Genomic DNA, 72,089 nt, shown 5'->3' on the forward strand with positions numbered 1-72,089 from the left:
GGCACATCTTCCAGAGTACATCCAGCCTCCGACTTTCTGGAGAGCAGAAGATCTGGGCCTACCTGATCCATGACATTAATGAACCATGACACAACCTGAACCATCACATAGAACATTATGCCATGAACCATAACACAAATTCATGACAGCACTAAACCAGACACTACCTGAAGAATGACATGACAAATAATAATTTTTGACCTCCGTTGAGACCAGTAAGTTTTAAAAAGAAATTCAAACTTCCAGTTAATAACTGAAACAAAGACATGACAGGATTTCACCTTTAAGACTTTTACTGTAGCAAAAGACTAAAAGCACTTTTAACTAAACATGATCTTTGTAGATAACGTATACTTTAAAACACAAAACAGAACATTCCCCTTTTTCATTCAGCACAGCTGAAAACACACCACAGAAATACTTTCCATTCTTCTTCAAAGTAAACATTCAATTCTCAGTCCAAGCTGATTCTTAGTTCCTGAGGGTTTACTTCTGTTATTTTCCCTTCTCAGCCTGGAGGCTTTCAATCTCAGTACTGTCTTTTACAATGAGGTTTCTTCCCAGAGATTTCTCCTCTAGCTCAAGCTAGGCAAATCTTCTAACCTTGTTTTAACGCCTTCTGAATTTGGCCTTTTCAATCTGAGTGTTAGCTTTTACCCATATTCCGGCATGGTGAACTACAGCATTTTGTTTTTTATAGCTGCTCTCCTTCTCCCAGTTCCCAGCAGATGAACATTTCCTGTGAGTTTTCAGTGATATCAGAGACCCTTCCCCTCTCAAAGCCCATCACCATGGTGACATGAATCATATGGACCTTGTATCCAGGTAGAAATGCTGTTTAGCTATCCTTGAGACCCCAGTTCTCTTTTATCTTGGAAGTAAATGGATAGTTTAAAGCAGAACTGTTTACAACCCTACATTTTCAACACTTTTCTGGGATTTTGAGACTAACAGCCTGGAGCCATTGTCTCCAAGCGTAAACACCTTGCACTTTCTTCCCAGTAAAACAATCTGCTCCCCCTTTAATCTCTAACAATCAAACCACTAGGACTGCTCTCAGGCAGACTTCAGAACAGGTCACACAAATCCTTTAGTTTTACCTTGAATTAAAGACACAGTCCCAAAACATAACAATCCTATAAATCTCATAATTGTAAGAGATTACATTATCAGATAGATGACACAACTCTGATCCATGGCATTACCTAACTGCAACAACAAGTGATCCATGGCACTATTGAACTATGAATCTGGATGAATAATGACCCTCACTGAACCATGACACTGCTGAATCATTACACTACTGAAACATCACACTATCTGAACTATAACCCGACTGAACCATTGATATTAACTGAACCATGGCACTACTGGAATCATGACTTTACTGAAACCATGACACTTCAGAGCCACAAAACTAACTGAATCATGACATTATCTGAACAATGATATGACCAAACCATGACACTAACTGATCCATAACTTGACTGAACAATGTTATTACTGAACCTTGACACCACCCGAACCATGATTCTACAGGTCCTTGGCATAACCTGCTCCATAGCACTAATGAAGAATGAAACAACTAGACCCTGATGTGACCTGAACCATGATTCAACTGAACCATGACACAACCTGAACATTGACACAAACTGAACCATGATATGACTGAATAAATAACTATTGAACCATGACACTAACTGAACTATCCCACTATTGAACCATGACTCTAGTTGAATGATGACACTGCTCAACCATGATGCTAGATGAACTATATGACACCAGAAACCATGCCACTATGTGAACGTATAAGAGCTGAACCATTGCATCACCTGAACCATTGCACCAACTGGACCATGTCACTATATAAACCAAGACATGTCTGAATCACTACAGATTTACGGCATTACCTGAACTATACTGAAGAAAGATGCAACTAAACCATGACACAATCTAAACTGTGACACTAATTGAGCCATGATACTACCTGAAACATGACATTTTACAGTGAATGCAGAAGGTTACCTTGTTCTTGCAATAAAACGTGGAGGTTGCACATTTTGGGGCTGATGGGCCAGTGAGATCAAAACCAGAGCAGAGACAGGGAGGCAATTAGCTTGGGCCCAACAATGGATGCAGAGTTTTGGGTCAAGGCTGTGGGTGGAATCATCCCAGATTTGCATTAAGTGTGGTAGCAGGTGGGGAAAACAATGTTTTACCCACCAGTGGCAATGGTGGCTTCTCACATCGTAGCGTCCAAACATGCCACATTAATTCTGCATTCCCAGGAAACACGCCATTTTGATGGCGGGCAGGCTCTTACTTGGCTGCCACACTATCACCTCGCCGCTTCATCACAGCAGGCACCACATTTAAAGTCCAGCAGCATGCACACCTCCCAGTGTTTTCAGCCAGGACTTCTGCACAGAAGGCAGGAAAGCCCCAAAAGTAAAAAAGACTGCAGCCCCCCCAGTTTAGTGACGTGCCCCTCAAGCGTCTTTTGGATGCTGTGGAGGCCTGCCGTGATGTCCTCTACCCCTGCTCTGGCTGTAAGATGAACAGCAGCATCATCAATCCAGCATGGGAGGCAGTGGCAGCAGTGGTCAGCACCAACACCCTGCAAAAAAAGACAGCGAACCAGTGCCGCTACAGGATGAATGGTCGCATCTGTTCTGACAGGTTAAATCACTTATTCTCATCACTCCCTTACCCCACACCCTCACAAAACCATCACACATCCACAGGCATCTCACATCTCAAGGGACGACACCACTAACTCTCGCACACACTTTCACATCTCTATCAGGCTCATATTTTCTGGAGCTCACATCATTATCCTGTCCATGGCTTCGCTCACCACACAAACATTCCACGCAGTGCCATACATCCTGCTCACACTCTCTTCATCTGTTTCCATGCAGAAGAAGACTGCTCACATCAGCAGGGAGAGGTCCCAAACCGGAACTCAAGTGGCCCACATTCGGCCCCTCACTCACTTTGAGGACCGTGCCATCATGCTGACTTGTGAGGACATAGGCCCTGCCTGCAGTGACGGTGAGGTCAGCGGCGAACACCCATGTGAAGATTTTGCACCACATCATCTTTCTCTCAACGCAATTGTGAGTGCTCTCTCTCTCCTGTTTTTGACTCTGCTGCAATGCACTAATTATCTCTACTTTGGTTCACAGGGAGCTCTGCCAAGTGACCAACACCCTCAGCCAGCCAGTCCCTCAGCTCCATCCAGGGCCTCTCCTCCAGCCAAGGGGTCACCTCCTCCATTGAAGAGCTGAAAATAAGCAGCCTGGAAGACCTGTCACAGCGCTTACCCGCATCCCCCACCAGCACAGAGACACACACCTCGGTGGGACCTAGATCTAGAGCAGGCTCAGGTTCACAATCTGGTGGCCACCACACGGACCCGTGTCCACAGCAGGAGGAGGCAGGTTCAGCCGAGCTCCCCAGCACTCAGAGGACTGCTGGGAAAGAGGCATCTGTAAGGTTCGAGTCAGAAGATGAGCTTCTGGATTTGACCTTCCAACTCATCCTGGAGAGTCAGCAGAAGCTGTGGCAACATCACACAGAGCTGTTGGAAGCCCTTGACAGAGTGGCTTGAGAGTTGGAGGAGTGCGTCCACCTGCTCTCTGATGAAGTGATGCCCACATGTGCACATATGGAGGTCTCCATGGTGAGGATGGCAGGTGCCACGGAGACGTGTGCAGATCTGCACTCCATCGTGGGAGTCTTGGGTGAGTTCCTCCATTGACAACATGAGAGGAAAACGAGGCAATCGACGTCCCTCAAGCTGCCGCTCCTCTTCCCCTCGAGGAATGAGGCCGGGGCCCCTGGACACCTGAAGGGAGGAGGAGTGGCAGCTGGAAACGCCTGGGTCGCCCACTGAGGAATCTCAAAGGCTGTCCTCTCCCTCCGAGTCCCGTTTGCCTGTGAGCCCCTCAACCTCGTCCTCTGTAACCGCAGAGGGAGAAGCTGGTCAATGAGTGATTCTGGAGGGAGACGTGTGTGTGTGTCAGAGTATTTCAGAGGCTCATGAAAGCACTCTCCCATGCACGTGGATGCTTTCCATGTCATATTCACCTCAATGTCCTGAGCATTTCCAATGCTACCTGCTGGGGTTCAGTTTCAGTTGTCCATCTGAGCTGACCTGCATTTCCGCCCAGCCATTGATCACACTCCCATGCAGCACCTTATCTCATGCTCATGACTCTCGTTTCACTTTTGATTTAGACAGCATGGTGGTGATTCGGTTTTTCATTTGCTCCCCCGTCCTTTCCCTTCCCCCAATCACCCATTTCCTCTGGACCCCTTCCCCCTTGGAAATCCTCCTCCCATTGTCACCCCTTCCTGCCTCTGGACCCCTTCCCCTTGGAACCCCTTCCCCCCTTAGGAACTCCTTCCCCACCCTTGGAACTCCTTTCCCCCCTTTGAACCCCTTCCCCCCACTGGACTCCCCTCCCTTAGTCCTCACCACTACTCCCACAACCCCTGGAATATCGCCTCCCCCCCCCCGCTTAGTCCTTCCCCCCTTCCCCCCTCCTAAATCTTTCCTCCAGCCTCTCTTCTTCCTCCAGCCTTACTTCTTCTTCCAGCCTTACTCCTTCCCCCTTCCTGATTCCTTCAGGGACCCTTACTTTTTCCTCCAGCCTACTCCCTTCCCCCCTCAAACTCTTTCCCTATGGACTCCCTCCCCTCTCCGCACTCCTTCCTCCCCCTGGACTTTCTCCCCTCTCCACACTCCTTCCTCCACTCTGAACTCCTTTCCTTACACCCGCTTACACCTTCCACCCACCCCCCCCCCACACCACCCTTACACCTACCTCCCCAATTGCTGTCTTGTCCCCTGTTACCGGCGTGTTTTGATCCAGTCGGGGAGGGGATGATTCTGGCAGACTGGCCTTATAATGATATGCAGATGTATTACAATGACATTCCCAACATCCAGTGGCAGGAAACACTGCCAGCCATCGATGGGCTGAACAAACAGTTTTTGGCCTTCTCACCATGTTGTGCACACACGCTACTGCACACACCCAACACCACCCGACACAGAAAATTCCATCCTGTGACTTTCAGGCCGAGGCTGGGAACTGTATGGTTAGGGCTCAGGCCAGAATCAGTGAGGTTAAGCCGAGGTCACTAAACCAGCAAGGTTGCTGCTTGAGTGAATAAATTTGGGATCCTGTGCAAGTTATTATTCTTTCTTGTGAACAAACTCAAGATAGCTCACCATTCAAACAAATCATATTTTATTCAGTTCCATCACACAACTGAGTGGAGGATAAAAGCTGGTACAAACTGGCTGGTCATAAGGCGTGTTTCTAGGCTGTATATGTGATGTAATTCTATATAACCAACTGCAACCAGTCTCTATTACAGGTGGGTCATAGAGTGTCCTAAAAGGTCCCCTAGATACGCACTTGCTGACAAACTAGATGCTATGTGCTTGTACACCAGTGTATGTCTTTTGGTCCATTTTACAACAGTACAGCCTGATTTTATTTCTTTTGATGGCAGAGATCTAATAAATAAACAAAGTCAAACTCCTGTCCGATGAGTGAGATTTTGCTAGGCATCTGCGCTTTGTTATTATAAAAACAGTGCCCTCTTCATTAGCAGGGCCTTGCGACATGCACAAGAACAGCCATAACAGTGTGCAAGCATGTGTTCATGTTAGGCTCCAACCCTTAAAGATAGTCCTCCCCTCTTTAAAGGGAAGCTGCACTGAATGAAAGCAGACTACCATGCTGCAGTCAGAGAGAAGGGAAATGAAGCATCAGGACAGAGAGAGAACTCTGCTGTTTATGCTAAAAGCACATAAGGCTTTAGTCATGGAAGTTAACAGGTGGAGAAATGCTATGGTGAGACCTCCAAGAAATTACCCCCTCCCATTTAACCAATGTGCTAAAGTTCTCAGATTAATCAAGCGTTAGGCATGATTTATAGACATAGTTCAAAGAGAAAAAGAGTCAGTTGTTACTTTGCCAAGTGTCAATATTCACAGAGACTTTCGGGTGTCCAACTTGCAAGTGACCAATAAAGGATGTGTTAAGATAGGAGATAAAAACAAAAAAACTGCGGATGCTGGAAATCCAAAACAAAAACAGAATTACCTGGAAAAACTCAGCAGGTCTGGCAGCATCGGCGGAGAAGAAAAGAGTTGACGTTTCTAGTCCTCATGACCCTTCGACAGAACTTGAGTTCGAGTCCAAGAAAGAGTTGAAATATAAGCTGGTTTAAGGTGTGTGGGGGGTGGGGGGTGGCGGAGAGAGAGAGAGAGAGAGAAGTGGAGGGGGGGGTGTGGTTGTAGGGACAAACAAGCAGTGATAGAAGCAGATCATCAAAAGATGTCAACAGCAATAGAACAAAAGAACACATAGGTGTTAAAGTTGGTGATATTATCTAAACGAATGTGCTAATTAAGAATGGATAGTAGGGCACTCAAGGTATAGCTCTAGTGGAGGTGGAGGGAGCATAAAAGATTTTAAAATATTTAAAAATAATGGAAATAGGTGGGAAAAGAAAAATCCACATAATTTATTGGAAAAAAAAGGAAGGGGGAAACAGAAAGGGGGTGGGGATGGAGGAAGGAGATCAAGACCTAAAGTTGTTGAATTCAATATTCAGTCCGGAAGGCTGTAAAGTGCCTAGTCGGAAGATGAGGTGTTGTTCCTCCAGTTTGCGTTGGGCTTCACTGGAACAATGCAGCAAGCCAAGGACAGACATGTGGGCAAGAGAGCAGGGTGGAGCGTTAAAATGGCAAACGACAGGGAGGTTTGGGTCATTCTTGCGGACAGACCACAGGTGTTCTGCAAAGCGGTCGCCCAGTTTACGTTTGGTCTCTCCAATGTAGAGGAGACCACATTGGGAGCAACGAATACAGTAGACTAAGTTGGGGGAAATGCAAGTGAAATGCTGCTTCACTTGAAAGGAGTGTTTGGGCCCTTGGACGGTGAGGAGAGAGGAAGTGAAGGAACGTTCCTCTGACATGTCCTCCTTCTTCCTTAACCGAGGTTTTCCACCCACGGTCGTTGACAGGGCCCTCAACCGTGTCCGGCCCATCTCCCGCGCATCCGCTCTCACGCCTTCTCCTCCCTCCCAGAAACATGATAGGGACCCCCTTGTCCTCACTTATCACCCCACCAGCCTCCGCATTCAAAGGATCATCCTCCGCCATTTCCGCCAACTCCAGCATGATGCCACCACCAAACACATCTTCCCTTCACCCCCCCATCGGCATTCCGTAGGGATCGCTCCCTCCGGGACACCCTGGTCCACTCCTCCATCACCCCCTACTCCTCAACCGCCTCCTGTGGCACCACCCCATGCCCACGCAAAAGATGCAACACCTGCCCCTTCATTTCCTCTCTCCTCACCGTCCAAGGGCCCAAACACTCCTTTCAAGTGAAGCAGCATTTCACTTGCATTTCCCCCAACTTAGTCTACTGCATTCGTTGCTCCCAATGTGGTCTCCTCTACAATGGAGAGACCAAACGTAAACTGGGCGACCGCTTTGCAGAACACCTGCGGTCTGTCTGCAAGAATGACCCAAACCTCCCTGTCGCTTGCCATTTTAACACTCCACCCTGCTCTCTTGCCCACATGTCTGTTCTTGGCTTGCTGCATTGTTCCAGTGAAGCCCAACGCAAACTGGAGGAACAACACCTCATCTTCCGACTAGGCACTTTACATCCTTCCGGACTAAATATTGAATTCAACAACTTTAGGTCTTGAGCTCCCTCCTCCATCCCCACCCCCTTTCTGTTTCCCCCTTCCTTTTTTTTCCAATAAATTATATAGATTTTTCTTTTCCCACCTATTTCCATTATTTTTAAATATTTTAAAATCTTTTATGTTCCCTCCACCCCCACTAGAGCTATACCTTGAGTGCCCTACCATCCATTCTTAATTAGCACATTCGTTTAGATAATATCACCAACTTTAACACCTATGTGTTCTTTTGTTCTTTTGTTGTTAACATCTTTTGATGATCTGCTTCTATCACTGCTTGTTTGTCCCTACAACCACACCCCCCCCTCCACTTCTCTCTCTCTCTCTCTCTCTCCGCTCCCCCCCCCCCACCCCACACACCTTAAACCAGCTTATATTTCACCCCTTTCTTGGACTCGAACTCAAGTTCTGTCGAAGGGTCATGAGGACTCGAAACGTCAACTCTTTTCTTCTCCGCCGATGCTGCCAGACCTGCTGAGTTTTTCCAGGTAATTCTGTTTTTCTTAAGATAGGAATTTCCTTCAGTAGTTTGAGAGAGATTAATTTGCTCCTTAAACTGCAGCGCCCCCTAGTGTGGAACTAAAATAAGTAGGCCGGGATTTTCCGGTCCCACCAGTGATGGGCATCATCGTGGGTGAAACAGGAAAACTTGGAAACCGCCCACAAGTTAATTTCCTGCCCGTGATGATGCCCGCTGCTGGCAGGGCTGGAAAATCCCACCAGTAACAGTGAGAAGCTTCTAAGGCAGTATTTTCCTGGTAATGGGATACTGTGAACAGAATCTTGTCAGTCTTCTGGAGAATATGCAGCCACTGTTCTCAGAAGCTCGGGTGAAATGTATAATCCTGCAGTTATCGAAAGGACTGCGATGCCTACAGGAAAACTTGAATCTTCACAGAGATTTGATTATTTGTTTTTGAAGTTGTAAAGTTCATTATACTTACTGTTCCCCCTCTGAATCTTTTAAATGTGTTCATGCATGACCATGCCTAGTGCATGATGATGCCATTAAAGTGGTGTTCTGGCTATCTTTGTCTGTCTGTGTTTAACAAATTTCTCCTAATATGTAACAGATTTTCCTGATGAAGGTGAAATCAAGGTATAAAAATGTTAGCATCAAAAGGCAGCGGAAACCATGATGAGAAAAATTGTCTTGTTTCCAGTCAGTTCGCTGCTGGGTTGGCAAAGATTTTGGCTGGATTATGCAAGGCCTGAACTTCATACTGCCTCCTCAATGAATGGGATGTCACATGGTCCTATTGCCCATCTGATTCAACTACTGATTACACAAATATGACACATCAACACTCCCTCCTTGGGGTGGGTGCAACACTATGATCCCATGGGAGGTCCTGGAGGCCCTCAAGGAATGCCTTCAGAATGGTATGGAAGTAGGTACAAGGGAGGTAAACTCCCAGAGTTTGGCCCTAAGGATCTGACAGCAGCACCAGAAAAAGTTTAATGACCTAGCACGGCTGAGCAAAGGCAGTGAATGGATCTTCACATGACACCTTACACCAGGCTTATCCAACTGGCAGCCTTTGGGCTAGATTGTGGTCCCCAAAGCCATTCAAAGTGGCCCCCAGAGCCAGTTTCAAAATGCTGGTCAGACAGGTAAGTTGGAGGGGAAGATCCTGCAAAGAGCTGCTCCTCCAATCCCAGGCCATCCTCTCCTGCATTTGCTGCTGATTGGCCCACTAATGAGGTTAACAGGAGCAAATGTGGGAGAGAAACGCTCTGTGAGTAGAGGAGCAGCGAACACCAGTGGTGGTGATTGTGCTAAGGAGAAAGAGGGGTGGAGGTGGTATGGGGCAGGGGACGCCAAAGCGCCGGGTCCCAGTGGTGAAGCGGAGTGCCAGGGCCCGGTGATGAAGTGGATTTGCCAGGTCCGGTGGCAGAACAGCATGCCAGGGCTCAGCGGGTGATGAGGGGGTGCCGAGGACCCTGGGGAGGAGTGGTTGGCTGTGAGGCCTGGGGCTGAGATGCTGCAGAGCCTTTGGTTGGAGGATGGGTGTGTGGAAGAGGCTAGCTGGCGTGTGTGAGAGTTCATGGGTGGAATTTTACAGCCCCGCCCACCAGCAGGATTTTCTGATCCCACTGAAGTCAATGGACTTTTGAACTGCTTGCCGCGTTTAATGGCTCCACTCCCGCTGCGGCAGGGTTGTAAAATTCCGCCCTGCGTGTGTGTGTTTGTGTGTGTGGGAGTGAGAGAAAAAATGGCCTAAATTTTCAGCTCGGTGGACGGGCATGATCGGCGGGCCTGGGATCAACCAGGAAACGGACCACCGACTGCGATCGGCCCCCGACTGCGATTTCACACTGGCCAATGAAGCTCATGCTGCAAAGCTCAGCACTGCCGGGCTGGGGGCATGATGAGGGTGGGCGATAACATCAACACGGGTACAGGTGAGCACTGAGAGAAAGCTCCCTGAAGGCAGAGGAGCTGCCTCAGGCAGCTGCAGACCCAAAAACATTCCAATGAATTTTTAAATAGCAAAAAATAAAATGTCCGAGCATCATAATCAGGCACCTGAAAATATAGATGATAAAAATGCTGCACACAGATTTTTACTTCTATTTTATTTCATCATGGAAACCTCATCCCGCCCTTGGATGAGGTTTGATGAAAAATGTAAAAGCTGCCTGACCAATTCACCCATCCGCCAACTGGACGATCGATGAAAAATAGACAATTGCACCGTTAATAGGCTTAATTGCCCTCTTAATTGACGGCAGGCACGATTCCGACTTTGGCACATGCCTGCCGAGCAAAATATCATGCAAGTGCACAAGCACATTGGGACGCTTGCCCGACGTCCTCTCTCATGATTTCACGCCCTATCGGGTAGGGTGTGCACCCGACCGATTAGCATAAAATTCTGCCCAATGTGTGAGTAAGAAAGAGAGAATGTGTGTGTGTGTGTGCGTGTGTGTGTGTGTGTGTGTGCACGTGCTCGCATGTGGGAGTGCATGTGGTGTATGGGAGTGTGAGAGTGAGTATTGGAGTGAGAAAGTGTGTGTATGTGGGAGTGTGGGAGAGAGTGTGTGTGTGGGAGTAACAGTGTGAGTTTGTGTGTGTGAGTGGGAGAGAGAGTGTGTGTGCGCGTGGGAGTGAGAGAATGCAGGTGTGTGTGTGGGATTGTGTGGTGTGTGTGTTTGTGTGTGTGTGTATGTGTGCGTTAGTATGGGAGAGGGAGCGAGAGTGTGTGTGTGAGTAAGTGTGAGTTTGTGGGTGTGGGAGTGAGGAAGAGAGAGTGTGTTTTTGAGAGAGAAAGAGAGAAAGGGAGAGTTGTGTGTGTTTGTGTGGAAGCGAGCGAAAAACAGTATTTGTATGTGTTTGTGGGAGTGAGAGTGTGTGCATGGAAGTGAGAGCGTGTGTGTGGGAGTGCGAGTGTGTGTGTGGGAGTGGGAGAATGAATGTGTATGTGTGTGTGTGTGTATGTGTGTGGGAGTGAAAGTGTGTGTGAGGGTAGAGAGTAGGAGGTAGTGAGAGAGTGAATGTGGGAGTGAGAGAGTGAGTGTGTGCCTCTGTATGTGTGCATGGGAGTGAGAGTGAGTGTGAGCCTGTGTGTGTGTATGGGAGAGTGAGTGTGTGTCTGTGTGTGTATGCAAGTGAGAGCAAGTGTGTGCCTGTGTGGGAGTGAGAAATTGATTGTGTGTCTGCCTTGCTCCCAGTCTCAGATTTCTCACTCACTCCCACCACCACACAGCAACACATAGGGAAGAGTTTTCCCGTCGGCGAGAGGGGCCCGCTCGCCGACATGTAAAATGACGCAGAATGACGTTGGGCAGAACTCCCGACATGATCACGCATCATTTGCATTTTCAGGTCAGCAGGGGCGCATTGTCACATGAGGGGACATGGATGGTAAATGAAATTTTCGACAGGATAACTTTTTCACTTTGGGAACCGAACTCCCTGAGGCAGCACGTAACCTCAGGGAGATTGGAGCTCACTCCCGGCTGACGGAATCACCCCCCCACCCGCACAGGGAGGGCATAGCGTTTCCTGGTGAACGTCATGCTGGGCGGGCCTTAATTGGCCCGCTCACATAAAATGGCAGCACACCATGGCGAGATTGCCAATCGGAGACACGCCTGTGCCTGCTCCCACGCTTCTCCTCCAATGGGGGCAACATTTTTCACATACTCACACCCACTTACAGTGGCTGAGGGTGAGTGAGTGAGCACCTTGAGATTGGGAGTGAAACTGGCACACACACACACTGACCCCCTCATGCACTGATCATTTTTATTAACTACTCTCCTTTAACGTAACAGTTTATTGCTATGATATTGATTTACTTTAGCTCAGCAAGTTGTTTCTTTTTTAATACAAAACTATTTTTCGAAATTCAGTTTAATGTTGTGCCAAACCTTTTCTTTCTGAAATTTGTTCATCAGCTCCTTGAGTGAGAATAAAGTGGAAACGTGACCACCCGAGTGAAAAGGTGGGACAAGCCTGTTGTACATCCACCGCACCAGCAACTTCTTATGCTTAATGTACCGTGTCACTCAACAATCAGCAGTCTCTAGCATTCAGGACTAATGCTTGGCATTCAGTTACTCCAGTCTACCTTCACACACCTTCCAATGATTCCAGCCTTACATCCACCTCTTGCTGCTCCCACATACCTCCAGGTATTAAGCCAGGGCAAGCTCATAACTCAATCACAATACAAACACTGACATTTTGTCTTCTCTCTTGCAGGATGTCAAGAAACTAACCTATGTTTCCTGATATTACTGTAGGATATTTTAAAGCAGGCTTATGTGTGCAAATGTGTATGGTTCTGTGTGTGGGGCTAATTTAATTAGATTAAAGATGGATAGACTGCAAGGTTTTAATTATCAAAGAATTGAGGTGTAAAACAGGCGTTTGAAATGGAGATGAGTAAAGCTAGGGTGAAGCCTCAGCAGAGACAGTGTGGATGGAATTAGTATTTTTAGATAAGTGGAGAAGTGTTTGATTTTCAAAGAGACATGGAAGATTTTTACAACTGGCAGAATAAATAAGACAAAGTGATTATGCCATTTTTTTCTAAGAGTGCTGGCTGTGATGATAACATGAAAGAATGTTACAGGGCAGAATTTTTCCCTTGATGGGCAGGTGGGCAGCTGAATGCCGCCACCGAAGCAGGCCCCACCGCCGTTTTGAGTGGGAGGGCCAACTAAGGCCAAAATATTATACACAATTCCACAAAATGCATCAGCAAATTTTTGTCAGCTCAAACACTCAAGGCCGGGATTTTCCGGTCCTGTCATGGGTGGGACTCACCGCGGGTAAGGCAGTGCCCCAGCCAGAAGTCCATTGACTGGCGGCGGGACTGGAAGATCGTGGCAGAGGGCAGGTGCAGAAAATTCTGCCGGAAGTGTTTATTTTCAGTTTCCATAACATCCATTGGGTTGTTTTTGAAATTGTTTGAAGCGAGGTGGAAGAAAATTGTAAAGCTTTAGTTTGGGTAAACTTTTCTTTGGGCAGAATTTTGCCCTTGGCAGAAGGGCTCAGTGTGTGTGGGCGGGGGCAATCGGGAAGCTGACCACCACCTGCAACTGGGACCAGACTCAGGGAGATGAAGCACTGTTAAAAAAAAGAAAATGAAGAAAATAAAAATGCAATGAAACATGTAATAAAGCAAGGAAGTGTTATTAATTCCATTTTAAAACTTTTATTTTATCCTTATTTGCTTTTGGAAACCTCATCCCACCCATGGATGAGGTTTCCAAAAAAATACAAAAGCCACTTGGCCTTTTTGTCTGCCCGCTAACTGTTAGGTTGGACGGGCAGTGACAAATTTAAGTTAATTGATTACTTAATGGCCTTAACAGGCCTTTTAATTGTCAGTGCGCATGTGCCGAAGCCAGCAGCGAGACCGCCGACTGAACTATCATGTGACTGCACGTTGACATCGGCACACTCGGTGCCTGACAAATCTGTTAGAATTCTTTGAGGAGGTAACGAGTAGGTTAGACAAAGGAGAGCCAATGGATGTCATCTACTTGGACTTCCAGAAGGCCTTTGACAAGGTGCCGCACAGGAAGCTGCTCGGTAAGATAAGAGCCCATGGTGTTAGAGACAAAGTACTAGCATGGATAGAAGAATGGCTGTCTGGCAGGAGGCAAAGAGTGAGGATAAGGGGGTCCTTCTCAGGATGGCGGCCGGTGACTAGTGGAGTTCCGCAGGGGTCAGTGTTGGGACCACAACTTTTCACTTTATACATTAATGATTTAGATGAAGGAACTGAGGGCATCCTGGCTAAGTTTGCAGATGATACAAAGATAGGTGGAGGGACAGGTAGTACTGAGGAGGCGGGGAGGCTGCAGAAGGATTTGAACAGGTTAGGAGAATGGGCAAAGAAGTGGCAGATGGAATACAACGTGGGGAAATGTGAGGTCATGCACTTTGGTAGGAAGAATAGATGCATAGACTATTTCCTAAATGGGGAGAGAATTCAGAAATCTGGAGTGTAAAGGGACTTGGGAGTCCTAGTCCAGGATTCTCTTAAGGTTAACTTGCAGGTTGAGTCAGTAGTTAGGAAGGCAAATGCAATGTTGGCATTTATTTCAAGAGGACTAGAATATAAAAGCAGAGATGTGCTGCTGAGGCTTTATAAAGCTCTGGTCAGACCACATTTAGAGTATTGTGAGCAGTTTTGGGCCCCGTACCTCAGGAAGGATATTCTGGCCCTGGAGAGGGTCCAGAGGAGGTTCACGAGAACGATCCCAGGAATGAAAGGCTTAACATATGAGGAACGTTTGGGGACTCTGGGTCCATACTCCATGGAGTTTAGAAGGATGAGGGGGGATTTGATTGAAACTTACAGAATACTGAAAGGCCTGGATAGAGTGGACGTGGGGAAGATGTTTCCATTAGTAGGAGACACTAGGAACCGAGGGCACAGCCTCAGAGTAAAGGGAAGACCTATTAGAACAGAGATGAGAAGAAACTTCTTTAGCCAGAGTGTGGTGAATCTATGGAATTCATTGCCACAGAAGGCTGTGGAGGCCAGGTCATTGAGTGTATTTAACTCCAAGATAGATAGGTTCTTGATTGGTAAGGGGATCAAAGGTTACAGGGCGAAGGCGGGAGAATGGGGTTGAGAAACTTATCAGCCATGATTGAATGGGGGAGCAGACTCGATGGGCTGACTGGCCTAATTGCTGCTCCTATGTCTTATGGTCTTATGGTCTTATTTCACACTCGAGAGGGCCAGGCGCACGCCCGCCTGCTGAGTGAAAATTTCTGCCCTTTGTGTATTTTTTTTAACCTGAGGGAATGAGCTTGCCAAAAACAGAGACCAGTTTCAAGAATGACTGATTGCACAATGCTGGGGCTTTTAACATTATTGGAATAAAAACCATAGATTTTATGGCTGTGTGTGTTTTAGTTCCTTGGTCACTTATTAGTTATCTGTTAAAATGGTGTGTAACTTAGATGAAAACGCTGGACTTCAGCACCATAACAACAACAGCAACATTGTATAGAGAGGAGAGCTGTCACCATGTCAACTCAACAATTCAGAATGGTGACGCCAAAATGACAAAAGAAAGGATGGTTCAACCAATTACGAGAAGCTCCAACAGGACACGTTGTGGCAAAGGGCAAGCAGCATCCAACCACATTCTATCTAGAGGAGAAGTTTGTTTATGGATGGAGAGTGGGAGTGCATTTTGTTGTGTGAACGAACATTCTCACCAATCACTCTGATGAAGCCAAACTACCACACATTTTGTTGGACAAAGACCGAGAAGCTGCACTAAGATATGCTGTCTCTGATAAATTTTCACCAGAATTCCAAACTTTAATGAAAGTGAAAGACCATAGGTCTTTGCACTGAGTAGTATTAGATGTTTTGTATGTAAATATAAAAGTGAAACATATTTACCTGTATCATGTGTCAGATGTTTTCTACTAAAATTAGTAATTGTGGCTCAAATGATTTCATTTTAGGCACAGCAGGAAGTTTAAAGTTTAAATATAATCTGAAAGTTTTTGTAAAGTTAAAACATTGCCACTGGAAAATAAAGATTTATTGAATTTAGAAAAGAAATAATCTTATCTAGACCCATAGAATGGTTACAGTAACAGGAGGCCATTGGACCTACTGTGTCTGTGTTATGACACGGCAGATGATGTGTGCCAGGTGGATTAAATCCATGAGGGAAACTTGATCGAGCTATCACAATGGTTATATAATTTGTATTTATTTCAAAATGCATGCACTGAATGCAGAAGCAATAAGTCCACCAAGACTTGTAGAGACTTTTTTAAAAACTAAATTAAAATATTAATTAGCAAAAGAGAAGATTTCAAGCACATACAAATTACTTCTATAATAACTCCTAAAATCCCTAATTAACCTGACTCCCAGTCACACCCCCTTTAAGGCAACAGTCCAAAAATAAATTTTAGATTTTAAGCAGATCCAGCAAATTCACACAATATCCTGGACAGCGGAATTCCAAATGTCTTTCTCCTCCAGCTTCAGTTTCATTAGACAGCAGGCTTCTGCACAAATACTGGAGGCTTTGTGAAGGCTATTTCACACACATCTGTTAGGTCTCACAATGCCTTTTCCTGACACATAGCCTCATTTTCCTTTATAAACATTTCTCTCTTCTTAATATCTAAATGCTGTTGTTTCATACGCCTTTGAAACTGTATCATCCACATAACATAAAAACTTTCATGCTGTCACTATATATTGTCAGTAACCCTTGGAAAAATAAACACATTCCTTAGCTTGCTTGTCTAGCTATTTGTAAATAGACTGAGATCCCTTTGAAATCCAATCCCCCTTCATCTATCGAAAACTACAAATTCTCTTACATGCTAAGCCAACATCCATGTTTACTCATTAGCATATCAAGCACCTAGCTTCTTTTGATTAGTTCAAGCTTGCAGTCTGCTTTACTTCAAATGTAATTAAGTCATACAGACAGACAGACCCAACTACTTACCCCCATAAGCCTACTTTACAATAAACCAGAAAAATATTATGAAAAGTATTGTAATCTCATGACAGTCTGTGCCAGCTCTCTCTGTAAGAGCAACTCACCTAGTCCCACTCCCCAGCTTTTTCCCCACAGCCCTGCAATTTTTTTTCTCTTCAGATAATTATTCAATTTCATTTTGAAAGACACGATTGAATTTTCCTCCACCATACTCTCAGGCAGTGCATTCCAGATCCTAATCATTCACTATGTTTTTTTCTCATGACCCTGTTGCTTCCTTGCAATCACCTTAAATGGTGTTCTCTGGTTCTTCAACCTTCTGCCTACGGGAACAGGTTCTCCTTACCTACTCTGTCCAGGCCCCTCAGGATTTTGAACACCTCTAACAAATCTCCTCTTAATCTTCTTCAAGGAGAACAGCCCAAGCTTATCCAACCAACCCCATAACTGAAGTTTCTCTTCCCCAAACCATTCTGGTGAATCTTTTCTTCACTCTCTTTAAAGCCTTCACATCCTTCCTAAAATGTGTTGCCCAGAACTGGGCACAATACTTTAGTTGAGGCCAAACCAATGTCTTATATAGGGTTTATCATAATTCACTTGTTTTTGTACTCAGTGACTCTAGTTATAAAGTCCAGGGTCCTGTATGCTTAATTAACTACTCTGTCAAACTGCACTTCCATCTTCAATGATACACATACACCCCCAGGTCCTTCTGCTCCTGCATCCCCTTTAGAATTATACCCTTTATTTTCTATTGCCTCTCCTCATTCTTCATACAAAAATAAATCACTTCACACTTGTCTGCACTTAATTTCATCTGCTACTTATCCACCCATCCCATTAACATGACTACGACCTCTTGAAGTTTATCACTATCCTCCTCACAGTTCACAGTATTTCCAGGTTTTATGTCATTCTTAATCAAGCCTAGGTCAATACTGAACAAGAAAAGCACCAGTCCTAACACTGACCCATAAGGAACATCACTACATGCTTTCCTCTGATCTGAAAAATAACCATTTGCCACTACTCTTTGTTTCTTCCACTCAGCCAGTGCCTATGTTACTCTGCCCCTTTTGTTCCATGGGCTCTAATTCTGTTGCTAAGCCTGTTAGGTGGTGTTTATCAAATGCCTTTTGGAAGTCCATGTAGATCACTTCAACCATATTACTCTTGTTGCATGATGCTGTGTGTGCCTGTATGCCATTGTAATGAAAAGGTGCTCAGCAGAGCAAGGGTTAACATGGGGCTGGAGAATAATACTGCTGACAGTATGATGCATAGAGTCACATGATAATAGACTGAGAGAAAATTCTAGTAAGAACACTCTAGAAGCAGCCTACCTACATGGAGCAACACCATGCATGACAGTAACATGGACTCTGTAAATCGTTAAATGTTAACAATAAATGGTTCACATTTAAACATACAAGTCTCAAGATCTCATCATTGAGACATCACCACAAACCATAATACAACATGGTGTTAGCTGTGATAATACAGCATGGTGAGCAATGATAGTGATATGAGAGTTGGCCTTTTGAATGATGAACCCAGAAGAGTATCTCAAGTTCTGAGAAATTAAAAGCAGCTGTAGCCAAACCAGAGAGACGAGGGCATAAGAATAAACAGTTTAAAAAGCTTCACGACAGGCTTAGAAGTTCAGGAATCCACCAGAGTGAGCGGAAGTCCATTGCAAGACCCGTCAAGTGACACAAAGTAAAAAAGAAAATAACCTGGTCAGATCACAAAGACGGGTGAGCACAACTACAAAGATTGCAAGACCTCTGACACAGAGAAAAAAATACTGCTCAGATCACAAGTAGAGTGAGCAACACTACAGGAAATTGCAAGCTCCTGAGTGACTCAGTCAAAGGACCTGGACAGTTCACCAGACAATAAGCAAAAATACAAAAAAGAAGCTGTACTTACATTTTCAAATAGGTGGTAGTCCCAGGACTCAGAATCCAGAGGGCAGCTGAAAGAAAGCTATAGAGGGGTTCCACAATGACAGCATAACACATGGTGACCAGGCTGATGTTAGATAAAAATTGGCTGGCAGAGTAAAGAAAGGAACTTGCAGAGAATGGTTAAAAAAGGAAAGAGCCTGCAGAGTTTAAGAGGAAGAGAACCCTTTTCAGTCAGGTCTCTAGCCTCCTGTACAGACGAAAAAATTGCTGCTGTTTTAAAAGTTCCTGCAGAGTTACAATACCAACTGTGAGTACAACCCTCCCCAAGCATTTTGAAAATGCTGAAATCTTACTTTTAAAAGCACATAAACTGAAAGGAAATAACTTCAAATACTCATTTTAAATTAAGGAGAGTGGATTTTGTTCCAAGCTAAGGGATAGCCAAGCTTCAAGCCCAGTGCAGTGCAAGGAGCTGGACCATTCTGTACCTGGGTGGATACATTTGTTGCAAAGTACAAAACCTGCAGAGCTTTCTTTTCAAAATTGAAGAGCCGAAAATCTCCCCATCAACAAGGCTTTTAAAAGTACAAAGAAAATCGAAAGGCCGCAGGCAACCTGAGTGAAAAAAAAATGGTTACCGCACAGATAGCCTTAAAGGGGCAACAACATTTAAAGCTTAACAGTAAGAGAAAAAAATGACCATCAGCAGCAAGTTAGAAGAGCTAGACACAATTTTGCTATGGTTAGGACTAAGCCAGACCCAAGAGTGGGAATCTTAGAGAAGGCAACTTTTAGTACATGGGAGAAGGACAAGATAAAATACGGAATCAGAAGGAGTACAGGTTGATAAGTTTTTCTTCATCTTTTGTTTATTTGTGGGTGAAGCACTCCACAGCCCACACATAAATCAATACTCAACATTTTATGAGATATTTAAAGGCTTTGACAGATATTTTAAACTCCAAGTTGTGGAAAGCACAGACTTTAGAAGAAAGTCTAGCACAGCCCCAAAAAAGCACTGAGAGCAACAAGACTCCAGAGAGAGAGAGAACAATTCCCAATAAAGTACTGAGGGCAACAAAAGACCCCAGAGTGAGGCCAACAAAAGACCCCAGAGAGGGGGCAACAAAAGACCACAGTAAGAGTGAGAGGCAGAAGGACCCAGGGTGAGGGAGGCAATATTCAAGTAAGCCACAAGATGGTTGCTGACCATGCAATGAAATGCACAAGCTGAAGGGTTTAATGCAGAATAAAGAAATGGCTGAGAAGCAGTCGAAAGATTTAAATATAAAACTTTTTGAAAATGCTGACATTGGACCCAAGCTGCACCCATATGGCAGCTGAAGTGAACAGATGGCTGTGAATAAAGCAAAGCTATCTGAGGTAACTCAAAAGAAGCAAAACATGTAAAAAGTAAATGAAGCTGTTCTACAAGGAAATGTTTGCATCAGAGCTGAACTGCAAGTTTTGAGGTGCAAGATTCAGGCTGAGTATATACCTTTGAAAATACATGATAAGTTGAAATCTTCAATGAGACATGCTGTTCAAGATTAGAGCAAACAAATTTCAGAGACAACACAAAGTTATCAGGAGGAAATATCTACCCTCAATTCCACAGTTGGCAAAACAAAACAGGAGTTGAGAAAACTCAATATACATCAATAGCCAGGCAAAACAGCCAGCAGAAAGCACACAAAGGAGTTGAAACCCTAAAAGACTCCTTGAAAAATCAATATGTAGGGAAATTCTTAAGGAACTAAAAAGGATGCTGAATATTACTTCAGAAAAAACTACATTGGAATTATCAGTAGGAACAAAACTATGCACTGAGGCTCAGAGTGAGTTGCCAAGAGATCAGCAGAAAATAAACAGTTGAAACAGCAGTTGATTGTCCTTCAAGATCAAATGCATAAGGAATGCATAATCATTCAGCAACATAAAAAAATGCTGACTGTCTTGAACAGCAGAATGGGAGCAGCAGAAGAAATTCAAGGACACTCTATTGAATTACAGGAAAGCTCAAGATGAAGCAATCAAGCTTGTTATGAATTCAAAATAATTTTCATAATATTTTTCTGGTTTATTGTGAAGTATGTTTATGGGTGTAAGTATGGTTGGTTCTGTCTGTGTGATTTAATTATATGTGGAGTCAAGTAGATTACAAGCTTGAAGTTAGCAAAAGAAGCTAGGTGTAGAAATGTGCTTGGAATGCTAATAAGTAAACATGGATGCTGGCTTAGCATGTAAGATGTGAAAGAAATTTGCACTTTTTTAGATAAATGAAGGGGTTGTTTGGATTTCAAAGAGATGTCAGTCTGTTTACAATTAGCCAGAAAAGCAAGGCTAAGGAGCATGGTTATTTTTCACAATGGTTACTGACAATACTAGCAACAAGAAAGTTTTTATATAATGAGAAAGATGCAGTTTGAAAGACATATGGAACAATAGAATTTACTTGGTAAAGAGAGAGAAACATATATAGAGGAGAATGAAAGGCTATGTGAGGAGACGGTTATGTAGGATCTAACAGGAGTATGTGAGCCTTCAAGAAGCCTCCAGTATTTGTGCATAAGTCTGCTATGTAACATAACTTAAGTTGGGGAAGCCATTTGGAATTCCACTGTCAAGTGGGTGCTGTGTTAACTTGCTGGGTTTGTTTTAAAGCTAAAATCTATGTTGGACTATTGCCTTAGAGGGGGTGTGTAACTGGGAGTCAGGTTAATTAGGAATTTTGGGAGTTGTTATATTATTAAATAATAGTAGTCTTATGTATGTGATTGAAATCTTTTATTTTGTTAATAAATATTTTAATTTAATTTTTTAAATCTCTAAAGGTCTTGATGGACTCATTGCTTTTGAATTCAGTGCACACATCTTCTCTATATATATCATCTTCTATAATAAATACAAATTGCAAAACCATTGTGATAGTGTGACCAAGCTTCCCTTGTGGATTTGGTCTGCCTGGCACACATCATCAATCTTCACAAAGTACAGGAAAACATGCTGAACAATCTTCACATGCTACAAGAATCCCTTAGGTCAAAGTTTATTCCTCTGGAAAATTACAAAGAGAAACAAAATGAATTTAACATCACTCTGAGCGTACTGAATAACCAGTTGGCATAGAAAGCAATGTTTCATATTCCAGGAGGAAGCCAAAAGCTACCAGAAACAGACTTAACAGCTGATGAAGCAGTTGAATGAAAACAAGGAGGCATTGAAAGGAAAAGCTGCAGAACTTTCCAAGCTGCGAGCAGATAACAAAGTCATGAGTAGCACAATTACAGAACTGAAACAGTAAGACTTTGCCAAAGACAGACCTGGCCAACAGTGAAACCAATATGAAGAACAAAGACAGAGAAGGAAAAGACAGAACTAAGATCAGAAAATGTAAAAGCAAAATACTGCGGATGCTGAAAATCTAGAACAAAAACAAAAATACCTGGAAAAACTCAGCAGCTCTGACAGCATCTGCAGAAAGGGATACAGTCGATGTTTTGAGTCCGTATAACCCTTTATCAGAACTAAGACATATAGAAATGAAATATAAGCTAGTAGAAGGGGGTGGGACAGGAGAGCTCGATAGGGGGACAATGATAGGTGGAGCCAAGAAGAGACTGCCAAAAATGTCATAGGCAAAAGGACAAAGGAGTGTTGACGGTGGTGATATTATCCAAAAGCTGTGCTAATGGGGACATTAAGGGAAGAAAGCTACTGACAGATGGCCTAGGTGTGGGGGCGGGGGTGGGGGGGGGGGTTGGTGGGGGGGGAAGGGATCGAAATAGGCTAAAAGGTGGAGATGAAACAATAGATCGAAATCAATTTTAAAATAGTAGGGAAGAGAAAAAAATAGTTGTAAAAAAAATTATAAATTATTGGAAAAAGGGGGGTCGGAAAGGGGGTGGGGATGGAGGAGAGAGTTCATGACCTGAAATTGTTGAACTCAATAGTAAGTCCAGAAGGCTGCAGAGTGCCTAGTTGGAAGATGAGGTGCTGTTCCTCCAGTTTGCATTGAGCTTCACTGGAACATTGCAGCAGGCCAAGAGTGGATATGTGGGCATGAGAGCAGGGTGGTATGTTGAAATGGCAAGCGACAGGGAGGTCTGGGTCATGCTTGCGAACATACCGAAGGTGTTCCACAAAGCAGTCACCCAGTCTGCATTCGGTCTCTCCAATGTAGACGAGACTGCATTGGGAGCAGCAAATGCAATAGACTAAATTGAGGAAAGTACAAGTGAAGTGCTGCTTCACTTGAAAGGAGTGTTTGGGCCCTTGGATGGTGAGGAGGGGGGAAGTAAAGGGGCAGGTGTTGCACCTTCTGAGGTTGCATGGGAAGGTGCCGTGGGAGGGGGTTGAGGTGTAGGGGGTGATGGAGGAGTGGCGAGGGTGTCCCAGAGGGGACGATCCTTGCGGAAAGCTGCCGGGGGTTGGGGGGGGTGGGGGGGGGTGGGGGGGGGGGGGGGGGGGTTGCAAGGTTGGGGGGGGTGGGGGGTGAAGGGAAGATGTGTGTGGTAGTGGCATCATGCTGGGGTTGGCGGAAATGGCAGATGATGATCCTTTGAATGTGGAACCTGGTGGGGTGATAAGTAAAGACAAGGGGGACCCTACCATAATTCTGAGAGGGAGAGGAAGGTATGATGGTGGATGCGCAGGAGATGGGCTAGACACAGTTGAGGGCCTTGTCAACCACCGTGGATGGAAAACCTCGGTTAAGGAAGAAAGAAGACATGTCAGAGGAACTGTTTCTGAAAGTGGCATCATCAGAACAGATGCGATGGAGGTGAAGGAACTGAGAGAATGGGATGGAATCCTTACAGGAAGCAGGGTGTGAGGAGCTGTAGTCGAGGTAGCTGTGGGAGTCGGTAGGCTTGTAATGGATATTGGTGGACAGTCTATCAACAAAAATTGAGACCGAGAGGTCAAGGAAGGGAAGGGAAGTGTCAGTGATGGACCTCATGAAAATGATGGAGGGGTGGAAATTGTAAGCAAAATTAATAAATTTTTCCAGATCCAGACAAGAACATGAAGTGGCACCGAAGCAGTCACTGATGTACCAGAGAAAGAGTTGCGGGAGGGCGCCTGAGTAGAACTGGAACAAGGAATGTTCCACATACCCCATAAAGAGACAGCATAACTGGGGCCCATGCGGGTATCCATAGCCACACCTGCAGAAAATGTAATTCTGACAGTGAAGTGCAAGGCACTGGAAGAAGGCAAAGCTGAGCTGAATGAAAAAATTCATAAACTTGCAAAATGATCTGAAAATAAAACAGCAAATGAATGTTTGGCTGAGATTGTGAAACAAGTGGAATTGAAGGTTCCATTTGTGAAACATATACGTCCAGCAAGAACATGGCAGGCACCACGGAAACAGAAAGTTTGAGTCGACTCTGGGAATGAATGAAGTGCACCTTCCCCTCAGAAGGAACTAAACAAACCCACAGTGTCTGAGAAAAGCAGACAGGTTGTCAATAAAGAGAAAGGAGTGCAAAGGAGTGAAAAATGCAAATCAAATGGAGATAACCAAGTACCAGGAACACACAGTTCTACACCATTCCTCCAAATGTGGTAGACCGAGGTGTGGAAGAACTGTCTCAGGACAGGCTGAATTCATAAAGTCAGAAACTTGAGCTGGGGGAACAGCGATAGCAAATCAAGAGTTAATTACAAATGGTTATACTCCTTTGGAAGGGAGGAAAGTTTTATTTTGAAAAGAAAGGGAGATGTATGATGCTGTCTGTGACTGCATGCCATTGTAATGCAAAGGTGCTCAGCAGAGCAAGGGTTAACATGGTACTGGAGAATACCATAGCACATGATATGATGCATAGATTTACATGGTAATAAGCCAAGAGAACAATCGAGAAAGAACACTTTAGAAGCAGCTTAGCTGCATGGAGCAGCACCATGCATAACACCAACCTAGGGTTTGTAAATAGTTAAAGGTTAACAATAAATAGTTCATGTTTAAACATTCACATCTAAGATCTCATAATTGAGACACCACAGCAATGGCACCATAACACAACATGATGATCAGCAGTGATAACACAACAACCCCTCACTTTGGGAGAACTGGAGGTGAGTAAACAGCATCATTCAGCAGAGTTCGCCAGGATCGCCTGTTGCTTTGCAGGTTTCAAGGGCACCGGGATGAAGTGCCGCCCTGGCATGGAGGCAACTGTTGTTGGGGGGAGTGTACGAGGGCAACTGCTGTACAGCCATGGAGGTGACTATTGTTGGGGGGTATGTCCGGGGTCAACTGTTGCCCAGCCGCGGGGATGACTATTGTCAGGGGGGTGGGGTGGGGCAAATGCTGCCCAGGCTTTGGATCCCACACACAAGAAGTCAAGGTGGGGGGCAGGGTAGGTGAGGGAAGTGGGCACGCAGTAGGGACACCTGTAGAAACTGACCTTCCCTCTGCAACTGAGGCAGTTCAGGTGCAGCCACAGTGATATGATTGGGGTTGGGGCTCCTAGGCTGCCCACCCACCCAAGCAATGCAGAGACACCAAAGTGCCACCAAACGCTCCAGACCTTACCTGCCTCCGGCGTCCCCGCCCCCCCCACCAATGCCCTGCCCCCAGCACAGACTGCGAGCCTGCCACCACTTTACTGGAATGCAGAGCAGTTAGGCTGCATACGTTGTACAATCTCCTCGCCAAGACTGGTCATGTAGCAGTCACAGCTGGAGGCTCTCACAGCCCCTTGCAGTCTCAGCACCCTGGTTTGGACCAATATCCCCCATGTCGCAGGTTGACAGGGCAGCCATGCAGCACACTCATCCCTGGCCATCCAAGGGTGGCCAGCAGTCTCTGGGAAGCATTAAGGGCCCATCACACAGGGCCAGGGAAGGTGCTATGTACACCCTTGCTGACCACGTCACTCTCTTTCATGCCGCAGGAGGACCACATCAGGAGCATTGAGCCTGATGACTTACCTGTATGTCTGCTGACCTACAGAGAGCAGAGGAGACAGAGGAGAGATTGACTGAGGCTCCTGGCCATGCAGAGGCAGGAACAGCAACCTCATGAAGAAGGGGCTGCTGGGGCTCCCGTACATGCTGCCCAGGAGTGACAGTGAGCCGTGGCTGGTCAGGGCCTAGTGACACCCAGGTCTATAGAATGGCTGCCTGCCATTCCTGCAGTTGACTGAAAACCAGTCGCCGATGACTGCACATGTCTAGGGACCTAGTCACATCTGCCACTTCCTGCAGGACTTGGCGCCAAGGGGACATGGAGGGCATTCACTGCCAGTGGCTGTGAAAGTGACCGTGGTGTTCAATTTCTATGCCAGTGGCTCCTTTCAGGGATCCACAGGTGACCTCTGTGGGATTTCACAATCCGCCACCCACAAATGCATCCATGATGTCATTAATGCCATCTTTTCAAGGGCACACAACTTTGTTCATTTCGCCCTGGACCATGACGGCCAGGACGTAATTTTCCCAGATCTCGAGGATTCCCACAGGTGCAGAATGTGATTGACTGCACTCATCAGGCGCTCAGGTCTCCATCGCTACACTCGGTGGACTTCATCAACTGCAAGAGTTTCCCTGCAGATCCCTGCAGTCTCCCAGGGTCCACAGAGGCTGTAGGGTTGGCTCCTTGGGAACAAGGGCTACCTGCAGAGGCCTTGGCTGATGATACCTGTGCAGTGGCCTCAGGCTGCAACAGAGCGACGGTATAACAAGGCTCATGCTGCAGCTTGCAACTTGGTGGAGCAGACAATCGGGATGCTGAAAATGAGGTTCCGGTGGCTGGACAGGTCTGGTGGAGCCCTGCAATATAGTCCACAGAAGGTGTTACACATCATCATCGTCTGCTGCATCCTTTACAACTTGGTGCTGCAATGGGGAGACAAGCTGGCTGAGGAGGAGATGGAGGAGCTGCACTTCTCCTCCGATGAGGAGGACGCCGATGGGGATGAGGCTGAGGGGGTCCTTTGTGGTGACGATGATGGGGATGAGGTCCTCGCACTGGCTAGATGAGGCAGGTGTACTCTGGAGGCCCTCATAGCTGCTAGATTTGTTGAGGACAATGACGACATGCAGTGAGTTGTCTCCATAGATCCTCACATCGCAGTTGTGAACGGTTAACTGGCTCAAGGAAGCATGAATACTATCTGTGAAAATGCTCCTGTCACGGAGATGCAGTGGAGGCCCTAATACTCACTCGATTACAGGAGGATGATGACAACATGCAGTGAGGACACTCCACAGATCGTCACATTGCCTCTGTGAATGTCTGACTCCTGTCTGGCCGAGGGCAGCTTGCTTGTGCTCCATGATCAGGGTCATATCATAGAGAGGCAGACATGAAACTTTAGAAGCATCTGACCTTTTGTCTGCCTTCAGCACATGAGGCCTTTAGGAGCACAGCATCAGTGGTCACAGATACTGAAGGGATGGGGGCCAGCCCTCCTTAAAGGTGCTGAGAGCACACAGAGAGAATGAGAGAACTCTGTGGCGCCTGCCCACTGTATTCCGAGACACCTGCTTTTTATCTTACGCAGAAAGGTTTCACATCTGAGTGACAAGAACACTGTTCATCAGAACAAGGAGCCATAGGCAGAGAAACATTCTTGGGAGTCTGTTAACAACAGTAACAGTATGTACAAATGATTAACACCCATGTCCAGCCTGTGCAACTAATTCTCCTCAACATTCCTAATCCTGCCGTTACATCTTGTTGCTCCCCGGACATCCACAGCGGAAGTGGAGGCAGCCTGCTGACTATGATGCCCTGTCTGTGATGAATTTGGCGGGCGTCCTTTGGAGGGTTGAGACTTTGAGGGCCTCGGCCTGCTTTCGGCATCATGCTGTATATGACATTGGCACTCTCCTTGGCCTGTGGAGCTGGAGCTGCTGAGGTCACAGGGAATCAGATGGGTTGGACACTCTCAGGGTCACCTGGATGGATGGGCCTGGAGTGTGTACCTACTGATTCTCCTCCCTGTGGGTGCTAGGGGCCCCAGGCTCCTTGAGGAGGGCGGGTAGCTGGAGTGAGATCAAGCTGTCTGACACCCCTTTCAAGCACACATTGCTGGAGGCCAACTATGGCATAAGCAATGTAGTTCAGCCCACGCAGCAGTGCAGGAGCGACGTCCTGGACCAAGGTCTTCATCACGGCCACCATCCTACCAGTATTGACCTCACTGCATTGCATTGCCAGCACTATCACCTCAGCCTGAAGGTGGATGGACTCCTCCATCGTGCCTTGCAATCTGAGGAGTGCAGCTGAAATCTCTTCCTGATATTCCCAAGTTTACCTTTACAGCTTCAGCAACTATTACATGACTGAGTCCAGAGGCTCATCATCTGACTTGGACTGAGCAATGCTCTGGCCTCCAGCAGTCATGTGAGTGTCGGACACCTGGGAAGTCTGTGCCTCCGCCTGCTGTGGATCAGAAAGTGCGATGTGCTCATCAAATTGTGATCCTGAGGCTACTCTAAAGCTAGATCCCACCGAGGTGTGTGTCTCTGCGCTGGTGGAAGGCATGGGTGAGCGCTGTGACAGGACTTCAGGTAGGGTGCCTACAGAGTCCTCTCCAGAGGTTTCTTCGGGACTTGTTTGGAGGTCCTGTGTCATGCACTCTGTCAGCTGTTTGGCAGATGTGCCCGCGAAAACAAAGAGATAATTAGTGCATGGCAGTGGCCTGTGAAAGAGCACACATCACTCACAGTATGGTTGTCCGATGATGTTACACTGCTGGATCCTCACTTGGTAGATCAGCGCCGATCTCAACGCCTGCACCGGACCGGTCCAGATCCTTGCCGGCCAGTTGGATAGCTCTGTTTTCAAAGTCCATGAGGACCTTGATTTCGGGAATTCCGCCACTGATCTGCAACCTCTCCCTCTTGTTGTGTGCCAGCTTGTTCTGCAAGGATAGAGATGGAGAAAGAGTAAGCAAGACACCTACCAGATCCCACCATCGTAGCCGGTGAGTAAAACGTCGCTTTCGCCCACCCGCTACTGCAATTAGTGCAAATCTGGGAAAATGCCATCCATTTTTTCTAAGAGCTCTCCCACCACTGAGGTTAAACTGGCTGGTATATAGTTGCTGGGTTTATCCTTACACCCTTTTTTTAATTAGAGTGCAATATTTGCAACTCTCTAGTCCTCTAAAATTCACCTGCAATGTTAGCTAGAGAAATGAAGCAGGGAGAAAAAGCTTGAAGAAGCAATATTGCCAACTAATGTTGGGAGGACTGAAAGATACGTTATGTTAAGTATGGAAACCTGAAGAATCCTACAAATTAAAAGCAATTCTGTGCATTATACTCAGACTTCTATTATGAGAACATGTCAAAATCAGCGCAAAATCATGGGCAGGATTTTCAGTTCAGTATGCGGGCGCACACTCGACATGCCCGAGTGTGAAATAGCTTGCGATATTTCAGTCGGCGGGCACGCACGAGAGTTAGCAATGGACCTTCTGACAATTAAGAGGCCAATTAAGGCCCTTAAGCAGCTAATTAAGTAGCATTTTTCACTGCCCATCTAACCTTATAGTCGGCGGGTGGGCGAATAGACCAGGTGGCATTTGCACTTTTTGCGAAACCTCATCCACGGGTGGGATGATGTTTCCAACAATGAATAAAAAAAATTTAAAAATTTAAAACTCAATTTTAAAAAGTCCCTCGTTATGTGACTGAGTCACATGTGGGGACATGTTTATATTATTTGTGAAATCTCCTTTTTTAATTTTTAAAGTCTTCATCTCCCTGAGGCAGCTCAATGCCTTCAGGGAGCTCTCAGTGAGCACACCCCTGTGCATGCGCAAACTTCAGCACTTGCACACCTCCTGTCCCCACCCTGGCAGCACTGAGGGTCTTAGCACACAGCCAGTGCTCAATCGCAGGCGATGAACCATTTTATGGCTGCTCCTGGGCCAGCCCACCATGCCCACCCGACGAGGGGAAAATCCTGCCCCATGTTATGGAAAGTAAGTGCAATAAACAGAAAGTGAAAGTTATAAGCAAGGCTTTAATGGAAGAGCTCTCACAAATAGAATGCAATTCTATTTTACCTTCTTCCTGATCACATTATTAGTTCCTTAGGTAGTGGATTTTGTAGTGGAATCTGCACTGATTTTAAAAAGAAACGAAGCAGCTTTTTAAGACCTTGAAACCGAAAAGGGCTATTAGTTTGATAAGGCGCTTAAAAAGCTAATACAATTTACTTGTATTGTATAATTACTTTAAATGAAGAGTTCCACATGGTAGATTTCATTATATCACTCATGCTGACTTGACAAACATGTAAAAGCTTTTTAAGATTATTGAAGTGAACCAGGCCTTTAATTTGTTAATATTATGCCTATTAGTATAATATAATCTCTACCTGTTTGCACAGAGATCAGTGCTGGGAACCAACAAGATGAGATACTATGAGGAGAACTCCAGTGGGGAATGAGGATGGAGCTAAGTGGAAATGGATAGGGAAGATCCATAGATGTACGCCATGGAAACATGGGTTTGCAGATCAGGAGTCAGAGGGTCAGGGAGTTGCATGATTAGGATGAGTGGTAGGCGCTTGCAAAGCACAACCATTACTAACAAGGATATGACACTCAGGCAGGGGGTTTGTGGAGGGAAACTGGAGATGACCCTAACGACAGAAAGAGATTGATGCCACTCTATGACCACCGCAGAGGAAAGAAAAGAGGGCAAGCAGGACACAGACAGACCATCGCCCCAGGCCTTGCAGTCAAGTCGCTGAAAATGAATTAAAAAGATATTTGAATCTTGATTGACACAAAAATAAAGCAAAGAATAAAAAACAAGTTTAAAAAAATGGAAAACATGCTTCGAAAAAAAAAAGGATGATATAACTGGGAAATTTGTGCAACATTTCAGCTTGCTGCCAGTAAACCTGTAATTATAGTGTAATGGGCAAATAATGATGTAGGTGTTTCCAATTATAAAATACATATACCCAATATTATGTTACAATTCCTTGTCAATAACACATATTTCCTGTAACATTTTACTGCCATACCTATTTCCATCATGAATGTACATCATGCTTTTCTGTCATAATTAAATTTACCTATTCATTTTCTTATCTATTCATAATCCCTGTCTCTGAGTCTCTAGGGGAGGCTATGCTAATACTCACTACCCTGAGTAATATAGGTGTACTACTTCACCACAATGTCACCCACCTCTGAATTCTCAAAAATTGCCACATAAGCCTATGGCGACCTCTGCCACCAGCAGTGACTATTACACCCTCCCAGCCTGGGCTGTTGTTGCCTCTCCTTTCCTGATTTTAGAAGCGCTTTAAAACTCAGAAGGCAGCATATATCAGAAACATGGGCCCAGTTTTTTGAGTGGATGAAAGGACTCCGGAGCCATTTAAAAATGGCAGGTGGGCTCTGATTCCAGGATTCCCAACACCCCAATTTTCACCAGCATGGAATAAGGGGGCGGGCAGTGAGCCCACACCCTCTGTTCCTGACCTGGTTGGCTCCATTGCCAGCGTAGGCATCCACTAGCTCCCCACAATTTTCATGGGGTCAGGCGAACTTCCCCATGACTCGTGGGTCATGGCCCTTCAGAGGAGCTGTGAACTCTAGTCTGGATTTGGGAACCTCTTGAAAGGTAACTTCTAAAGCTCTGACCCATGGTCCCATGCTCCCTGCATGGTAAATCAATGCCAACTCATGCCAATTCATTCCTCCCTACCTACCCCCAATGGCCCCCATACCCTCCATGCCAAATCAGGGTCCTGCTATGCACTTTCATCCAGTCTACACCATGTACAGAACCAATGAACCCTATAGTAATAATGGCATGTATGAAACTGCTTAAAAGCACCCTTTCATTATTCTTCAGGAAAAACTAGTGTCCCTAAAACACTATAAAAGTGTCAATCAAACAGATCATTAAAGTATCAATAACAGAATCTTTAAGGACATTACGACTTTTAATTTGTGCAAATAAGCATTGAGACATTGACAAAAGAGATCACAGAGAAAAAATAACATTATAACCTCATAAATATATCAATGAAGCAAAGTCAACAGTTCTCTTCAGCTGTGCAAACAGGGCTCCCACAGAGTTAATCCTTTTAAGAGTTGCAAGAATGGAATTCAGTGATGGGTTGGGTTGTGGGTAGCAGTAACAAAGGGCAGAATTTTACCCTTGGCAGGGGTGCTCAGTGGGGGAGGGCAGGGGCAGTCGGGAAGCTGACTGCTGCCTACGATTGGCAGCACATGGCAATTTTACGCTGATGGGCCAATTAAGGCCTGCCCAGTGTGAGACGTGGCCTGTGAATGAGTACAAAGGGACAGGCAGCGCCATTGCAGCCTGGCCAATCCCACTTGAGGAACATCTCAAAGGGCTTAGCCCATTCTGGAGCTGCAAGGCACTCAGTCCAAGAAGCCAGGCTCACTCCCTTGGCCAGATCCTGTCTCACTGAAATTTGTCACTCACAATGTAACACCTCTGAGGTTCCTGGGGGTGATGGGCAGCTCTTACCAGTTCTGCAAAGTGACCCATGGTCATCGCCATCCCTGACCGCAGGAGGCCATTTAAGTGCTTCCGGCACTGCACCCATAAGTGTCTCACCACGTCGTGACTACTGACCCTAATGTCCACTGGGTCCGATGACAGCCCAGCAGCTGATTCAAATTCAACCTCAACAGCCCCTGGAAGGCTGCAATTGAAGGACGCGGAAGTCTTGTGCATGGAGACCGTAGTGGGTGGATATGGCAGGCAGGAAGGCAGGTCGGCGGGGCAGTCGGCCCCACGTTTCTCAGATGAGTGCCTTCCTGCCCTCCTGGAGGAGGTGGCAGTGAGGAAATAAACACTTGTCCCAAGGGATGGGAGGAGGAGGCCCCCCCCCCCCAACTTTACCAGAAAGGCCTGGGAGGAGATGGTGCCCAGGGTCAGTAGTCACGACGTGGTGAGACACTTATGGGTGCAGTGCCGGAAGCACTTAAATGGCCTCCTGCGGTCAGGGATGGCGATGACCATGGGTCACTTTGCAGAACTGGTAAGAGCTGCCCATCACCCCCAGGAACCTCAGAGGTGTTACATTGTGAGTGACAAATGTCAGTGAGACAGGATCTGGCCAAGGGAGTGAGCCTGGCTTCTTGGACTGAGTGCCTTGCAGCTCCAGAATGGGCTAAGCCCTTTGAGATGTTCCTCAAGTGGGATTGGCCAGGCTGCAATGGCGCTGCAGGTAGAGAGTGGGCTAATCAATGCTCCTCTATCCTTTCAGGAGAAAACATCCCATAACAATGTTGAGAAGTCACAGACTGGCGGGGGACCGCCACACCTCCTCACCTTCAGTCAAAACGAGCAGGAGGCCTTGGAGCTGGAGAGGCATCATGCACCTCGGTCAAGTGGCTGCTATGAGGCTGGGATCCAAGAGGCAGGTAAGAATGTATTGCACTGAGGTGACAATGTGCCTTTTTGCAACAATTCCAGTGTAATCTCTATGTTGATGTGAGCCTCGATCCTGGAATGCCCATTGATAATGGAAAGATGAGGGCACCATGATGCAGATCTGTCTCATCAGGGTGCCAGGCAAGCACACTGATAGTGTAATGAGTTGACTAATGACAGGTCCTTCTTCTACCTTTTAGGCTCACCAGCAGCCCCTGCTGTGAGGAGCCTGAAGGCCCACCCATGACGTCTGAGGGCCAGCATGCTGAGCATGCACCAGCGTCACACCCTCTCTGCCAAGCAGGCACCAGCGCAGATACCAGCGCAGATACCAGCTCCTCAGTGTGCATAATATTGGCGTCTAGTACCTCGGTGCATATTGGTTCGGGCATTTCACACTCACCTGAGGTGCAGGCGGAAGCAGAGAGTGCCCAGGGCACCAGCAGTCGGAGGACAGCTGGGGACCAGGGCAATGCTCAGTCAACAGCTGATGATGGGCCTCTGGAGTCTTCCATGAGGCAGTAGTTCCTGGATGTCCAGCAGAGTGTGTGGGAGGATCTGGCACAGATACATGAAGGTATGAGTGCCATGATCTCCAATATGGAGGAGTCCATGCAGACCATAAGCACTGCATTGACCCTCATGGCCAAGAGCAATGTCTCCTCCATGGAGAGGGTGGCATCCTCCAGGGACTCAGTCAGGGGTTCCGGGGGAAGCTCTCTGATCTGCAAGCCTTCACACCTGCAATGACCTCAGGTGGTCACTGTCAGTGTGGAGATGGATTGGGCACCCAGTATCCCAGCTAGGTGCCCCGCCATCAATGATAAGCTGGGAGGTCAGATCGACCTCATGTTGGCACATGAGCTTCATGCCGTCTCTGCAGGCTCCTCTCAGGGCACTCCAGGTAGCAGCAGCAACTCTTCCGCCCCTCCACCAGTGACCGTGGCATCTGATGAGGCTGTGGCAACTGGGGAGATGCCAGCCATGGCACTGGCCGCTCCCTCACAGGCGGGGCCAGCAAAGGCTCCATGGGCCAGAGGATGCCCGCCAAGGTCATCAAGGCCAACAAGACAGCAGAGTGAGCAGGCTGTCTCCAATGCTGGCCCCAGTGAGGGGGGAAGCACCTAGATGTAGCACTTGCAAGCAAAAATTTAAAGCAACTTAAACACAACACGGCCTGATCACAGGTGATATTTGTTTTCTCTGTTTTTCTGTTCTTTTTTTAATGTTGTGATGTAAAACAACAATCAATTTTAATATCTGCAATAATATATAAGCAAAATACAGCGGATGCTGGAAATCTGAAACAAAAGTTAAAATTGCTGGAAAATCTCAGCAGGTCTGTCTGAGAGAAAGACAAGAGTTAACGTTTTGAATCCACATGACTCTTCTTCAGAACTAAAGAGAAGTAAAAATGTGATGAAATATATACTGCTGAAGGAGGGTAGGACAGGTGAAGCTGGATCAAAGGCCAGCGATAGGTGGAGGCAAAGGAGTGATTGAGAAAGATGTCATAAACAAAATGTGGAAGGGGTGTTGATGGTGGTGATTCTGGCTAAAGGAGGTGCTAATAGTGACATGAAGAGTATAAAGCAGAATGAGCAAGTGACAGATGGCCCTCATGGGGTGTAGTGGGGGGAGGGGACAGTGTGGGAAATAAATCAAAATAGGCTAAAAGGTGGGGATAAGACAATGAATGAAAATATATTTTAAAAGTAATAATAATGGAAAAAGGTGGGAAGAAAATCTATAAAGTTAAAAAATAAATATTTGAAAAAAGGCGGTCAAAAAGGTGTGAGGACGGAGTAGAGAGTTCATGACCTGAAGTTTTTGAACTCAATGTTAAATCCAGAAGGCTGTAAGGTGCCTAATCGGAAGATGAGGTGCTGTTCCTCCAGTTTGCGTTGAGCTTCATTGGAACATTGCAGCCGGCCAAAGGTGGATATGTGGGCATGAGAGCAGGGTGGTGTGATGAAATGGCAAGTGACAGGGAGGTCTCAGCCATGTTTGCGGACAGACCAAAGGTATTCCACAAAGCAGTCAACCAGTCACGTTTGGTCTCTCCAATGTAGCAGCGAATGCAGAAGGCCAAATTGAGGGATGTGCAAGTGAAGCGGAAATGGTGGAGGATGATCCTTTGAATGCGGAGTTTGGTGGGGTGAAAAGTGAGGAAAATGGAGCCCCTATCATGGTTCTGGGAGGGAGAAAAAGGTGTGAGGGCAGAGGCGCGGGAGATGGGTAGGACACGGTTGAGGGCCCTGTCAACCACTGTGGGTGGGAAACCTCAGTTAAGGAAGAAGGAAGACATGTCAGAAACATTGTTTTGGAAAGTGGCATCATCGGAACAGATGTGACAGAGGTGAAGGAAATGAGAGAATGAGATGGAGTCCTTACAGGAAGCAGGGTGTGAGGAGTTGTAGTTGAGGTAGCTGTGGGAGTTGGTGGGCTTGTAATGAATACTGGTGACAGTCTACCACCAGAAATAAAGACAGAGAGGTCAAGAAAGGGAAGTGAAGCATCAGTGATGGACCATGCGAAAGTGATGGTAGGGTGGGGTTTGGAAGCAAAATTAATAAATGTTTCCAGGTCCAGACGAGAACATGAAGTGTCACTGAAGCAGTCATTGGTGTATCAGAGAAAGAGTTGTGGGAGGGAGCCTGAGTAGGACTTCAACAAGGAATGTTCCACATACCCCATAAAGAGACAGGCATAACTGGGGCCCATGCGGGTACCCATAGCCATACCTTTCATTTGGAGGAAGTGAAACAAGTTTAAGGAGAAATTGTTCAGTGAGAGAACAAGTTCAGTCAGGTGGAGGAGAGTGGTGTTGGATGGGGATTGTTCGGGCCTCTGTTCAAGGAAGAAGTGGAGAGCCCTCAGACCATCCTGGTTGGGGATGGAGGTGTAGAGGGTTTGGACATCCATGGTGAAGAGGAGGCAGTTGGGGCCAGGGAACTGGGAATTGTTGATATGATGTAGGGCATCAGAGGAATCACAAATGTAGGTGGGAAGAGACTGGACAAAGGGAGAGAGAATGGTGTCAAAATGGGAAGAAATTAGTTCCGTGGGGCAGGAACAGGCTGACAAGATCAGTCTACCGGGACAGTACTGTTAGTGGATTTTGGGGAGGAGGTAGAAGCTGTCCGAGGTTGGGAAGCTATGAGGTTGGAAGCTGTGGAGGGAAGCTCTCCAGAGGAGATGAGGTCAGTGACAGTCCTTTAAATAATGGCTTGATGTTCATTGGTGGGTCATGGTCCAGGGGGAGGTTGGAGGAAGTGCCTGCGAGTTGACGCTCAGCCTCTGCGAGGTAGAGGTCAGTGCACCAGACAACAACAGCACCACCCTTGTCGGCAGGTTTAATAACAAAGTCAGGGTTGGACCTGAGAGAATGGAGTATGGCAAGTTCAGAAGGAGAGTAGGTGAGAGGAGCAGAGAAACTGAGATGGCCATTGTCACGCCGTCTCACACCAACTCATCCTATCTCAAAGCTGTCCTTGCCCTCAGTTTCATTTCATTCTTCGTCTCATCTGACGCCTTAACATGAAACTTTGTCTCTTCCTTGCAGGTGCTAAGAAATGCAAGCTCCAACAACTCATTGATACCAACGCACATCCAGGACCCTCCACCGCTTCCCGTCCCTCTGACCCCATCCCATCTTCTAATCCCAGTGTATTTACCATAGCCCTGACCTTCCCCTGTCTGATGCTGAATGTTCAGTACTCAGCAAAGGACTCAGTTTCAAACCATTACACCCTCACCTCAATGAATTCCAGGCTCGGCACGATGCTGAGCTCTTCTTCCATCGCCTTCGTCTCCATGCTCACTTCTTTGGACAGGATTCCTCTCCCCGTTCAACGGATCCTTTCACCCACCTCCAGTATTCTCCCTCTACCTGGACCCCTCCCTCTGACCTTTTTCTTGCTCTTGATCTTTTCATTAAGAACTGTCGGTGTGACATCAGCCGTTTCAATTTCTCTGCTCCTCTCACCCACTCTAACCTGACCCCTTCTGAATATGCCGCACTCCATTCTCTCAAGTCCAACACTGACTTTGTTGTCAAACCAGCCAACAAGGGTGGTACTGTTGTTGTCTGGCGTACTGACCTCTACCGCGCAGAGGCTGAGCGTTAACTCGCAGACACTTCCTCCTACCTCCCCCTGGACCATGACCCCACCACTGAACATCAAGCCACTGTTTCCAGTGACATCATCTACTCTGGAAATCTTCCCTCCACAGCTTCCAACCTGATAGCCTCACAACCTTGGACAGCCCGCTTCTACCTCCTCCCCAAAATCCAGAAACAGGGCTGTCCCGGTAGACTGATCATGTCAGCCTGTTCCTGCCCCATGGAACTCATTTCTTCCTATCTTAACTCTGTTCTCTCTCCCCTTGTCCAGTCTCTTCCCACCTATTCTTCTAATGCCTGACACCATATCAGCAATTTCCAGTTCCCTGGCCCCAACCGTCTCCTCTTCACCGTGGAAGTCCAATCCCTCTACACCTCCATTCCCCACCAGGATGGTCTGAGGGCTCTCTGCTTCTTCCTTGATCAGAGGCCCGAACAATCCCCATCCACCACCACTCGCTGTCTGGCTGAACTTGTTTGTTCACTGAACAATTTCTCCTTAAACTCGTCTCACTTCCTCTAAATAAAAGGTGTGGCTATGGGTACTCACATGGGCCCCAGTTATGCCTGTCTCTTTATGAGGTATGTGGAACATTCCTTAATCCAATCCTGCTCAGACCCCGTCCCACAACTCTTTCTCCAGTACACACTGTTTCTCGTCTGGACCTAGAAAAATTTATTCGTTTTGCTTCCAATTTCCACCCCTCCATCACTTTCACACGGTCCATCACTGACACTTCACTTCGGTTCCTTGGCTTCTCTGTCTCTATTCCTGGTGATAGACTGTCCACCAAGATTCATTACAAGCCCACCGACTCTCACAGCTACCTGGACTACAGCTCCTCACACCCTGCTTCCTGTAAGGACTCCATCTCATTCTCTCAGTTCCTTTGCCTCTGTCACATCTGTTCCGATTATGCCACTTTCCAAAACTGCGCTTCTGACATGTCTTCCTTCTTCCTTAACTGAGGTTTCCCACCCACAGTGGTTGACAGGGCCCTCAACCGTGTCCTATCCATCTCCCGCGCCTCTGCCCTCACACCTTTCTCTCCCTCCCAGAACCATGATAGGGGCTCCCTTGTCCTCACTTTTCACCCCACCAGACTCCACATTCAAAGGATCCATCCTCCGCCAACTCCAACATGATGCCACCATGAAACACACCTTTCCTTCACCTCTCCCTGTCGGCATTCCGTAGGAACCTCTGGGATATCCTGGTCCACTCCTCCATCACCCCCAACACCTCATACGCCTCCCATGGCACCTTCCCATACAATTGCAGAAGGTGCAACACTTGCCCCTTTACTTACCCCCTCCTCACCGTCCAAGGACCCAAACACTCCTTTCAAGTGAAACAATGCTTCAATTGCACTTCCCTCAATTTGGGCTACTGCATTCGCTGCTCCCAGTGCGGTTTCCTGTACATTGGAGAGAACAAACGCAGAATGGGCGACCGCTGTGCAGAACACCTTCAGTCTGTCCGCAAGAATGACCCAGACCTCCCTGTCGCTTGCCATTTCAATACACCTCCCAAATCTCATGTCCACATGTCCGTCCTTGGCCTGCTGCAATGTTTCAGTGAAGCTCAACACAAACTGGAGGAACAGCACCTCATCTTCCCATTAGGCACTTTACAGCCTTCCTGACTTAACATTGAGTTCAACACCTTCAGGTCACGAGCTCTCTCCTCCATCATCACACCTTTTTGATCCCCTTTTTTCAAATATTTATATTTTAATTTTTATATATATTTTTCCCCACCTATTTCTATTATTATTATTTTTAATATTTATTTCCATTCATTGTTTTAGCCTATTTCGATCTTTTTTCCCACACTGTCCCCTCCCCCCACCCCACCCCCACTAGGCATCTGTCACTTGCTCATTCTGCTTTCTACTCTTAATGTCACCATTAGCACCTCCTTTAGCCAGTATCACCACCATCAACACCCCTTCGACCTTTTGTTTGTGATATCTTTTGCAATCTCTCCCTTGCCTCCACCTATCACTGGCCTTCTATCCAGCTTCACCTGTTCCAACCCCCTTGAACAGCATATATTTCACCACATTTCTATTCCCCTTTAGTTCTGAAGAAGAGTCATACGGACTCAAAATGTTAACTCTATCTTTCTCTCCGCAGATGTTGTCAGACCTGCTGAGTTTTTCCAGCAATTTTTGTTTTAATTTCTGTAATGTTTGTCAGTCAGCAGTAAATGAGATTTTTTTTTTGCAACTGGCCTCAGCATGCTTCATTTGTTCTGTAGGTGTGGGGTAAGCCATGATGTTATGATGGACGTGTGACTCCTTAAGCTTTATTGCAATGGCACATAGTGTTTGTTGTTGACCAAGGAACTGGCCCTGTCAGGAATCAAGTATGGGGCCTGCAGTCCTGGCATGTGGTGGTGGTTCTTATTTGGTAGTTGAAGGAGCGTTGGATCAAAGCGCTCTGGGTGTCCCTGCCTCCCTGGATGTTCTCCAGGTCAGGGTCTATGCCCTCAACATTTTCCTGAGCATGCTCGTCCTCAGACTCACTACTGGACTCATCGTCTTTTGCCTGTGCAGCTGTGTCAACATTTTCTTTCTCCACTGCGTCCCCCTTTCCAGTGCCAGATTGTGGAGAGCGCAACATGCAACCATTATCAGCGACACTTGATCAACACTGGGGGGCATTGGAGTGCGCCCCCTGAACGGTCCAAGCATCGAAAGCATATCTTGAGAAGACCAATGGCTCTCTCTACCACTGACCTTGTGGAGGCGTGGCTCCTATTGAACTGCTGCTCAGCCTCTGTTCTTGGGGGATGGAGAGGTGTCATGAGCCACATTTTGAGCAGATAGCCCTTGTCACCCAGCAGCCAACCAGCCAGGCTGGAGTGTTGAAGAGCCTCAGCACCTGGAAGTGTCTCAGGATGTAAGCGTCAAGGAAGCTACCTAGGTACCTTGCACAGACTTGTAGAATCAGCATCCTGTGATCACACACTATCTGCACGTTCACGGAGTGGAAGCCCTTCCTGTTGACGAAGGCACCAGGCTCACCTGCTGGTGCCTTGATGACCACATGTGTACAATCTATAGCACCCTGGACACGGGGGAAGCCTGCAATGGCCGCGAAGCCTCTGGCTCACTGTGTCTGGCTGGCCTCATCAGTACAGTAATTAAAATTAATTAAAATCAATGCATGCCTGAACAGAGAGTCTATCACCAGTTTGACGCAACTGTAGACAGCTGATTGGGAGACTTCACACAGATCCCCCACTGAGCACTGGAAGGAGCCAGAGGTTTAGAAGTTGAGGGTCACCGTTACCTTCAGAGCCACTGGCTTGGGGTGTCCACCCACACAGTCAGAGCTGATCTCAGGGCTGACCCTCTGACAGATGGAGGTCACGGTCTCCCTTGAGAGGCGGAGCCTCCATCGGCAGTGCACCTCTGACACATTGAGAGAGCTGCATCACCGACTGTAAACCCTGGCAGCAGGATAGTGGTATCTTCTGTTGCCCCTTCCACCTTGGCCTTACTGTTTTCCCTGGGTCCCTTGTGCCTGCGCCTCTCCTCCCACAGGTTTCTCTTGTGGAAGCTGAATAGGGACCCCTGGCCTTCTCCCGCTTCTGGTCCTCTCTTCCTCCTCAGAGGAGGTGCCTGTAGCGGAGACTACAATCCCCATTACCAGGGTAAGGGAAGGCTGTCCGAGGCCTGGAAGTCCACAAAAGATGTGAATCCTCCGGGGGCCTGGAAGCTAACACTGAGTCCTGAACTCAAGCCTCTAAATACTCTGAATGCGGCTCTGAAGTGAAATGAACTGTCCTGTTCACAGAAGCAACCAGCAGCAAGTGACATCCAAAACTATTCATTATTCGCTTTGTCAAGCCCACTGACCCATCTTATCCCGCCCGTGGATGAGGTTTTGCAAATCATGACCTGCCCGTTTTACCTGTGCAATGGCTTGAAAATCGCACAAGCTACGTAAACCCGGAGTCAGTTGGTCTCTCAAGGGCCTTAACTTGCCACTTAATTAATGGCTTCCATTTTCATCGCGCAACTGCCTAGCGAAATATCGCTAGAGTGCGTGTTGACGTTGGCATGCTCGGCCGATGTCAATGCGCTTTATTTCATGCTTGGACGTGCCGGGCGTGTGCCTGCACGCCAAGGGTGAAATTCTGCCCATAAAGTTGTTTTGTTCAAAATTGAATAAATGAAATTATGGACAACATTTTGAGTTTTGATTCAAATGGGGGTCACAAACCCCACCGTGTGGGGGGGGAGTCACCGGCTATGATTTTCCTCAAATTGGTCAATTAGTGGCCAGGGGATGGCTGCTCAACCTATTAAGGATGATGGATGGGCTCTCAAAACTTAAGGGCCGGTAGGAGGCTCTCCAACTCGAAAGGGGCAGTAGTCTGCAGTTCAGGTAACGGTGAGGGTGCATCCATCTTGAGGCACCTTCTAAATCTTTAAATTTAAAAAAAGCCCTCAGCAGTTGGGCCACCATTGTGGAGGGGGCTGGAGCCCCCATATATAGCCAGGTAGGCAGGGAGGGCCTCAAAGCGTGCCTGGAATGCTACTTTCTGGCTGCTTCCAACCAGCTGGCATAGGCCCTCCCATCTCATGCGTTGGGGGGCGGGGGGGTGTGGGGGGGGGGGGGGTGGGTGAGGTTTGCATCTAGTTGGCCCCTGTTAATAAGCTTTAATAGGTCACTTACCCTGCTTAACTGGCTACCCGCTCTTGTGGACGAGTAGCTTTGCCAATTCCATCCAATTCCTAGGAAACACCCAGAGTTGAGGTGGTGACAGCAAACCAGCACACCAGCTGGCAGCATAATATTTTTGTGCCCAGCCACTCTGTACTTGCCCTCATGTGGAGGTGAAAATTCTGCCTCATGTGTTTATTATACATTGTAACACTGATGGCGATCATTTTGGCTTTGAATTCTATGAACATATGGAAATTTGCATTTAAGCTGTAAATCTGTGCCTGTGATTACTGGTGTAGTTAACTATTCATTCAATGCTCAGAAAACCCTTTTAAGAAATCCACTCAACCTAGCCATTAGGATTGCTCTTTGCTAGTTTTACCAGTCCCTTGCACTGTGGCTCTATTGCATTCCCAACCCCCATCTCCAGGTGATCAGGTGCACATTTCCTCCCTCCATCTTACAACCCTAGCTCCTACCCACTTATGGTGCTCGTCTACCAACACCCTGATACTAACCTGTCTTCACCATGCATTTGTCAGTCTTCCTTCTAAACCCCTTTTTCAGTACTTTCATACAGTTTCATCCCAGGTTTGTTGGGTGTGAGTAACTTTTCAGAATGCAACTGCAGAAATAAGATGCACCTGGCAAAGAGCTGAAACGTTAAGGACCTTTTAAATTTCAGCTCAGGCCCTGGCAGAATGATAATAAGAATGGACCACCACTGCTCTCAGTATTAAAGAGGTGGCATCACTGATTTTTAGTCAGCACAAAAACCATGCAGTTGCAGCCTATGGTACTCCAACATGGTAAAAGAGCCTTGAATAAAATCTTGGGGCTGATTTCACTGTCAAAATAGTGGTGAGATTAATGGCACTCAGCATTGTTTTTGGGTGATTGATACAGTAACTTCATGCAAAGAATAGTTGTGCAATTAAATGTGAATATCCAAGCATTTCTGTCAGTTAGCTTCGGGGAAATTGCATCTTGCACTCTACTGTGCCATGTAAATTCGTTAGATGCCATTGTTGCTGTATTTGTGCAGTTGATAAGATTGAAACTTGTCGCAGAAAGTTAAGTCTTGTCATTTCATGTGTAAGTATGCTTTTAATGATGCGATAATTATGAATTACTATCAATCAGCCTCTCTGGCACTGAAAATAAGCTATTCGGACTCTGGGGCAGGATTTTTCAGTCGGCATGTGGGGGCAGGCCCGACAGGTAAAATGATGTGTGTCCCGATGTCATCGTGCTGTCTCGTGAAATTTTGTTCGGCGGCGCACGCTGGAGTTGGCCGCATGCCCGCCGATATGTAAGGCCATTGAGGAAGTAATTAATGTAATTGTTACCGCTGCCCATCCAACCTTAAGGTTGGCGGGCAGGCGAAAGGGCACGTGACCTTCACGTTTTTTAGGAAATTTCATCCATGAGCAGGATGAGGTTTCCTAAAGCTTTTAATAATTAAATAAAACATTTTCCCTAAATATAAAAATATGTTCCATCTCATGTGACACAGTCACATGAAGGGGCATGTTTAAATACCTTTTTAATCCATTTATTCATTAATTGCAATAGCACTTCAAGCTCTCTGAGGCACAGAGCTGGGATTCTTACGCTGGGTGGACCTTAATTGACCTGGTGTAAAATGGCGGTGCAGAGCCAATCGAGAGCAGCGATTGGCTCAGCAACCACCCACGCTCCCGTCCGCTCCTGCTGAGCCCGCCTGCTGCCTGAAAAATTCAGGCCCTGGAGTCTCATTCTTTCTAGTATTAATTGTAGATTTTAAATTTGTCAAATTTTCTATTATTCTTTCTGTTACTTTTTCTCTTCCTCTCAATTCAATCTTCTTTTTCTCTATTTCTCTTTTTGTACCTGAGTTAACATTAAACTCACACCCCTTGATGCTTCCTTCTCAGTCCTTTTGTGTTTACTGATACCAGGTAAAGATGCTCCTTTTCCCTTGTTGTGCTGTTACCAGTCACATTTTCAATAGCTTTGTGGGGAAAATATCTTGAGCTAAAGGCTGCAGGAGCAAGTCTAATGACAAATGCTGTTAGATGCCCTGCAACAGCAAAAACTGGCCAAACATGCTTGCACACACTTGCTGTCTAAGTTTCTGCATCCACGTTTATAATGGAAATTGCTTAGGTTAACTTGCCATGCAATAATTACATCTGTCTTCAGTGGTGGTGGCATAAATGCTTCAGTTTTCCACCTTCTAACTCCTCAAACTGTATTACAAAGAAGCAGTTATGCTCCAACCATGTCTAAATTTCTGCTTCAGAGATGTCTTAATAACTGTCATATAAAAATAAGAACAGAATATGTAACTTTAAAATGACAATTGGAATGCATCTGGAAACTCTGGTCCAATTAACCCTCACTTTAACCCCATTTTACCTCATGCTGATACGACGTTTTTTATATGTGTATATATATATATATATATATATATATGCGCATATATATATATATATACACACACACATAATAAATATGCAAATAATATTTAATAATACTATATTTGCATTGACTTTCTGCTTGCACCACTGTTGGCATGTTGTTGCCACATTTTGCTTCAACATTTATCTAATACAATCTGGCCATAAGGCGGTATATGGTACATATTTGTGAATCTGCTCTGAGAGACCTGCTACCATCTTACTCTTATTTAGTGCTCTTTTTTGTTCAGGTAAGGGGGTTTTACTTTAACTTAAAGCTTTATATTTTGTGGTTTTAATTGTTTTAACATATAAGTTAAATGTTTTAAGGATTTAAACTTGTCTGCTCTTTTTTGGAAGGAGAATAGATTTTTCCATTAACCTGTTTTGTGTCTCATTCGACTGCACGACTTCCTTTTTGATCAGCCAGTTTCTTCTTCCTCCCCTTCTCCATTTAAAAGCACTTGTCTCCTTGTGTCCATTAATGCCTCTACTTATTCTTGGTTTGTAAAACAATAACTCATTCTCAATCTGCTGCATCCCAGTCACAGTCTGTGACCAATTCTCAATGCCTCCAATCCTCATCCTCACTGGCTGACACCCTACCACTGCAGGTCTGCTACTCTGCAGCCCATTGATGTATTTTAATAAATATAAATTTTAATAGCAAACCTATTGCACAATATGTTCATCATATTTTCATGTCACAGACAAGTTCCATATTGGCATAAAGAAAAATGTCTTTGTCAAAGCAAGCTGATTGATATTTCATAAAAGCAAAATACTGCGGATGCTGGAAATCTGAAACAAAAACAGAAAATGCTGGAAAAACTCAGCAGCAGGCCTAACCGCATCTGTGGAGAGAAAAACAGGGTTAACGTTTCGAGTACCTGTGACTCAGATGGGCTCAAAATGTTAAATCAGATTTTCTCCCCACAGATGCTGTTAGACCTGCTGAGTTTTTCCAGCATTTTCTGACTTATATTTCAACTTATTCAAATTTGTAATTGCTAACAGAAAAATTTGGAACAACTGCTGCCAACATAACTCCAAAATTTAATTACGCTTTTTTTATTTTTGTTTATTTTTGTCCACGGCAGCAGCATTTCATAAACCAGAATGCGTTTGCTGGCATGTGTTGTGAATACCTAGTTCATAGTTCATGTGTTTTGTGTGCAACTTATAGTTTAAGGAATTTTTTTTTAACTGTAGAAAATGGATTAAATGCAATTAAGACAAGCTTGGGTTCTCTTAGACTTAAAAGGTTGGGGACCATGTCTTATCTTAAGAAGTTAACAGCTAAAAAGGTAAGATCATAAAACAGCAGGTGGAGAAACTTAAACAATGTACGACCTATCTGTGGGCCTTCTGATGGAGACGTGGCATCTGAAATCATTTCAGTAAAAGCAGTCCAGAGAGATGTTTTGTTTTAGGGTTTAGAGAAAAACTTATTTAAAAGCATTCAGTAAAGCCTGAAGGGTTGTAAAATCCATTTCTTTCATCAGATCAAAGAAGGAATTTTAACTAAAGGATGCTTAACCTAAAGGTCTGTTCAAGGACATCCCCCCACATTTCAATCCATCATGGGGATAAGTGGAGCTTAGGGAGGTTCTCTACTTTCAGTTTATCTGGGTGTTTGCTGAGAGTGTTCGTTGCAGCTTAAACCTGGTGTACGCGGTTTGCAATTCACTGAGAGATGATAGTCAAAGTATACAACAGTTAGTAAACTTGCCCAGTAAACAGAGAAAAAGGTAACTTCATCCATCACATGAAATGGGAGGGTTTAATCTCATGTTGAATTTTGTGAAGGAACTGGAAGATTGTCTAGTTTGAAGCTAGTGGAAAATCTACAAAGGGCAAAGAATCCAATCAGCAGAATTGGCTTGTACGTGCTGAGAAAGCAACCAGAATAGAGGGTCTGAGGCATCCGTGGTAAAGAGATAGTAAATGAAAGTCTTAGTTTGAGAATAACTGGAACTGAGAATTAAAGTAGGTTCCAGAGGACTGTGGAGTACATTTGGGTGGTCCCAGCAGAAGGAAATAACTTTAAGATAACATAAAATATAAGAGAATTCTTGGGGAAGGAGTAAAACAGAGTGTATCGCATACATAGTTATAACTTATAGTGTTAAGACTGTTTTTTATTTAATTCTTTTATATACAGTAAAGTTTGTTTTTGTTTAAAAGCGGAAACTTTGTGGTGTAGTTCTATTGGTTAAAAAGAGGTGTTTGGATTTCTTTTTAAATGTTATTGGTCCCTAATCTGATCGGGACATATGTTAAACAGTATTTGAACTCTATTGTGAGTAGCACAGGGTATTATGCCCTTTATTGATCAGTATAATCTTTTTGTACCCAGAAAATAATGATTGCTGTTGTGATTTTTTTGGCACCAGTTTGTAAAGTGCAGTTTATATTTTCAAGACAATGAGAATTTATAAAGAACCTTACCTCTTTTAATGAACTGTGGGTAATACTATATTCAGGGCAGCTGTTTATCTTGGATGATTTAGACATTAATCACCCTGCTGATATTTTCCTGGTAGTTTGTTTTAAAATGTAAAAAAGTGCAGGTTTAGTCTGACTCCTGCAGTGGTTTTAATAGTCATGATGGAAAGCTAAACCCAGAACAGTTGGATAATGTTTAATTGAAACCCCCATTTGTTTTCTTTTATCTTCACTGTAAGATAGAGATGAGCCATACAATCTTTGGCTTCCTTGACTTCCATTTTCAGGTTGCAACTGGAAATGAAAGAGAAGAAAAAGTATGTGGAATTTAAACCAATTCTTAGGAAATGTTGTAAAATGGGAATCAGAAGAGTTTGTGGTGCATCAGCAATGCATTAAGTCGTACATGGCTTATTTCTTTCTTCTTGGAAGGAGGATCAGGTTGGATTTTGTTGCATTAATATTTGACAGAGAAAGTCACTTTTATAATGTGGGGATTGGATCAATTTAGAATCAATGAGCATGGAGTTGCAATACTGGCCAGGATTTTCCGTTTGGGAGGTGTGGGGGGGAGCAGGAGCAGGAGTGGGAGCAGGAGTGGGAGCGGGAGTTGGAGCGGGAGCGGGAGCGGGCATGGGCAGGGGCGGACCTGATCGCTCCCTGCAATCAGGTCCGTCCGCTCCACCATTTTACGCGGGCGGGCCAATTAAAGCCCGCCCAGCGTATTTGCCGATTCCCGTGGATAGTGGGAGTGTGCGGGCAGTGGCAGGCGGGCACAGACCGCTGGTTCCAATGTCGACCTGGCAATCAGTTAAAAAGAAGGCCTGGCAGCCTTCTGCAGGCTGCTCACAACGGCTAGTTCTTGGCCGCACCGATGTGCAGGCTAGGCTGGAGGGAAGGCCAGATGAACAGGGCAGGCTGCAGGTTAGGCCAGCAGGTGGGGCCAAAGCTCCCCTCGTTTTTCTGATGACTGCCTTGCTGGCCTCCTCAAGAAGGTGGCAGCACAGTGCTGTTTCCCAGGATGGGAGAAGGAGGCCCCCCCCACATGAACAAAAGTGCCTGGGAGGAGGTGGTGAGCTCCCGCAATGTGGTGTGGCGCACCTGGATCCAGTGCTGTAAGCGCTTCAATGATATGTTGCGCTCTGGCAGGGTGAGTACCATGCTGGCATTGGGCATTTGACCCAGCAGGTAGGCTTACCCTCCGAGGCACCACCCACCCAACCCCACTCCCCCTAGCCTCCCCACCACCAAGTTTTACTGTCGTGACTGCATTGAATCATTTAGGGCATTTTTCCTTTGCTGGAAGCAGATAGAGCCCATGCTGAGGTCAGCTTGAGTGCTTCATGAGGAGATGAGTTCTCTCCCGCATCATGTGTTGTTCTTAGTCGCACATGACTAGTTTGGGGGCAACCTGGAGGAGCTGCAGCTAGGCGCATACTCAGAACTCCGGCACATCTCCTATTCAGGGTGATGTGATGGTGGAAGAGGAGCCTCAAGGTGTTGAGGCACAGAACCTTCTGCTGCCCTCTATGCTGCAGAACCTTCTGCTGCCCTCTATGCTGCATGTGGTTGTGCCTCCTTGCTATGCGAGGAAATACCTTGTGGTTCCTAATGTGATGTGTGCAGCATGCGTACGTGGGGGTGGGGGGGTGGGTGGCGTTTGGGGAGCAGGCCTAGCATCTTGGTTTGAGTGATCAGCAGCAGTGGGGAGAGGAGGCACTGGAGGCCTGATATGTCCTACTCTGGTTGGGGTGTGGCTTGTGTGAGCAGAGTCCATGTGCAATTTGCCCTAATGAATGGTCTTCTCTCTTTTTCAGGAGAAGAATGCTCATAATGCGTCCGAGCATGCGAGGACTGGAGGCAGCCAGGCACAGCTTTGCATATTAAGCCGTTTCGAGCAGGAGGTCCTTGAGCTGGAGAAGCACCATGCACCCAGGTCGAATGATGTTAGTGAGGCTGGGGTGGCACGGCAGGTATTTAAGACCAACAGTAATGTCTGCATTGTCCTCCCAATATCCATAGCACTGAAGGTTGTTAAATTAGTTATTGTTGCAACATTGCTGGGCCATTGGTTCTGGAAGGTCGAGCGCATAATGAGCCAGGGGGACAGGGATGAAGTTTGTCAGTGAGTGCACGCTAACTGATCCACTGTCCTTGTTCTTCCTTTCAGCATCATCAGAGCACGGCCAGGAGGAGGAGTAGCAGATGCTCCCTCTCAGACCTGAGGGTCCTGAAGTCTCACCAGTGTCACATCATTTCTGCCTGGCAGGCACCAATACAGATACTAGCACCTCAGTGGGAATTCAAACATTGGCTAGTCTCCCGGGGCACAATGGCGAGGGCACTTCACAGTCGCTGGAGGAGCTGGTCGAGACAGAGAGTACCTGTGGCACCAGCAGTCGGAGGACTGCAGGGGATCAGGCACATGCTCAGCCGGTGTCTGATGATGTGCCTCTAGAGTCACCCACGATGCAGCGGGGCAGGAAATGCAGCTGGGTGTGTGGGAGCATCTGGATGAGATACATGAGGCTATGCTTGGCTTGGTGTCCGTGGTGGAGGTTTCTGCACAGACGATTGCCGAAGCAATGAGCTACATGTCCAAGCGTCATGTGTCCTCCATGGAGAGAGTGGTGACTCTTGTGGAGTGCCTACTCTAGGATACCCGCCAGGTCTTCCTGAGGATGCGCTCTGACCAGCAAGCCCTCACACTGGCAATGACCTCAGCTGGTCACTGCCAGTGTGGGAGATGATTTGGGCATCAAGCTTCCCAGCTCATTACCCATCCATCCACGGTGAGCAGGGAGGTCCAAGACAACCTCACGTTGGCGCAGCAGCTGCCTGTCGTCTCTGCGAGCTCCTCTCATGGCTCTCCGGATGAGGGCACCAGCTCCTCTGTCTCTCTGTCAGTGACTATATCATCTGGTGAGGCTGGGACTTCTGGGGAGATGCCAGCTGTGAAACAGGCAGCTCCCTCCCAGGCGAAGCCAGCACAGGCTCCATAAGCCAGAGGATGACTGCCAAGGTCATCGAGGCCAACAGGACAGCAGAGTCAGCAGGCTGTCTCAGATGCCACTCAGAGCGATGGGGCAGCACCAAGACGGAATACCCGTAAACAAAAGCATAAGGCACACTAGACACACCATGGGTTTTTCACTAGTGCTTTTCTGTTGGCCAGAGATTAGGTCCTGATGATTTAGTTTGGATTGTTTATATTATTGTTTAATAATTGTGAGAACTTCTGATTCACACATTAAACGCCAGATGTGTGACCATGGCTGAGAGTGGCTCGTTTCTTCTGCATGTGTGTGTTTAAGAAAAGTGCCATGAGTGTTTTTTTTGAAGATTCATCTTTCTGTACAAGGCCCTTAGTTACTGGTGATGACCTGGCAGGTTTTGCGCTGAGGTGTCGAGGATCGAGGTGCCAGCCCAGGCTTGTCCTGCTGATCCATTTGTTAAGTGCTGGCTGAAGGTTCATTGGATTAAAGTCTCCTGGGTGCCCCTGCCTCCCTGGAGCATGCCCGAATCAGCATCTACCCCCTCAGCATTTCCCTGTGCATGCTCATCCTCTGACTCACTGCTGGACTCATCATGTGCAGCCGCAGACACTGCATCGACGTCTTCATTGTCCACTGGGTCTACCCTTTCCAGCGCAAGATTGTGTATAGTGCAGCGTGCAACCACTATCAGCGACGCAAGTTCTGGGGGGTACTGGAGTGCGTCCCCTGCACGGTCCAAGTATCAGAAGCACATCTCGAGAAGACTAATGGCTCTCCCCTTGTGGATGCATGGCTCTTATAGTAGCACTGCTCAGCTTCTGTTCTTGGATGGCGGAGAAGCGTCATGAGCCACCTTCTGAGGGGTTAGCCTTTGTCACCCAGCAGCCATCCATCCAGCCAGGCTGCAGCACTGAAGAGCCCCAGCACCTGGGAGTGTCTAAGGATGTAGGCGTCGTGGGAGCTGCCTGGGTACCTTGCACAAACTTGCAGAATCTGCATCCTGTGATCACACACTATCTGCACGTTCATGGAGTGGAAGCCCTTCCTGTTGATGAAGGCACTGGGCTCACCTGTTGGTGCCTTGATGGCCACATGTGTACAGTCTATTGCACCCTGGATGCGGGGGAAGCCAGCAATAGCCACGAAGCCTCTGGCTCGCTGTGTCTGGCTTGCCCGGTCCCAACGGAAGTGGATCAAGGTCAATGCACGCCTGAAGAGAGCACCAATGACCTGCTTGACACAAGTGTGGACAGCTGATTGGGAGACACTGCAAAGATCAACCACCGAGCCCTGGAAGGGGCCAGAGGCATAGAGGTTGAGGGCAGCTGTGACCTTCAGAGCCACTGTCATGGGGTGTCCGCCCACACAGTTAGGGGAGATCTCAGGCCCAATCATCTGACAGATATAGTTGACTGTTTCCCTTGACAGTCAGAGCCCCATTCGGCACTGCACCTCAGGCATATTGAAGTAACTGCTTCGACGCCTGTATACCCTGGCAGCAGGATAGTGGCACGTTCGGAGGCCCCTTCAAACTTGGACTACCTCTTGGCCCTGCACCCCTTGTGCCTGCACCTGTACTCCCAAAGGTGGCTCCCCTGGAGGCTGAATGTGCACTCCTGGCCTCCTCTTCCTTCTAGCCCTCCCTTCCTCCTCAGAGGAGCTGCCTCCAGTGGACAGATCAGATCCCATACCCAGGCTAAGGGAAGGCTTCCTGAAAGCTACAGGCCCAGAAAAGACTCCTCACTGCAGAGTGCTGACCTGAAGGTTAAGAGTCCAGAAAAGGCTGCTGGGATGCGTTCTGAAGTACTGCAGATCACACAGGCAAGTTTTAAAAACTTTCTGCAATAAATACTCCACAGACCAGATTCACGACCCCACTGAGCCCTCTTATCCCGCCCATGGATAAGGTTAATAGAAATGCCTCCTACCCGCCTGCCTGTTGTGCCCGTGCGCTGACCCGGCGATCACACGGGTACTGAAAAACCAGCGTTGATTAATGACTAAAGGGCCCTAAGTGGCCCATTAATTAATGGCGGGCGCGCGTCACACTTCATCGTGTACACGCCCAGTGAAATATCGCGATGGCACACAGTGACGTCGGGACCGCTCGCCCAACGTCACCACGCGTCAGTTTACACACGGACATGCGGGGCCTGCCCCTCCTACAGATCAAATGAAAAATTCTGCCTACTGAGTATGTCAAATCAGACATTCCAAGCAGCTTGAAAGCCCTGCTGAAAGTTTGTCAAACTGAAGGTAACTATGCATTGCAGCAGATTGTTTATCCATTCTGTTATGAATTGCTGCAACACTTGTTTCTGAAGAAATTCAGTTCAACAGGGTAAAAGGGATCATCCATGAGAATGTCATCAGGATGCGAAGGATTGCTTTCCATTGTTTGCAATTGCAGCTAAATGGCATGCAGGGCAATTTTTTTTGTTATAACTGGAAGACATCAGCACATCATAAACAGAATTGAAAAATGGAGATTGATGAATCTGAATGTACTTCCCTTATCGAGTACTGCTCAGCTTTACCATTTTTGCCCATTATTATCATTGTTGCTGTATGAGGTATCATCAGTGCTCATACACTTGGAAGAATCTCTTTTAAGATTAGCAAATTTGTTGGCCAGATAGGAGAAAATGGTGTCTACAGCCCAGGTGAGAAAGAAATATTTTTAATAGTTGCTTTTGTTTTACTTTGCCTCTGCACTAATGCCTGTTTATTTTTTGGAATGGCGATTTGGATTTGATAGATTTTGAACATAGCATCCAGGTGTAAAACTGGCTATCCAGCTTGGCTGTCCCTTACAGGAACTGACCGATTGCAATTAATTGTCAAAATGAGAATCAGGCAGTTTTGTTAATGGGGAGCTGATATGCAATGCCTATTTTCTACCCAGATGACCCTTTATAATTTATACCATATTTTTATGTAGTGTCTCATGTAATTTTGCATTGGGTGAGCTCTTGTTGTCCATAGCAACATCTGTGCCTGGTCTGGAAGCATTTCTGAATGTCTTAAGACTCCCTGGATATTTTGAATTAAATTTAGATTATCCTAAGGTAGCCTCATAGCTCAAAGGGCAGCTGCTATCTCGCAACTAGAGGCAGAAGTTGTGACTGCCAATTGAACTAAAACTGGTTGTGGACAAGCTTTATTTAATTAGGGGCACTTTCATCAGTTTTCTGTGAGGAGTGCAGTTGCATCACTAAATTATTCTATTTTGTGCAGAAAGGTTATTCATAAATTCTAATGAGAACGGTGCCACCCTGCAGAAATACACCTGCTTTTGAATAATTACAGAATAATCGAAACAATCACCGTTCTAGAGAATGGATGACCAATCTATCCAGTAGCCTAAGAAAGATAGTGTACCATTTAGATCCTAACTACACAAAGAAGTATTGAAGAAAGAGATTCATGTATTACCGCCATAACCTTCTTTTCCCCAAAGGGTAATGTGATCATTTTCAAACTTAAAGCCCAAACTTCAACAACAATAATTCCAATCTGCTCAGTGATATCACTCTAAGTGCACCAAAAGTACGCATGTATTGCCCAAGGTCATTGCACAAGGTAACCAGGTACTGGAATCAATCCTTTTTTCTGATTGTTTTCTTGAAATTTGGTTCAAAGCCATTTACGCATAAATGTAACAATTCTGACATGTGAGATTGAGTCATATCAAATCGGTTCTTCAATTTTAAGTGCTGAAGAGTGGAAAAATGACTTTCATATATAGATGGAACTAAGTAGAGAAATCAGATGAAGCCTCTTGATGTAAAGCCCATCCAAAATACAAAGGGCAGAATTTTCCACCTTCAGTGGCATGAGCGGACAATAGAACAACATGGCGAAAAGACCAAAAATTAGTGTCATGGCATTGTGAAACCAGTTTACAATCATCTGCTCAGCCCGTCGATGGCGGGCCATGTTCCCCACCACCGGATGTCAGGAACCTCATTGTAATACATCTACATATCATTACGAGGCCAGCCCACCGGAATCATCCCCCACACCCCCAACACTGCGCTGGATCCTCCGCCCACGTCGGCGGGAAAGCACGCCGACATGTTTCACAGCATATATAAGCCGTGCACTTGGCGGGCTGCACTTTGAGGGGAACTCAGAGGTGAGTGCACAGTAATGTTGCGCAGCGCTCGTGATGGCCGCCACTTGGACTTCAACGTTGAGACAACTCGGTTGGGTGGGGGCAAGAATGGCATTTGGTTTGGGCGAGGGCTGCAAGGGCTGCCCTGTGGTTGAGACAGCTTTGGGGGGGTGGGCAAAGGCTGCCCCTTGCAATATCATCATCCCGCTTTAGACCTGTCTCCCCCATGATTAAACTTAACAGTGCAGTCGTGCAGCGTGGGTTAGGAGAATGACTGCACCTTAGCTGAATGCACAGCATGCAGTCCAATGGGCAAAGCTGACACCAATCAGGTGGAGTGCGGTGGAGGTGAATAGGATTTCAGGCAGCTATGCAGCGTGCTAAACTCTGGTTATCTAAGTGGTGGTCAGCACTTTCCAGGATGCGTAAAGGTGCCTTCAGACTTAACCAAGAGGAGTTCTTAGACCACCCATGCTAACCCATGTTCTGTCTCTTTCATCCTGCAGGAGGAGTACATCAGGACCATGGAGGCTGGTGACCTAGCTGGGTGCCTTGTGAAGTATAGAGAGCAAAAATGACAGAGAAGAGAGCAACTGAGGTGCCTGGCTGTGGAGAGGGAGGAGCAGCACCCACAGGAAGAATGGGTAGCTGGGGCTCCCACACATGCTGCTAAAGAGCCACAGTGAGCTGTCACTGGTCAGCGCCTAGCTAGACCCAGAGTCTATAGGCACCGCCTTTCATTCCTGCAGATAACCAAGAACCAGTGTTGCTGAAGACTGAGCATGTCTAGGGAACTGGTCAGTCACATCTGCCAGCTACTGCAGGATTTGGCACCATGGGCCATGGAGGATATCCACTGCCAGTGACCGTGAAAGTGACTGCAGTGCTCAATTTCTAAACTAGTGGTCCTGTTCAGGGCTCCACAGGTGACCTCTGTGGGATCTCTCAAGCTTCCACCCACAAGTGCAACAGTGAGGTCACGGATGTCATCATTGCAAGGGCGCACAACTTTGAGCATTCTGCCCAGGACCAGGAAAGCCAGGATACAAGAGTGATTGGATTTGCTCAGATCTCAGGTTTCCCACAGGTGCAGGGTGCGATCGACTACACTCATGTGGTGTTTAGATCTCTGTCACAACAAGTGGTCAACTATATCAACTGCAAGGACTTCCATTCACTGAATGTACACCAGCTGCACAACCACCACAAACACATCCTGCAGTCTGCCCACAGCTTCCAGCGAGTGCCCATGACTCCTACATTCTCAGTCGGTCACAGATCCCTGCAGTCTTCCAGGGTCCACAGAGACTGCAGCTTTGGCTCCTCGGGGTCAAGGGCTACCCACAGAGGCCGTGGCTGATGACACCTGGACAGTGGCCTCAGACTGCAGCAGAGCGACAGTATAATGAGGCTCATGCAGCAACTTACAACTTGGTGGAGCAGACCATCGGGATGTTGAAAGCGAAGTTCTGGTGACTGGACCGGTCTGGTGGAGCCCTGCAATGCATTCCACAGAGGATGTCACACATCGTCCTAACCTGCTGCGCCCTTTACAACTGGTGCTGCAACAAGGAGGGGAGCTGTCTGAGGAGGAAATGGGGGAGCTGGATGTCTCCTCCGATGAGGAGGACAAGGATTAGGGTGAGGAGGTCCTCAAAGGCAACGATGACAGCAATGAGGCCCTCGCACAGGCTAGACAAGGCAGGCGCACACGGGAGGCCCTCATAGCTGCTAGGTTTGTGGAGGACAATAACGACATGTAATGAGGAGACACCGTTGACCCTCACATTGCATCTATGAACGTTTGACTCCAGTCTGGCTTATGGCAGTATGAAAACTCCCTGTAAGAATGCTCCTGTCATGGAGACGTAGTGGAGGCCCTATTGGTCACTCCATTGCAGGGGTGTGATGATGACATGCAGTGAGGTGACTCCATAAATCTTCAAATAGACGATAAGAATGTCTTACTCCTGTCTGGCCGAGGGCAGCTCGCTTGCACTCTGTGATCAGGGTCATATTGTGGAGGCGCAGGCATTAAATTTTAAAGGCACCTGATCCTTTGTTAGTCTTAAGCACCTGACCCCTTCAGGATCACAGCGTCACTGGTCACAGATGCTGGTGTGGTGCAGGTCAGCCCCATCTTAAAGGTGCTGAGAGCACATAGAGAGAATGACGGAACTCTGTGACGCCTGTCCACTACATTCTGGCAGCAATGACAAGCACCATCGACATGCAGGCATCAGTAATGTGTCCAGGCAGTATGAGGCCAAACCATCATTTTGGTCTGAAGGATGCACAAAGCACAGGGAAGAGTCCCTGGACTGAGACACCTGCCTTTATCTTGTGCAGAAAGGTTTCACATCTGAGTGACATGAATGCTGCTCATCAGAACAAGGAGCCATAGGCAGGGAGGCATTCTTGATTTACAATAGTGAACATTATGTACAAGTGACTAACATGCTTGCCCAGGCTGTGCAACTATATCTTCTTAACCTTCTAACCCTGCCGCTACATCTTAGTGCCCCCCAGACATCCACAGTGGAGGTGGGGGCAGTCTGCTGACTGCTATGCCATGATCTTGACAGACATCCTCTGGAGGGCCAAGACCTGGAGGGCCCCGGCCTGCTTTTGGGTTCCTGCTGTGTGACAGAAGCACCCTCCTCAGCCTGTGAAGCTGGAGCTGCTGGGTCACAGGAAGAGCATGTTTGGATGGGCTGGACACTTCCTGAGTCACTTTGTTGGATGACCCCGGGGTGTGGACCTGCTGATCTTCCTCCCTATGGGTGTCCAAGAGCCCCTAGCTGGCTCCATGAGGAGAAGGGTAAGCTGGAGTGAGATCAAACTGCCTCACACCCTTCTCGCTTACACACTGTTGGAGGTCAACTATGGCGTCAGCGATGGAGTTCAGCCTGTGCTAGTCTTGGGCCAAGGCTTCCATGATGGCCGCCATCATACGAGTGTTGACCTCAGTGCGTTGGCATGCCAGTGCTATCACCACAGCCTGAAGGCAGATGGACTCCTCCTTCATGCCTTCCAATCTGAGGAGTGCAGCGGACATCCCTTCCTGATATTTCCGAGCTTGCCTTTGCAGCTCCAGCAACTGCAACATGTCCGAGTCCAGAGGATCCTCATCTGATTCAGATTCAGCAAATTTCCAGTCTCCAGCAGCCCTCGGAGGGCAATGGACCTGGGAAGACCCTGCTGGCGTCTGCTGTGGGTCAGACAGTGCAATGTGCTCACCAGATTGTGATCCTGAGGCTATTCTAAAGATAGGTCCCAGCAAGGTGTGTGTCTGTGCACTGGTGGAGGGTGTGGGTGAGCGCTGTGATGGGACTTCAAGGAGGGTGCCCTCAGATTCCTTTTCAAATGTTTCTTCAGGGCTCGATTGGAGGTGCTGGGTTGTGGAATCAGTCAGCTGTTTTTCCGGATATGCCTGCGAAAGCAAGGCGAGATAATTAGTGCATGTCAGTGGCCAGTGAAACAGGACATATGGATGTTGCATGGTGGATCCTCACTTGGTAAAGCACCATCGAACTCACCATCAGCATGGGACTGGTCTAGACCCTCGCCGGCCAACTAGATGGCTCTGTTTTCAAAGTCCGTGAGGACCTTGACTTCAGGTGTTCCTCTACCAGTCTGCAACCTCTCCCTTTTGTTGTGTGCCAGCTTGTCCTGCAAGAATAGAGATGGAGAAAGTGTAAGCAGGATGCCTGCACGGCCAGATGATAAGTATGCCTGGCACGTATGGGTAGTGAGTGGTCCCATGGACAGGATGAGGACAATGAAGGTGTGTGTGAGAAAGTGAATGGTGATGGCCCACAAATTGGCAGAGAGTGAGGGCCCTGTGGACGTGCGATGGGTTTGAGAGTGTGAGAGTTGAGAGTGATGAGAAAAGTGACTTACCCTGACAGAACGGAAGAGATCGTTCATCCTCTTGCGGCACTGGGTGGTTGTCCTCTTTTGCAGGGCATTGGCGCTGACCGCTGCCTCCCAAGCCGGATTGGTGATGTTGCTGCCCTCCTGTGGCCAGACCGGGGAAAAGGACATCACACCGGGCCTCCACTGCGCACAAAAGGCACTCGAAGGGTGCTCATAAACCTTGAGGCTGCAGTCTTTTTGCCTTTTTAGGCTATGTCTTCTGTGCAGTAGTCCTAGGCTGGAAGCACTGAGAGTTGCGCACACGGCTGCACTATCAATATGGCGCCCAGCGTAATGAAGCAGCAAGGTGATGGCATGGCAGGCGAATCAGAGCACGGTTTCCATGGAAATGGCGTGTTTTTTGGGCATGCATAACTAATGCGGCGGGTTTGGGATGATACCGTGTTAGAAGCTGCCATTGCAGCTGATAGGTAAAATGTTGTTTTTCCCACCTGCTATCGCATTTAGTGCAATTATGGGGTGTTTCCACCCAAGGACTCACTCTTTAAGAATTGGCTTCAGTCTGTGATGTTCATGTAGTTAGATCATTTCTAATTGAGAAGCTGCTTCCTTGCTCACTATTGGTGATGTCAAGCAAATTGCCTCCGCAGTGAGAAGGTCAGCCTGAAATCTCATCTGTAGTTTTTTTCAAATCTATATCTTAAAAAAATCCAAGCAAGCACCAGGAGAAGGGTCAATTAATACGTATAACTGTGGATCTTCTGTCATATTATCATTTTCCTTAGCCCTGATTAGGGGCGATGTTCACCATTCTGCCTCGACAATTCCATCTGGTGAGGTGATGGCATAGTAGTATTGCTGCTAGACTAATGACCTAGAGGCCGAGGTTAATACTCTGGGGACCTGGGTCAAATCCCACCATGGCAGATGGTGGAATTTGAATTCAATAAAAATCTGGAATTAAAAATCCAATGATGACCATGAAACCAATGGCGATTGTTGTAGAAAACCACCTGGTTCACTAATGACCTTTAGGGAAGGAAATCTATTGTCCTTACCTGGTCTGGCCTACACGTGACTCCAGACACACATGCAGTCCGAAATGGCCCAGCAAGCCACTCGGTGGCAACAAACCGCTACAAAGACACAAAGGAGGAATGAAACTGGACGGACTGGAAATGACCATGGCAATCTCAGCCCTGTCAACCCTGTAAAGTCCTTCTTGCTAACATCTGGGGGCTACTGCCAAAATTGAGAGAGCTGTCTCACAGATTAGTCAAGCAACAGCCTGACATAGTCATCCTCATGGGATCATACCTTACAGATATTGTCCCAGACTCCACCATCACCATCCCTGGGTATGTCCTGTCCCACCAGCAGAGGTGGAGGCACAGTGGTATACAGTCGGGAGGGAGTTGCCCTGGAAGTCGTCAACATAGACCCCTGACCCCATGAAGTCTCATGGCATCAGGTCAAACATGACAAGGAAACCCCCTGCTGATTATCACGTACCGCCCTCCCTCAGCTGATGAATCAGTGCTCCTCCATGTTGAACACCATTTGAAGGAAGCACTGAGGGTGGCAAGGGCACAGTATGTACTCGGGGTGGGGAACTTCATTGTCCATCACCAAGAGTGGCTCGGTAACACCACTACTGACCGAGCTGGCCAAGTTCTACATCACTGCTAGACTGGATCTGTGGCAAGTGGTGAGGGAACCAACAAGAGGGGAAAAACATACTTCACCTCATCCTCAGTAACCTCCCTGCCTCAGATGCATCTGTCCATGACAGTATCAGTAAGAGTGACCACTGCACAGTCATTATGGAGATGAGGTCCTGCCTTCACATTGAGGATACCTTCCATTGTGTTGTGTGGCACCACCACTGTGCCAAACGGGACAGATTTCAAACAGATCTAGCAACTCAAGACTGGGCATCCATGAGGCGCTGTGGGCCATCGGCAGCAGCAGAATTGTACTCGAACACAATCTGTAACCTCATGGCATATCCTCCACTCTACCATTACCATCAAGCCAGGGGATCAACCCTGGTTCAATGAAGAGTGCAGGAGGGCATGCCAGGAGCAGCACCAGACATACCTAAGAATGAGGTGTCAACCTGGTGAAGCTATAACACAGGACTACTTGTGTGCCAAACAACATAAGCAGCAAGTGATAGACAGAGCTAAGCGATCCCACAACTAACGGATCAAATCTCAGCTCTGCAGTCCTGCCACATCCAGTCGTAAATGGTGGTGGACAATTAAATAACTGCCTGGAGGAGGAAGCTCCATAAATATCCCCATCCTCAATGATGGAGGAGCCCAGCACATCAATGCAAAAGATAAGGCTGGAGCATTTGCTACAATCTTCAGCCAGAAGTGCCAAGTGGATGATCCATCTCAGCCTCCTCTGGAGGTTCCCAGCATCACTAATGCCAGTCTTCAGCCAATTTGATTCACTCCACGTGATATCAAGAAACAGCTGAAGGCACTGGCTATGGGGCCTGACAATATTCCAGCAATAGTACTGAGGACTTGTGCCCCAGAACTTGCCGCACCCCTAGCCAATCTGTTCCAGTACAGCTACAACACTGGCATCTACCCGACTATGTGGACAATTGCCCAGGTGTGTCCTGCACACAAAAAGCAGGACAAATCCAACCCAGCCAATTACTGCCCCATCAATCTACTCTCCATCATCAGTAAAGTAATGGAAGTGGCCATAAATACTGCTCTCAAGCGGCACTTTCTTAGCAATAACCTGCTCACTGACGCCCAGTTTGGGTACCACCAGGGCCACTCAGCTCCTATCCTTATTACAGCCTTGAGTCAAACATGGTCAAAAGAGCTGAATTCACAAGGTGAGGTGAGAGTAACTGCCCTTGACATAAAGGCAGCATTTGACAGAGTGGAGCATCAAAGAGCACTAGCAAAACTGGAGTCAGTGGGAATCAGGAGGAAAATTCGCCGCTGGTTGGAGTCATACCTAGCACATAGGAAGATGGTTGTCATTGTTAGAGGTCAGTCATCTCAGCTCCAGGACTTCACTGCAGGAGTTCCTCAGTGTAGTGTCCTCAGCCCAACCATCTTCAGCTGCTTCATCAATGACCTTCCTTCCATCATAAGGTCAGAAGTGGGCTGTTTGCTGATAATTGCACTATGTTCAGCACTATTCGCGACTCCTCAGATACTGAAGTAGTCGATGTCCAAATACAGCAAGACCTGGACAATATCTAGGCTTGGGCTGAGAAGCAGTGAGTAACATTCATGCCACACAAGTGCCAGGCAATGATTATCTCCGACAAAAGGGAATCCAGCCATTGCCCCTTGATGTTCAATGGCATTATTATCACTGAATCCCCCACTTCAAACATCCTGGGGGTTACCATTGATCAGAAATTGAACTGGACTAGCCATATAAATACCCTGGCTACAAGAGCAGGTCAGAGGCTAGGGAGTGTGAGACAAGTAACCCACCTCCTGACTCCCAAAGCCTGTCCACCATCAAGGCACAAGTCAGGAGTGTGATGGACTACTCCTCACTTGCCTGGATGAGCGCAGCTCCCACAACACTCAAGAAACTTGACAACATCCAGGACAAAGGAGCCCGCTTGATTGGCACCACATCCACAAACATTCAGTCCCTCCATCACCAACGCATAGTTGCAGCAGTGTGTACCATCTACAAGATGCAGTGCAGGGACTCAGCAAGGCTCCTGAGACAGCACCTTCCAAATGCACGACCACTACCCTCTAGAAGGACAAGGGCAGCAGATACATGGGAACGCCACCAAATGGAAGTTCCCCTCCAAGTCACTCACCATCCTGAATTTGAAATATATCGCTGTTCCTTCACTATCGCTGGGTCAAAATCCTGGAACTCCCTTCCTAACAGCACTGATGGTATATCTACACCACGTGGTCTGCAGCGGTCCAAGAAGGCAGCTCACCATCACCTTCTTAAGGGCAACTAGGGATGGGCAATAAATGCTGGCCCAGCCAGTGAAGCCGACATCCCAAGAATGAATTTTTTAAAAATCTGAAACAGTTTAATTTTGTTTATAAAGGAAAACACACTTTGCAGTTGTTCAGATACCAACTTCATCTTTTGATTCCAGATTTAATTTATCCAAATCCAGTAAAGTGTCTGCTGGAAAGGTCCATCTGTTCGGAGTATGCTTTCCCTTGTTCTTCCACAAATGCTTACCACTGGATTGAGCAATTACAACATCAAGCAATCACTTTCCCCTAGAAAGGGAACATGATACACAGTGAAACACAGGGACCTGAAGAGAAACTTTCATCAGAATGCTTCAATCAGATTTTTGAATTATCTGCTATTCAGTGCATGGGTTTCAATGTAGTTCACAATTTCCAAAGCAATCTCCATGATGAGCTTCAAATGTAGGCATTCTGGTACCAACTGCTTGTGATGAACGATGCAGTGGAATATCCTGAATTCAGGGAAGCTGTCATCAGCTTTACAAAGTCCTAATGACCAATTATTGATCTCACTTTGGTTGTGGCCCTATCAGCAATGGCAGTGAGCTTCTATAAGTAGACCCAGGCTACATAACTCAACAACTCCCGAAAATGGATGTGGGGATTGTGATATATCTGCATCTGCTGCTTCCAATGCAGACAGTGTGCAGACCTCATGCCAGCTGTTCATTTAAGTAATTGCTGCATGCAGCCAGTCCTAAGTGCACTGTTGAGTGTCTGCATGTCTGAGAAGGGCTGCAAAATCATCTATTGTCACTTAAATCTAACCCACACTACTCAAAGCCAGCCTGCACCTCTTAAAGGGAAGGTGCAGAAAACTGGCTGCAGCAAGTGTTGGAACTGGTTGCAAAAAAGAGAGTGAACAAGAAGGTGAAAACTGAATAATGGCACAGCATGGCAGAGAGTGGGCTCCATGATTTTTTGCAGTTGCACTGGAGCCCTTTGCCGAGGAGATGCAGAGGAGAGCCCTGCAGGCAAAATCTCAGAAGGCAGTGGGAACAGGTAGCTGTGGTGATCAATGTTAGGAGTATAGCCCTGAGGACTTGGATGCAGTTCAATTATTTTACATGAGTAGCACATCTTCAAATGCAATATCCCACTATCCTCATGCAGCATCACTCATCTACCAACAATTTCTATCAATCACAGCTCAAACCTCACATTATGATTCACCACACCTTCACTTTGTCATTGCTACAAGCCTCAGACCCCCATCTCACTGCTTGCATACACTGACAGCAATTCAACCAAGACAGCCACATCACCCAGTTGCAGCAGGCCCACTGACTAACCTCCCAACTTCTTGCAGGACAAAGTGGTTGCCTCCTGTTTGGGCACTATGTGTTCAATGGAGGGCCTCTCAATTACAAGGACCAACCCTGTTTGTCCTGTCCCTGGCCTCCCGATCACCACCCCTTCCTCCACAGCATCCCCTTCGCAGTACCCTGCCTAACTGACCGCAGAGAAACTGTCCACTTTACACTCCACTGCTGTTCCTCACTGTGAGATGACTACAGTCTAGGCAGTGCCCACTGCTCCTGGTGGTAGTGCTAGGACCGGAACCAGTGCTGGTTATTTGATTGGCCACCAGCTCTTGGAGGCAGGATATCCTCCCACATGGAGGCAGAAGCTACGACCCCAGGCAATTAACCGCTTGACGACTGTAAAATCCATCATGGCTTCCAGCACTGTTGGAGGCAGGTTCACTCCAAATTTTCAGGGCCACTGTCTCCGCGAAAAGTCCCAGCCATGAGTCATGGGCCAAGTGGTCAGTGGATAATCCTTGTTGCTCAGTAGCCATCCTGTGGTTTGTCTTGATGACTCAAATGCAGATGGTAAAGCGGTCTGGCATAGAATGAAAGCATCCCAACAGCTGCCAGGGTACCAGGCATTTACCTGCATTATATATTGCATATGTTTGCTCACCAGCTGGAAAGTTGCGGCACATCTTAATCTACATGCAGTGCCGGCAAAGCAACGTGCATGCAGTCAATGGCACAGAGCCCCATGGGTAAACCTGCGTTCCTCACAAAGCCATATGCTCACTCTATCTGCTTCTCTCTGGCAAGACTGAATGAAATCAATCAGCTCTCTTTGCATCCAGACTGTCAGTGAGCTCCCTTTTACAACAGTGGATGATGAACTTTAAAATGTTGCAGATATCACCTGCTCTCGTGTGTAAGCAGCCAAAGGCATAAACATTCATGGTCATGTTAACCTTCATAGTAACTGAAAATGTTTTTCTTGTCCAACTCTGGGGCTGCAGTTCAGGCTGCAACAAGTGGTAGATTTCAGTGAGCGCCACTTTGGTGAAGCAGAGGTGTCTAACCTCACTGAGGCTGTGATAGGAGAATTGTTCCTGGGGATTGTTCCCTGGGCAATAACAACCAGTAGAATCAGTCAACAACTAGATGAAGAGGGCATTATTGAGCACGTGCCTCCGCCCTGCTGTGTTAACTGAGCATTGTTACAGTTGAGCAGCTCTTCCTTCAGGCTTATCTCTGCCTGATTAATGTTCTGTAACTACAAAGCTGAAAAATAAACCTTTTTATTAAGAACCTCCAATTCACTCAGGATGCCTCTGGTCATTCCACATCCAACAGCCTGCTGTGAAAACTCTGCATACAGTTTGACACCTGTGACAAATTCCACCACAGCAACTGAGACAATCTAACACAATCAAAAACATTCTAAATAAAACAACCCACAACATTCTAAAAAAAAAAATGTCAATTTGCACTATTGACTAATGTTAATGGATCTTTTAAAAACTTCCATCTTCCAGATCTGGAGACACACCTTTGCCAAAAACTAATATGTTCTTCCTTGGGCCATACCCTTTCTGTTTACCAAGTTTCATTGAAATCCATCTATTCATTTTTTGAAATATATAGTTTACAGATAGGCAGACTAACAAACATGGGCAAAAATATTACCTCTGTCCAACTTCCTAGTAATCTGTCGGAGGACAGACTGCTGGGATACCCTGCAAGCCCCCATTGAATGCTGGTATCCATGGCTATAATGGCAGAAGTCTGGGCTTAGTTTGTTTAAAAGCAATCAAGCTTAGTTTGCAAGAGAGCAGTCTGTGCTTATGTTGCAGCAAGTTGGCATTGAATGAAAAAATTCTGAACTTCCACTGTGGCATTCAAACCTTTTGTTGCTTCTGCATGTGCTGCAATAGAAGCTGAGACATCAACATCAGATATTGCATCATGGAAAGGCTGCAAATATTCTCATGGAACTCACCATCACTTGCATGCTGGAGAGGATGGACTCCAAACTCTGCAAAAATCTTTGTATCGATTATGTTCCAGACTTCTCAATTCTCCTTGACCTTGACCGTAAGCTTTCTGGCAGGCTGGCTAATGGACCAAGATTTCAGTGTGCTTACCCATTACCCATGGCTACCCCATCAAATTCCTCATCTGAATCCTCTGCAGTAGAACAAATTTGCGACCTCACCCTCTGGCGAGCTGGCACCTAAGCCACCCTTATCACCTGCCCTAGTTGCAGGCCACTCACGCCCAGTGTCTCACCAAATGTGATTCAACCTCTAAGTACCCTCTAAATCACATGCTGTAAGTGGTTTTGTACAGTTGTGCCTGAGGTCAGCAGCTTTCTTTGTTATATTCTGTGGCATGAGTGAGGTGTGCAGGAGAATGACAGCTTGCATGAAGGCTTGGGACTTGCAGGGCTGAGTGATTGGAGAGATGTGGAGTGGGGTTGGGGCATGGAGGAGTGGAAGAGGGTTACAAGGTAGAATCGAGGGTGGGGTTGGGGCATGGAGGTGTGGAAGAGGGATCCAAGGTAGAGCTGAGAGTTGGTTTGGGGCTTGGAGCAGTGGAAGAGGGTTTCAAGATAGGATCGAGGGTGGGGTTGGGAAATGGAGGAGTGGAAGAGGGTTTCAAGGTAGAATCGAGGGTGGGGTTAGGGCATGGAGGAGTGGAAGAGGGTTTCAAGGTGTGATCGAGGGTGGGATTGGGTCTTGGAGGAGTGGACAAGAAAGGACAGACGCTGGGGTCAAAGGCATGGAGGAGTGAAGTAGGAAGGACCTGGTACCCTGGGTGTGGAGGTGGGTGGTGAATGACAGTAAGTAATAAGGTTGGGAGTCTGAAGTGGGGTGACGGTGACAATCTGTTGAACCAAGAAAACAACAAGATTACTGAGGCAATGGAGTTTGGCAGGAAAGGCTGTGGCCATGAGGCAGAGCCTCCCTGTTTGTCCAGAAGGCACTTTTGTAGCACACCCCTACCTGCTACATTGTCAGCTGGTGGCAGCCTTCACCAATGAAAGCTTCCCCCACTGTGTGATCTCACATGCTGCCAGCACTTTAAATTTTAATCAGAATCATGTGGAAGATAGTTCCCAACACAAGAATGGAAGTGCCATCCATTTCCAGTTCCAACATTGGGAATGGCATGCCACAGATAAAATGCCACAGATAAAATGCTGCCCAGTATATTATAAACAGTCAACACATACACAAAGATCATATAAATATTAAATTGCTAAGTTAAATGTACATTTTCACACCATTCTGATATAACAAATTCTAAATGTCACTCAGGTTGAAACCTTGCCTCATATCTTTCACAGTTTCAAATTCACCCATTGGTTGGTGATTATTATTGCAAAAAAAATGGCAAATCTATTGATGAAATTATTTTGCTCTCTGAATATAAACTTAATGATAATTTAGTCTAATTTGCATTTTGAAAAATACCTCCAACATCTTAGTCCATGAAGATATAGTTTGTCAGGAACAGAAAATTTAATCAAACTTTAAATGTCACATTGAATAGGTCAAAGATAATAAATAAATAGTTTCCCCCAGCAATTTGATTCCCACAGAAATATGGACCTAGATTTTGCAGTGAATGAACAGCCGCAGCCTATTCATTACCCTTTCTCATTCCCAAATGCTTTCTAAGGTCTTTTGCCCTGGAACTTTTTTCTAATTTGTTCATGGGATGTGGGCATCACTGGCTAGTCCAGCATTTATTGCCTATCCCTAATTGCCCTTGTTCAGAGCACATTTAAGAGACAACCACATTGCTGTGGGTCTGGGGTCAAATGTAGGCCAGACCAGGCCAAGTGAGGACAGCAGATTTCCTTCCCTAAAGGACATCAGTGAACCAGATGGGTTTTTACAACAATTAGTAGTGGCTTCATGGTTATAATTCCAGATTTTTATTGAATTCAAATTTGGAATTCAAACACGGGTCCCACAAACATTACCCTGGGTCTCTAGATTACTAGACCAGTAACAATACCACTATGCCATCACCTCCCCCCAATTAATTTTGAATTTAAATTCATTTTGGTGCATAGTTCTTGATGGGGATTGGGACATATGTGAACAGGGCAAGTTAGTATGTCCCTCCTTAACCAATCAGATTGATGAAGCATTACTTAGGCATGCAAAGTCTGAAGCAAGATGTGTAATTTTGAATATTTAATTCAATGTCAAATAATGTACAGAAAGTGAAATAAAGAGGAAAGAATAAATAAGAGGCAGAAAGCAAAGGTTTAAAAAAGTAAAATTTGATTTCATTATTTATTTATAATTATATTATAAAGTGATATTTTTGAGGGAAAAAAACCAACAATAATTAAAATATGAAGGAATGAGAGCCCACATTTATAAAAAGTTATGCCAGAGAGGCTGTTTAGAAGTAATTAGGATGTATCGTACCATTAGAAGTTTATTTACTCTGAAATGGGCAGCATTAACTTTTTTCCAGCAAGTTTAAATGGTATCTATCATATAAGTACTGCAATTTCAAGTTCTTCCATGTCTTTCAATTCCATATCTCTTGGTGAAATATGATTATAACATAACTGTTAAATTTCAAAAGGACCTAGGCTGGTGGGCAGACATGTGGCAGATTAAATTTAAAGCAGAGATGTGTGAAGTGATTAATTTTGGTAGGAAAAGCCAGGAAATGTAATATTTCGAAAGGGAGTGCAGAAGCAGAGTGACCTGGGGGCATATGTGCACAAATCATTGAAGGTGGAAAGTTTGAGAAAGCAGTTAATAAAGCATACAGGATCCTGGGCTTTATAAGTATGGATATAGAGCACAAAAGCAAATATAAGACACTGGGTAGAATTTAGCCCTTGGCTCGTGGGCGGACCCCACCGGCTTGGCAACGGGTGGGTAGACGAACCCCTCCGCCAAAACGGGGCCCACCGCCATTTTGAGTGGGTGGCCTGCCCGACAGGAAGCGCTATGCGCTTCCTGTGCGGTGGGTGGAGGGAATCTGCATCTGTCAAAGTGCGCTCTTTCACATGCATACGCATGAAAGAGTGCACTGCTCCCTGAGGCAAAGTCCTCCAGGTAAACTCTTAAAATAGATAAATATGAAAATTACTATCATGCCCCCCTCATCTGACAATGTCACATGAGATGGGACATGTTAATAATAAAGACATAAAATTTATTAAATTTTTTAAAAACGTGCATGAAACTTCATCCCGCCAGTGGATGAAGTTTCATTAGTAATCTACAGCCCACTGGAGCTCCTGGCCTGCCCGCCAGCCTTAAGGTTGGCTGGAAAGGGTGTTTAATAATGTTAATTAGCCTGTCAATGGCCTTAATCAGCCATTTTCCTCTCAGTTAGTGGGCCTTGTCCCCAAATTGCCGAGGGGAAAATCCTGGCCACTGGTTGAGTCTCAATTGGAGTATTGTATCCAGTTATGGGTAGCACACTTTAGAAAGGATGTGAACGCAATAGCGAAAGTGCAAAAAAAATTCACAAGAATGATCCGAGGGATGAGGGATTTTGTTTATGTGGATACATTGGAGAAGCAGGGGCTATTTTCCTTGGAGAAGAGAAAGTGAAGAGGAGATTTGATAGAAGTATACAAAATAATGAGGGGTCTGGACAGAGTAGGAAGGGAGAAGCTGTTCCCATTGGCAGAAGGATCAAGAACCAGAGGACACAGATTTCAGGTGATTGGCAAAAGAAGCAATGTTCACATGAAGAAAAACATATTACACAGTGAGTGGTTTTGGATTGGAATCCACTGTGAGGGAGGAATTTTATGTGTTGCACCATTCCCTGTAGCAGCACCAGAAGTGTACGCTATTTCCACTCTCATGTTTTTGTAATGTTGCTGGCAACATGCATAGGAGACATGTGTAATCACATGGCAGGGAAGCCTTTCAGGGGTGAAACCTGCCATCAGCTGACAATGCTGCAGCTATGGGTGGGCTACAGAAGAGCCTCCTGGTCAAACAGGGAGGCTCTGCATCACAGCCAGGACTTTCCTTCCCAACTCCATTGCCATTAACATAAAACTTATTGAGAGCAGTTTTCCTTTCAAGTTTAAATTTCACTTCTAAATACCATTTGTTTCACTTAATTCATGTGTGCATCATTATTAGTTGTTGAGACTAGCTAAGTCAGAGATCTAAACATAATAATATGCCTCATGGTTGGCAAGCAGAGATGGTTACAGGGGAGTTAGGTTCATTTCCTTTATTGTGGAAGAAACAATGGTCCAGATTTTCCATTCTCTGGAAGGTCACATCCAATAGATACCCCGGAACTTGGTCTGGGGAATGCCTCAGAGGTCCCCATGCAAGGACTGCACGGGAATTATCCGGGAAACTTTAACTTCCGAAGGGCAACTACCCTGCATCTGGAACCCTCCAAAACTCCGATTTAAAATCAGAGACTATGGGTGGTCGTGACTTATTTAGCAGAATATTTACCCAGGATAAATTAGAAGGGTTAAAACCACTTTTAACTTTTTGGTAACTATACTACTGACCCCACGCTGGATCCCCCAACTACAGCCCCCGAACCACTGACTACCACCCCCCCTCCACAACCCCTGACTACCCTCCTGAACCCTCGACTATCCGCACCCCACCCCGACTACCTTCCCAGTCACTGCGATTCCCCCCTGCCCCCAACTAACCCCTCAATCCCTTGACTACCCTCTTGACCCCCGACCACCCCAACTTCCCCCACCCCTTGACTTACCCCCTGACCTCTGACTACCCCCACCCACCCGACTACCCCACCACCCCTTGACTACCCTCCTGACTCCTGACTAACCTCCACCCCCTCGACTACCCCCCACCCCCCCCGGCACTCCCTGACCATCTGACTACCCCCGGACTACACGAAAACCCCCCCACTGCCTGACTACCCTCCTGACCTCCCAACTACAACCCCCACCCCCTGACTATCCGCCCAACACCCCCAGCCATCTCAAGCTAACCCTTGATCACACGACTACCTCCCCAACCCCTGACTATCCACCCCAACCCCACTGAACACCCAACTACCCCCCACTTCAACTACACTCCACCCACCCTGCCACCCCCCAACCACCCGACTACCTGAAGGTTGAGGGGTGGCCTAATAGATGACTTTAAAATTATGGAAGGTTTTGATAGAGTAGGTATAAAAAGAATGTTTCCTCTTGTGAGGAAAAGCATAACTAGAGGCCATCAATATAAGATATTCACCAAAAAATCTATTAGGGAACTCAGAAGAAACTTTCACCCAAAGAATGGTGAGAATGTGGAACTTGCTACCACTGAGAGTGGTTGAAGTGAATAGTATAGATGCATTTAAGGAGGAATTAGACAAGCATATGAGGGAGAAGGGAATAGATGGTTATGAACATAAAGTTCCCCAAGGTGTTTATCCCCCAGGTTCCCCTCAACCAGCCTCTCAAGTCCTGCCCCCTACCTCAGCCCTTGTCCCCCTTGCTGTGAACCTCAAACACTTAACAAGTCCTGATCCAGTGCAGCACCAACAGTGGACACCGGTCACAGTGGCACTGCTGTTACCAGCCTTTGGTTGGCAGCTCTTTGAAGCAGGACTCCCTGTTCCTGAGGGGCAGGTGTCCAGCCTCAGCTCACTTAATTGCCAAGTGGCCATTTAATTGATGCAGGGAATTAAATTTAATTGATGTGTGTCAGCAGGTCTGTTTAGCCTCGGAACAGGGCCTGCTGTAGTCCATAAAATCCAGCCAGAGGTGTCGTCCTTCAAGATTCCATTGAGATTCATTGGAACAGAGACAAACAGGTGAGAATGGGAGCAGGACAGAGAATTAAAATGACATGCGAACGGAAGCTCAGAGTATTGCAGGCAGACTAAAAGGGGGTGTCCGGCACAGCAGTCACCCAATCTGCATTTGGTCTCCCTGGTGTAGAGGACACTGCTTAATGAGCAGCAAACCCAGTATAGTAGATGGAAAGAAGTACAGAAAGTTGCTGTTTCACCTGGAAGGAGTGTTGGGGCCCTGGACATTGTGAAGAGTCAGTGGTGGACCATGGTGAAGGCGAAGAAGGAGTGAAAATTTGAAGCAAAGTTGAGTCATCCCCCTTCTACCATCCCCATCCCATTCAATGATATCTTATCTATGAAGCTTGTAATTTTCTTACTTGATCCCTGCTGTTCAAACTTCTGAACACCCAATTTAAACTATTTAGTCCTAAACATAAGAGTTTGTCAAACAGCCGAGTAAATTTTCCAGATTGCACCAACAAGTGCTGAGTGCCAAGGGCGAGTCAGACAGTTGGAATATTTCCAATTGTTAAACATATTTTATAAATGCAAGACCTTGTTCTTGCTAAATAATTTACTGATTTTCTTAAAATAGAGCCGCAGGAATAGTTAACCAGTGTGCTGAGAATAATTTAAAGTGAGTTATTACCTTGGTTGAAATTTATGAATATACAAACATGTGACAATGAAGGACAGGAAAGGGCACTCTGGCTCATCCAACCTGTCCCAAATAACTGCAATATCTTTTACATCACAATATATACACCACCACTCCATCTGAAAACCTGTCTTTATCATCAGTCACTATATCATTCAACATCCTCAAGGAGAAAAACGACTCTCAATCATCGGAATATAGGAACATAGGAACAGTGGGAGACCATTCAACCGCTCAGGACTATTCTGCCATTCATTTTGATCATGAATCTGTATCTGAATTCCACCTCCCCACCTTAGTTTCATTCCTCTGAGTACCCTAGTCTAACAAAAATCTATCAATCTCAGTTACAAAATTTTCAATTGATCTAGCCTCAACATTATTTTTGGGAGGGGAAAGTTCCAGGTTTCCAATATTCTTTGGGTGAAGAACTACTCCTTGACATCACTTTTAAATAACCTAGCTCTCATTTTAATGTTATGCCCTTTTGATCTGGGCTCTCCTATCAGAGGAAATAATTCCTCTCTCTCTCACTCGAACCTTTCAAATCATTTAATCATCTCAATCCTTTCCAAATCATTTAATCATCTCAATTAAAACAGCCCTAATCTTCTATATACAAGGGAATACAAGTCTTGTGTTGGTTAACTGATACCATAACTTAACCCTTTCAGCCTTGGTATCATGCTGG

Source organism: Carcharodon carcharias, chromosome 4, assembly GCF_017639515.1.
Source record: "Carcharodon carcharias isolate sCarCar2 chromosome 4, sCarCar2.pri, whole genome shotgun sequence".
Classification (NCBI taxonomy): domain Eukaryota; kingdom Metazoa; phylum Chordata; class Chondrichthyes; order Lamniformes; family Lamnidae; genus Carcharodon; species Carcharodon carcharias.